The sequence below is a fragment of the Saccopteryx bilineata genome, chromosome 4 (assembly GCF_036850765.1).
Source record: "Saccopteryx bilineata isolate mSacBil1 chromosome 4, mSacBil1_pri_phased_curated, whole genome shotgun sequence".
Taxonomy (NCBI): Eukaryota; Metazoa; Chordata; class Mammalia; order Chiroptera; family Emballonuridae; genus Saccopteryx; species Saccopteryx bilineata.
Genome location: NC_089493.1, coordinates 17866624 through 17938712, shown reverse-complemented (window position 1 = coordinate 17938712; position 72089 = coordinate 17866624). Strand labels below are relative to the sequence as shown.

Here is a 72089-nt window from a genome sequence, read left to right as displayed (position 1 = left end):
TAGCTAATCTAACAGGGGTGAGGTGGTATCTCATTGTAGTCTTGATCTGCATTTCTCTAATAACTAATGAAGCTGAGCATCTTTTCATATATCTGTTGGCCATTTGTATTTCTTCCTGGGAGAAGTGTCTGTTCATGTCCTCTTCCCATTTTTTTTATTGGATTGTTTGTTTGTTTGTTGTTGAGTTTTATGAGTTCTTTGTAAATTTTGGATATTAGGCCCTTATCTGAGCTGTCGTTTGAAAATATCATTTCCCATTTAGTTGGCTGTCTGTTTATTTTGATATCAGTTTCTCTTGCTGAGCAAAAACTTTTAATTCTGATGTAGTCCCATTCATTTATCTTTGCCTTCACTTCTCTTGCCATTGGAGTCAAATTCATAAAATGTTCTTTAAAACCCAGATCCATGAGTTTAGTACCTATGTCTTCTTCTATGTACTTTATTGTTTCAGATCTTATATTTAGGTCTTTGATCCATTTTGAATTAATTTTAGTACACGGGGACAGGCTGTAGTCGAGTTTTATTCTTTTGCATGTGGCTTTCCAGTTTTCCCAACACCATTTGTTGAAGAGGCTTTCTTTTCTCCATTTTGTGTTGTTGGCCCCTTTATCAAAGATTATTTGACCATATATATGTGGTTTTATTTCTGGGCTTTCTATACTGTTCAATTGGTCTGAGTGTCTATTTTTCTGCCAATACCATGCTGTTTTGATTATTGTGGCCCTATAATATAGTTTAAAGTCAGGTATTGTAATGCCCCCAGCTTCATTCTTTTTCCTTAGTATTGCTTTGGCTATTGGGGGTTTTTTATAGTTCCATATAAATCTGATGATTTTTTGTTCCATTTCTTTAAAAAATGTCATAGGAATTTTGATGGGAATTGCATTAAATTTATATATTACTTTGGGTAATATGGCCATTTTAATTATATTTATTCTTCCTATCCAAGAACAAGGAATATTTTTCCATCTCATTGTGTCTTTTTCTATTTCTCTTAGCAATGCCTTGTAGTTTTCTTTATATAGGTCCTTTCCATTCTTTGTTATGTTTATTCCTAGGTATTTTTGTTGTTGTTGTTGCAATCGTGAAGGGGATTATTTTTTTGAGTTCATTTTCTAATATTTCATTGTTGGCATATAGAAAGGCTATGGACTTCTGTATGTTAATTTTGTATCCTGCGACCTTACTGTATTGGTTTATTGTTTCTAGTAATCTTTTTGTGGAGTCCTTTGGGTTTTCGATGTATAGGATCATATCATCAGCACAAAGTGATACCTTTACTTCTTCTTTTCCGATATGGATGCCTTTTATTTCTTTGTCTTGTCTGATTGCTCTGGCCAGAACTTCTAGCACCACGTTAAATAAGAGTGGAGAGAGTGGACACCCCTGTCGTGTTCCTGATTTAAGGTGGAAAGTCCTCAGTTTTACGCCATTTAATATGACGTTGGCTGATGGTTTATCATATATGGCCTTTATTATGTTGAGATATTTTCCTTCTATACCCATTTTGTTGAGAGTCTTAAACATAAAATTGTGTTGTATTTTATCGAAAGCCTTTTCTGCATCTATTGATAAGATCATGTGGTTTTTGTTCTTTGTTTTGTTGATATGGTGTATTACGTTAACCGTTTTACGTATGTTGAACCATCCTTGAGATTCTGGGATGAATTCCACTTGATCATGATGTATTATTTTTTTAATATGTTGTTGTATTTGATTTGCTAGTATTTTGTTTAGTATTTTAGCATCTATATTCATTAGAGATATTGGTCTGTAGTTTTCTTTCTTTGTGCCATCCTTGCCAGGTTTTGGTATGAGGGTTATGTTGGCCTCATAAAATGTGTTTGGAAGTATTGCTTCTTCTTCAATTTTTTGGAAGACTTTGAGTAGAATAGGAACCAAGTCTTCTTTGAATGTTTGATAGAATTCACTAGTATAACCATCTGGGCCTGGACTTTTATTTTTGGGGAGGTTTTTAATAGTTTTTTCTATTTCCTCCCTGCTGATTGGTCTGTTTAGGCTTTCTGCTTCTTCATGACTCAGTCTAGGAAGGTTGTATTGTTCTAGGAATTTATTCATTTCTTCTAGATTGTTGTATTTGGTGGCATATAGTTTTTCATAGTATTCTACAATAATTCTTTGTATATCTGTGATGTCTGTGGTGATCTCTCCTCTTTCATTTTGGATTTTATTTATTTGAGTCCTGTGTCTTTTTTCCTTGGTGAGTCTTGCCAAGGGTTTGTGGATTTTGTTGATCTTTTCAAAGAACCAGCTCCTTGTTTTATTGATTTTTTCTATAGTTTTTCTGTTCTCTATTTTGTTTATTTCTGCTCTGATTTTTATTATCTCCTTTCTTCGGCTGGTTTTGGGTTGTCTTTGTTCTTCTTTTTCTAGTTCCTTAAGGTGTGAAATTAAGTGGTTTACTTCGGCTCTCTCTTGCTTGTTCATATAGGCCTGAAGTGATATGAACTTTCCTCTTATTACTGCTTTTGCTGCATCCCAGAGATTCTGATATGTCGTATTTTCATTTTCATTTGTCTGTATATATCTTTTGATCTCTGCGCTTATTTCTTCTTTGACCCATTCATTTTTTAGAAGTATGTTGTTTAGTTTCCACAATTTTGTGGGTTTTTCCCCCTTTTTTTTATAGTTGAATTCTAGTTTCAAGGCTTTATGATCAGAGAATATGCTTGGCACAATTTCAATTTTTTTAAATTTGCTGATATTGTCTTTGTGGCCCAACATATGGTCAATTCTTGAGAATGTTCCATGTACACTAGAGAAAAATGTATACTCTGTCGCTTTGGAATAAAGTGTCCTGTAGATGTCTATCATATCCAGTTGTTCTAGTATTTCATTTAAGGCCACTATATCTTTATTGATTCTCTGTTTGGATGACCGATCTAGAGCCGTCAGCGGTGTATTGAGGTCTCCAAGTATGATTGTATTTTTGTCAGTTTTTGTTTTAAGGTCAATAAGTTGCTGTCTTATATATTTTGGTGCTCTTTGGTTTGGTGCATATATATTAAGGATTGTTATGTCTTCTTGATTCAGTGTCCCCTTAATCATTATGAAATGGCCATTTTTGTCTCTGAGTACTTTTTCTGTCTTGTAGTCAGCATTATTAGATATGAGTATTGCTACACCTGCTTTTTTTTGGGTGTTGTTTGCTTGGAGTATTGTTTTCCAGCCTTTCACTTTGAATTTGTTTTTATCCTTATTGCTTAGATGAGTTTCTTGTAGGCAGCATATAGTTGGATTTTCTTTTTTAATCCATTCTGCTACTCTGTGTCTTTTTATTGGTAAGTTTAATCCATTTACATTTAGTGTAATTATTGACACTTGTGGGTTCCCTATTGCCATTTTATAAATTGCTTTTTGTTAGTTTTGTATCTTGTTTGATTCTTCTCTTTTGTTTTTCTATCGTTTGTTTTTGTTTGTTTGTATTCCATACTTCTTTCCTCTGTTGCTGCCTTTTTTAAGTCAAGTGTTTTTGTGGTGGTTTTTTCAAGGGTGGTTACCATTAAGTAATGAAAAGGGTACCTACCATATTCATTGTAGTACCCTTTCTTGTGAGTATTTCTGCGCTTCATCGTCCTTTGCTACTGTTAATCTTCATCCTTTCTCCCCTTTTTTTTTTCTTTTGTTGTCACAGTTTAAGTTTGGTTTTATTGTTTTCTTGGTGGAGCTTTTACTTGTGGTTATGTTTTCTTTTGTTCTTTGAATCTGGTTGGAAAACCCCCTTTAGTATTTCCTGGAGTGGGGGCTTTCTGATGATAAATTCTTTCATCTTTTCTGTATTTGTGAATATTTTTATATCTCCTTCGTACTTAAAGGATAGCTTTGATGGGTATAGTATTCTTGGCTGAAAGTTCCTCTCTTTCAGGGCTTTAAATATTGGGGTCCACTCTCTTCTAGCTTGTAGAGTTTCTGCTGAGAAATCTGATGATAATCTAATAGGCCTTCCTTTATATGTTGTATTCTTCTTTTCCCTGGCTGCCTTGAGAATTTTTTCTTTGTCATTGGTTTGTTTCATCTTCATTATGATGTGCCTTGGAGTGGGTTTGTTGTGGTTAAGAAAACTTGGTGTTCTGTTTGCTTCTTGAATTTGAGGCTTTAATTCTTTCCACAGGCTTGGGAAGTTCTCATCTATTATTTGTTTGAGTATATTCTCCATTCCATTTTCTTTCTCTTCTCCCTCTGATATACCTATTATACTTATGTTATTCTTTCTGATGGAGTCAGACAATTCCTGTAGGGCTTTCTCGTTTTTTATTATTTTTGAGTCTCTTTCTTCTTCTCTCTGTTGTGCCTCAAGTTGCTTGTCTTCTATTTCACTGATCCTGTCTTCTATCTGGGCTGTTCTATTAGCTAAGCTTGTTACCTCATTTTTCAGCTCTTGAATTGAGTTTTTCATTTCTGTTTGATTTGTTTTTATAGTTCCAGTTTCCTTGGTAATAAATTCTTTGTGATCGTTGAGTTGTTTTCTGATTTCCTTAAATTGCCTTTCTGTGTTTTCTTGTATATCTCTGAGTATTTTTAAGATTTCTATTTTAAATTCTCTGTCATTTGGCTCCAAGGCTTCCAATATGTTAAATCTTTTCTCCATAGATTTTTCCACATCTATTTGTGTTACCTCTCTGTCTTTTGTATCCATAATGTTCGATTTCCTTTTTCTTATTGGCATCTGAAGGTGGTCTTGATGATAGTGTTAATTGGAATTAATAAAAAATAAAAAGGAAAAAAAGAAAAGAAAAAAGGAAAACACTCCACAAAAAAAAGTGATAATTTATTATTTCCCCCTTTTTTCTTTCTTCTCTTCCCCTCCTCTCACCTCCTTAGGGAAATATTGTGATGACCTGTGAATTATATTATTCTAAATGGAACAAAAACTGCTTATAATGGAGGGCCTGATTTGGGGTGAAGAGTTCAAGGGGCAAAAAAGGGAGTAGGGACCTACTAAATACAAAAAAAAAAGGGGGGGGAGAAAATCTTAGACAAGCACAAAATGATTTGCTTATAAGTGATGGTCGACTAAGAGATATAATGAGAGGGATGAGAGGGAAACAGAAAAAAGGAGAGAAAAAACAATAATTAAAAATAAATAAATAAAAATAAAAATAATAAGTAAAAATCTGTTGTATTAAGTGGAGCGAAGACTAAATACAATGGAGACTTTGGGTTGGGAGGAATGCTAGTGAGTTAAAAAGCAATGAAAAAGTGCCCAAAATGCCACAAAAACAAACAAATAGAGGAAAACCAAGAACAAAAGCAGAAGAAGAAAAAAAAAGAACAACAACAACAACAAAAAAAGCCACAAAAACTTGAGTCCCAAATTAAATAATTTTTTCGTGATTGAGGCTTAAATGGGAGGAAAAGTAAAAGGAGAAAAGAAGAAATGAATAGAAAGGAAAAAATAAGAGTAAGAGAGAAATGAAGGAAGAAAAAAAGGAAAGAAAAAAAAACAAAAGGGGAGAGAGTGAGAGTTAAGGGTTTTGGAGTGTAACCCTAAAGGAGAGTTAGGATGAAGAAAAGAAATAAAATGTAACACTCATGGGTAGTGTAGTTCAAGAAAAGGGTAGCATAAGATGGGCAGAGAGTAAAAGGACTGAGGTGGAAGAAATAGAAATAATAATAAAGGCAATAAGATAGAAGAAAGAAACAACAACAACAAAGAATTAGTGGAACAAGTTATAAAGTCTGTGGATTTTTCTTGATTTTGAGAGGTTAACTTCTTCCTTTTTTCTTTTCTCCCCTCTTCCTGGTTGGTGACTCTGTACCGCAGGTTCTGCCCCTGTGTCACTCTTAGGTAGGAATTTGCAGTTGATGGTATTCTATGGCAATGTCATATAATTGGCTTTAGTCTTGCTGGTAGTCAAGGCTTGTTGGCGTTTGCAAAGTCCAACAATGAGAGAGTTTGCTTTCCTGGAGTCTCTTTCCTAGTCACCCCTTCCTGAATTAGCAGCCTGGTGATCCAGCTATGAGGCTGCCACTGCTTCTGTCTGGGGAGTAAGAGGCTCAAAGAGCTGGGAAATCCCCACTCTATCCTCACTCAGCGCAAGGCTCTGGGTAAGGCTCTGGCAGTCAGAGCCTCCAGCGTAATCAGGTGGGGCTGGGAGTCAATTGTTGTCAAGGTGACTGTTCAGCGCCTATCATTCAGTTGGACCACTCAACCCAGGCTTTCCACACTTGGTAGCCTGTTTTGGCTGGGAAGAAGAAGCACTAGTCGCTGTTTGCTTTATGGATCTTAATATCTGCTAAGTCCTTCTTGTTAGGTATATCCCTGAATATGGAGGCTCTGTCAATCAGAAGTTGCCCCCACCCCTTTAGCGAAAGGCACTGAAAAATATCACGCCTCTTGTCTTGGATTGCTGAACTGGGAGAGATCTTATCAATTAGAGCCCCGTGGGTGCGTAGATTTCCTGGGTTAAGCTAATTTCAGTGATTGGATCCGCAGCTGTGCTCCAGAAAGTATTTCAGGCTGCCTGTGCGCCCCTCCTTCCAGCGCTTGATTGTTAGCTTGAATGGCTGGGTGAGGTGCCCCGCCCATGGAGAGAATCTCCTGACTAGGAAAGACAGCCTTGGCGCCCCTCCCGGACCACGGCTCGGGGGCACGCACGGTTTCTCGGCACACCAGTGGCCGGGGACCGCGGCACGGGGCGCATGCACGGTTTCTCCGCACGCCAGTGGACGGGTATCACGGCACGGGGCGCGCGCGCGGTTTCTCCGCACGCCAGTGGACGGGGACCACGGCATGGGGCGCCCGCACGGTTTCTCCGCACGCCAGTGGCCGGGGACCGCGGCACGGGGGGGGGCGCACGCGCGGTTTCTCCGCACGCCAGTGGACGGGGACCGCGGCACGGGGGGCGCGCGCGGTTTCTCAGCACGCCAGTGGATGGGGACCTCGGCACGGGCGCGCGCGGGGTTTCTCCGCACGCCAGTGGACAGGGACCGCGGCACGGGGCGCGCTCGCGGTTTCTCAGGGTATGCTGGGGCGGCTGCCAGTGCCCAGGCTGCCGTCCCCGAGTGTGGGCAGGCAGCTGCAAGTGTGGGTTGACTCACCACCGGTGTACTCTCTCCTCAGCAACAGTCCTTTTGCTTTCAGTGTGTGTGTGGAACTCCGGAATGCTCTGAGGATAAATTTTTCTGTTTCTAGTTGATAAATTTGTTGAGATTTTGGGGAGATCTGTTGGACGCGCTGCTCACGGCGCCATTTCCGTGACGTCACTCCCCTCTGTCCCTCTTTTAATCACCATTTATTTACTTCAAGTTTGAGATCATTTTTTTTGTACCTGACACAAACATTGAAAGATGTCTGACCATAATATATTGTTATAAATTTTATATGATTAAAAAAAAGAAACAAGCACTCTTCACAAGGCAAAGAGGTAAATTACACATTAGGAAATATGACAGATGGAAAATATATGAGTATTTTAAATTTCTAAGTTTGAACATTATTAAGTGTTGCAAGAAAAAAATAACTAAAAGGTATTTTGCACAGAGTAACTGCTCAGTACCTGTAAGCTATTATTATTTTTTGTGGGGCAGTATAAATGTCAGGCACAAGAAGATCATCTCAAACTTGAAATAAATAAATGTTACTGACATTTTATTCTAGATCTTTTATGGTTTGATTTTTTTTCATCTAAATCTTCATATCATTAGGGTTTTATTGCAGACTGTGATGCAAAGAAATGTTTTAATATTATTTTAAAATAATTATTGATGTATCTGCAAATGGGATCTTTCCAATAATCTATATCTTTTTTATGGGTCTAAGGTGTCAGTTTTATAGTATTCATAAATTTACTAATAATTATTAGTTGTTTCAAGTGATTTTCTCATCCATAAAATTTTATAATTTAATATCTAGAGGAGCGTATTTATCAATATTACTTTTGTCCTGTGAATTTTATGGCCATTATTTATTACATAGAAATAAAACATAGATATTGTTAAATTTATTCATCAATTTGGATGAAAATTATGTATTTTTGTTATTAATCTACCAATCTAGGAACATGGTTGATCATTCTACTTATTCAACTCCTCAATTATGGAATCCAGTAATATAATGTAAATTTATTAAAATTCATACTTTTTAAAAAATTTGGATTATTTCTAAGTATTTGCACTTTGGGTTGTTATTGCAAATAATGTTCTTATTTATTTAGAGGAAAAAGATGAATATATTATATTTATTTAGTAAAATTTTAATATTTTTCAGTTGCAGTTAACAAACAGTATTATATTCATTTTAGGGCCTAGCTATCTCTCTCTCTTTCTCTTTTTTTAATTGAATTTAGTGGGCCAACACTGGTTAAACAATGTTGCATACTATTATATCTCAATTTTAAATGCTCCACAGATGGTACAGATTCTTGTTAAAGTTTGAAGACCATTACTAATATGGTGACACTAGCCATAAATACAATAGTATGAGATATATAGTACATAGCATGAGACAGGTAGCATTTCTTATGGATAAACTTTACATGACATGAAAAGATTTTAACATGCTCCTTTTAATCAAAAGGAAAAGGAAATACTGGCTTTGTACTGGGGTTTGGAAATAGAACTACACAGATGCTAACCTCCTGAAGGTACAACGCTGTTATACTAACCATACTTCATAGAATCAGTGTGTGGTATCCTTACTAGATGGGGGTAATTCATGGGCTACTAGTATGCCAATGGAATTTATATTGGCTATTTGGTTTAAAATCCAGGAGCAGAAAAGAAAGAAAATTACAACGTGTCTTGTGTCCATGGGGAATGCATTCTTTAGGCTTTTTAGAGTTAAGTTTATGATCAAATTTTGATACTGTGTTTTAAAAAGGAAAAAAAGAAAAGAAAAATCTTAGGATTCTTAACCATGCAATTATTTTCTGTATTCTTGGCATTTTATTTGTAGAAATGCAATTAAACAATAAAAGTCATGATATATTAGTTATAAGAAGTACTGTATATATGTATTTAATTTTAGAAGTACCTCTTTGCTTAAGCATAATTATCAATATTATTACACATACTATTTATTATACATTAATTATGAACCAACCATTTCCTTAAATCCAAAAGCTTATGTAATGCTCTCAATAACTCTTATTAGATGGATACTAAGTATCAGAACTCACCTTTCAACTATGACATTTAATAGTTATGATTATGGGAGTAATAAAATGGCTTCTAGAATTAGAGTGGGACTAATCTTTTTATTGATTGGACATATAGCTATTATACATTAAGTCATATAGCTTATTTTGTAATGAGTTAAAAGCCTCAGTTGCAAGACATAATTTGATGAAACTGTTCTTTAAAAATGTCAGGTAGTGAATTTGCCTGAAATATTGACATAAGGATTTATTTGTCCAAGAGCTTGCTCATTATATACATATCCTTTACAAACTGAACAAATTAAGCCTGCTTTCTTAGTTTATGAAGAATTCTTCTACCATGCATTTTATCACTGGTCAACAAAGGAAAAACTCAACTCATAAAGAAAATCCAGTCTCATATTTTAAGGTCTTGATCTCTTTGGAGGATGAATAGAAATACTTTCAGCAAAGAAGAGAAAATGAAGAGCTCTCATAGTTTAATGTCAGATTTGTTACTAACTGGAGGTATTCAAATCTTAATAGACTATAAATCAGAAGACCCTATGACAAAGTAATTGAGTTAACATTAGCCTTTCACCTCTATGAGCTTAGGGATAAACCTGACCTAAGGTAAAAGGAAGAAATTCTATTAATTTTAAGGTAATCACTGGTCTGGTACGCAAAATGCACCAGCCCCCACTTTGATTAGAGATGGCTTATGGTTAGATGAGATTCTAAACACTTTGGATCAATATTTTCTATCACTTGTTGATATACTGACAGTGGAAAACATTAAAAAACTAAGGAACACTAACTCAAAAGTCATCTCTTTTTAACTATATTTAAAAAATAAGATAAATTTAGAAACATAATTATTCAACGAGATTTTCCAAAATAAATTTCCAGCAAATACAATGTATATTTGTACTGTATTGTTTTCTAATGCCAACATTTAAAAAATTTTAAATCATATAGTATTTAGTTCTATGTGTTAAATATATCAAATACTTTCCCACAAGTTAAAAAAACACCACAAAACAACAAGTAATGGGAAAATATAATGGACTGAATATCCTGGCCACATAGCTCAGTTGGTTGGAGCATCTTCCCAATTCACAAAGATTGTGTTGCCTGTTCAGTCCCAAGTGAGGGCACAAACAGGAACAAATGAAAATGAGAGCACAACAATCTAAATGAAAATGAGACAACAAAAGCAATTATAAGAGGAGAAGTCATAGTGTTATAGGCCTATGTCATAAACAATCTAACTTTACATTTAAAGAAATTTGAAAACGAACAGCAAATAAAGTCCAAAGTGAGTGGCAGGAATAAAATCATAAAGATCTGAACAGAAATAAACAAAAATAGAGTCTTAAAAAAAGGCAGTAAGAAATATTAATAAAACCAAGAGCTGGTTCATTGAAAAGATAAACAAGTTTGAAAAACCTTTAACCAGACTCACAAAGAAAAAAAGAGAGCACCCAATTAAAAACTCAGAAATAAAAGAGAAGTAACAATTAAATCCAAAGAAATACAAGGGATTATATGTCCCACAAATTGGACAATCTCTACAAAATGAATAAATTTTTAGAAATATACAATTGTCCAAAATTAACTCAAGAAGAATCAGAGAATCTGCATAGACAGATTATAAGTAGTGAAATTGAAGCAATAATCAAAAATCTCCCAACAAATTCTTGGAACAGATGGCTTTCCAGGTTAATGTTACTGATCATTCATGAGGAACTAACACCTAGGCTTCTCAAACAATTCCAAAAAAAATTTAAAAGAGAAACAACTCCCAAACCCCCCTTTTCAAGGCCAGAATTATCCTAATTCTAAAATCAGATAAAGACACTACAAAGAAAGAAACTTGTAGGCCATATCCCTGAGGAACAGAGATGCTAAATACTTCAGCAAAATATTAGCATAACAAATCCAACAATATATCATATTTAAAGGATCATACAACATGACCAAGTGGTCTTTATTCCAGGGATGCAAAGTTGATACAATATTTGCAAATCAATAAATGTAATATACTACATAAACAAAGAATAAAAACCACATGATTATATCAATAGATGCAGAAAAAGCATTTGATAACATCCAGCACCCATTTATGATTAAAAACCCTCTGAAAGAAAACGGTAAAGAGATTAAGTAAAAACGTACCTCACAGACACAAAAGTGGCACGGTGATTATTGGAGGGGAATGGGAAGGGGAGATAAAATAGGAACTAGGGGGGGATGAATGTGATGAAAGGAGACTTGACCTGTGGTCATGAACACACAATATAATATACAGATGATGTATTATAAAATTAAACACCTGAAACCTATATAATTTTATTAACCAATGTCATCTCAATATATTCAATTAAAAATTTTTTAAAAGTAAATTAGACTTTATGATTAAGTCAACCATGTATATTTGGTGAGGCACAGAACAATGTTCTTCCTATATAGCAAAAGATATATTGATATTACGGTTAAATAAATGCTATTCGTAACAACTAACTGTGGTATAGCAATAATTATGATTCTCCCCACCTATATATTTCACACCTAATTGAGAAATGTGAACAACCTAATACTTAGAATAATATGTCAGAAGATCAAAGTCAAACAATATATCCAGGTAAAAGGCATCATAATAATTTGAAAAAAAAAGTATATTTACTCCATTTTTATCTGTGACTCATTCATTAAAGAAAAATAAAGCCTATAAGATATGCCTGATTCATTCATAATAGTAATTTTAACAGCAGAAATAAGAGTAGTGATGATGTTAATAAACATATTTGAAGGAGAGTAGCCATAAGAAAAAGAATATAAGCAAAAACAAAGAAGATTTCTATTTATTCACCTCCTGAAATAAGACTGTAAGACTTGGATAAAAGGGAGTTAGAAAAGAGGAGACGCTGTTGTGAGAGAAGCATTAGAAAAAGGTCAAAAGATAGACTTTTCCGGAGAGGAAAGGAATGGATTTCTAACATATGTATAATTTAAAAGCTCCTTTTATCTTCTCTGTACCTGGGAGAGCTTTTCAAATGTCTCGAGAGGCCACCTGGATGCACTTACCTGGTAACAGGTGGACAGAATTAGGCATCTGTCTCAAAATGTCACTGCATATTGTTTCCAGTATGCTCTTTTAGTCTTAGCAAGTCAGCTGCGATGAGGGTTCAAAACAAACACATTTTAGTCTGTCTCTGATTAAACTAATGATAAACCAATAACTGCTGTTAGGAGAAGGAAAAACACACACACAGACACAAAGTTCAGTCTGTCAAGACGCTTCTTTCTCCAGTGAAAGATTTTTAAGCCCGATAAGATTTCATTTAAAGCAAAGATTAAGCCATATGCCTCTTTAGTCATTGATATTTTAATTTGCATATGCCAATCTCATATATAAGAAAGCTGTTCTAAACTAGCAGAGTGGGTGGTACTAAGTAATTTAGAGGAAATGCAGATTGATAATCAGATGATTTATATGGAACTGATCTTCCAGAAACTCAACGGTTGTTGTGATTGACTCTGCCCTTCTGTCATATAAAAGTGTTCCTTTCTTTAAATCCCCTGCCCAACCACTTCCCACCAAGGCTGATGAGATGGAAGTATAGGTGGCCTTCCTAGTAAAACATGTTTACTTTCTTATTTCTTCATCCGTCCGTCCGTCCATCCATCAATACATATTGATACATCTCAATATGTATTGAGACCATATTCTGCTTCAAACACTGCCAGAGTAAGTGGTTGGGGATAGAAAATGAATAAAACACAGTAGGTTAAAGGGCTTTTTGGCTTGGCGAACTACTTCTATTGAAAGCTGGATAATGCCATGATGCAATGTGCAAAGAGCTGTGACATGAGCTGATTATCTTGTCAGCTGAGCCCTGCAGGAGTGATAGAGAACTCTCTATCATAAACAAAATAAAGTGTTTTGTATTTTCATTTAATAATGCAATTATATTATTGATCTCTCTCTCATGTTTTACATAAGCATAGGCTGGTGAAACTATGCAACCTAACAAAGTTTGGGTTTTCTGGTTGTTTAAGGGAAATCTGCTTAGTACTGAATACCATTTCTCGTGCAATTAGGAAAAGAAATGCCATGTTCCTGCCAACTCTGTGGCCAAAACCTATGCTAAAATCAGTATGACATTCCTATACCTTCCGTTATAAATCATAAACTTAAAATATATGTACATGTGTATAAATGCATACATTCATGTATCTATGCATATATTTAATTATGTTTTTAAAACATTTATATACCTAGCTATATATAATAAAGGAGTAATAGGCCCTGAATATCTTAAAGCATGATTTTATAATGCTAAACTTGGAACAAATAAAGTTATTATTGAAACCTATCCTTAAATAAGTTATGTAGTTGCTATTTTGTTCTTTCCTCTCCACATTCAGTTATGTAATTAACAATATAGTTACCCTCACTCCCTCACCTGTATATAGCTTTAGTAACGAAAAGCACATGCAGTTTTATTAATAAAATTTTTTCACAAAAATTTATGCTCTCACAATTTCTTTTACTTACATAGACAAAATGGGACAAAAGATGAAAACTTATTAACACTGTCATAGACCCTAGAAAACAGGATTGTGTTCCCCCATGAAAGTATGACATAGAAACATCTTTTTTTATATTTGCTGAATGAGAGCTAAAACAAATCTCTTTCTGTTAGACATCTGTGTTTTCCTGTCTTGTTACAGTCTGAACTGTTGTCTTTGGTTCTAAGCAAATTTTACTTTATTATGACCTCTGGAAGTTCTGCTTTTAAATCTGTAAAAATGCCAGCTGTTAAATAACTGACTAGAAGACCTCTGTTTGGGGCCAAACTAGCCACCTCAAATTCAGGATCCATGGGCCCAACGGAAACCCAAAGAGGGCGTCGGTATGTCACAGACCAAGTAGGCACTGAAACATTGTTACTATCTTGTGACAAACTAAAGCCAGTGACATGTAACAGGACTTTTATAATTTATATGTTTGTCAATTTGTCTAATGCTTTGTGTAGTTAGCCTTATGCTTAAAGAAGTTAGATCTCATTAGCTGGCTATCATCCTCACATTTTATAATCCTGAAAAATACTTCTTTTCCAATAAACTTCCTAATGAGATTTGTTGAAAGACTTGAAAGGAATACTTTCTCCCCAAAATTAAGGGATCAGTGAAGCAATTTAAGAAATACTCAGTAAAGAGAATTATGTGTTAATTTCTATTTTTAAGATTTATCAATTAATCTCTGCTATTAACCTATAACCTCTAATCTAATTACAGTTCTCTGATTCTCATTTACTTGATAGCAATAGTAAATTCATCTTGTTTAATTCACTTTAAATCAGTTTAATTTTCTGAGCTACCATTTTAATTATTCATCTTTAATTGCTGTCTCCCCACCTGCCATTTATTATTATTATTATTATTATTATTATTTCTTTTTAAGACTGCGTTCAGAAGTAAGCCTTTTCTGAACCCACAACTTAAGTTTTAGTTAAATAGCCTTCCTGTACACTCCCATAATGACAAATGCATCCTTATTATTACATTTAGCAAACTGAATTATAATTATTAGCTTGATTGAGGGCTTTTTGAGAACAAGGATTATCATTTATTCTTCTTTGCCCCAAGTAACAGTTTCTTGAATGAATTAATTTTCCCATTTCAGCTTTTATAATATATATATTTCAATTATGTATTAATTAATACATAAAAATGCTAGGAAAAAATTACCTACACTTAAAGGACAAGATTACTTTTTAATATCTAAAAAGAAGACTGAACTATAGTTGATATCTAAAAAGAGCTGGGCTTCTATATAGTACTTTTTCTTTTTTTTTTTTTTTTTTTTTTTTTTTTCATTTTTCTGAAGCTGGAAACAGGGAGAGACAGTCAGACAGACTCCCGCATGCGCCCGACCGGGATCCACCCGGCACGCCCACCAGGGGCGACGCTCTGCCCACCAGGGGGCGATGCTCTGCCCATCCTGGGCGTCGCCATGTTGCGACCAGAGCCACTCTAGCGCCTGGGGCAGAGGCCACAGAGCCATCCCCAGCGCCCGGGCCATCTTTGCTCCAATGGAGCCTCGGCTGCGGGAGGGGAAGAGAGAGACAGAGAGGAAAGCGCGGCGGAGGGGTGGAGAAGCAAATGGGCGCTTCTCCTGTGTGCCCTGGCCGGGAATCGAACCCGGGTCCTCCGCACGCTAGGCCGATGCTCTACCGCTGAGCCACCGGCCAGGGCTATAGTACTTTTTCTTAATGAAACAAAGAACTAATCTTCTATAGGGTTATTGGAGTTGAAGAATTTGGGATCTTTCAGAAGTGGTAGTGTGGTTCCCGGAGTCAGCTGTTGCTAATAAGTTGATATTTTAAAAAAATAGTTTTAATTTATTAAGGTGACATGGTTTGTCAAACCTTAGAGAAAATCCAGCACCCATTTATAATAAAAACTCTCAGCAAAGTGGGAAAGGAAAGACCATACCACAACATAATACAGGTCCTTTTTGACAAACCTATAGCCAATATCATACTCAATAGGCACACTTCACAGATCTAGGACAAATACTCCAAAAATTTATATAGAACCAAAAAATAAATATCTGAATAACCTCAACAATCTTGGGAATGAAGAACAATATGGGAGGTATCATAGATATCAAGCTATACTTCAATGCCATTGTAAGAAAAGCAGTTTGGTATTGGCATAAGAATAGGCATATAGCCCTGGCCGGTTGGCTCAGCGGTAGAGCGTCGGCCTGGCGTGCGGGGGACCCGGGTTCGATTCCCCGCCAGGGCACACAGGAGAAGCGCCCATTTGCTTCTCCACCCCCACCCCCCTCCTTCCTCTCTGTCTCTCTCTTCCCCTCCCACAGCCAAGGCTCCATTGGAGCAAAGATGGCCCGGGCGCTGGGGATGGCTCCTTGGCCTCTGCCCCAGGCGCTAGAGTGGCTCTGGTCGCGGCAGAGCGACGCCCCGGAGGGGCAGAGCATCGCCCCCTGGTGGGCAGAGCATTGCCCCTGGTGGGCGTGCCGGGTGGATCCCTGTCGGGCGCATGCGGGAGTCTGTCTGACTGTCTCTCCCCGTTTCCAGCTTCAGAAAAATACAAAAAAAAAAAAAAAAAAAAAAAAAAAAAGAATAGGCATATAAATCAATGGAACAAAACAGAGAAACCAGAAATAAACCCACAACTTTATATCAACTGATTTAACAAAGGAGGCAAGAGTATACAATGGAGTAAAAACAGTCTTTTCAATAAATGGTATTGGGAAAATTGGGCAAGTATATGTAAAAAAAATGAAGCTAAACCTGCAATTTAAACCATATACAAGAATAACTCAAAATAGATAAAAGATTCAAATGTAAGTCATGAAACTATAAAAATTCTAGAAAAAACCCATAAGCTAGAATATCAGACATCTCTTAATGCAAGATACATCTCCTCAGGCAAGCAAAACAAAGGAAAAAATCAGTTGACATTTATAAGTGTGGGCTGTCACAAAGTAGTGGGCTTTGCAAAGCCTGGTTATGTAAAGTTGTCACTGACTAATTAAGATATAAATTCAGTAAAAAGTTGATTCTAATGATCATCTGTTACTATGGTTCAATTGCAATGAGGTGTTTCTCTTGAGAATCTAACTCTTTTATTCTCATTACTGTTTGTCTTTTCTCATAGCCTTGAACCTGTTTAAAAAAATTAAAATATGTCCTTTTACTATTCCAATAAGAGGGCATTCTTATCTTTCCACTAGTAAGTTCCCCATGCTATCTAAGTGGGCAATAAGAGTTCTATTTTGCTATTTATATGTGAAAGCAGCATCACTAAGTTTTATAAAATATAAGTACTAATTTATTTACAACTAATCCTGGTTACTTTTCCTCATTCTATCTTTTTTCATAATGAAGTTTTTGACTCATCCATTCTTCTGTCATTATGCCTAACATAAACTTCTTTTTCCATGTGGCCCAAAAGGTATTGGTCACCTACAGTAGAACTTAATGTCCTTCACTCTTATTTTTGAATTTCTACATTCTCCATGACAAAATCACTTCTCCAGTAATTCATATTTCTCCCTTCCTTCAAAATTCAACCACAAATGTAACTACAATATAAGCCCTGGTTAGGTAGCTCAGTTGGTTAGAGCATTATCCCAATGAACCAAAATCGCAGGTTTGATTCCCAGTCAATGCACATACAAGAACCAACCAATGAATGCATAAATAAGTGGAACAACAAAAAATTGATTTTTTTCTCACTTGCTCTCTCTCTTTCCTCTCTAACTAAAATCCATAAATAAAAATATTGAAAATAAACATGTTTTAATGATGTGACTTTCTTGGGAGGTCTTCTTAAGCTAAGACAACTCAATTCATTTATTTACATAGTTCATTAACCTTTGATTAACCTATTACTATTCACTAAATGTTCTTTCATGCTCATGTGCTCACAGAAACAGAATGCTAATATTCTAGAACCACACATTACCTTATGAAAAATCAGTTTGAAAAATATTTTTGAGGTATCATTATATTTTATTAATCTTGAAATGTACATTTGGTTTTTATGTAGTATTCTAGACACAAAAAATTAAGAGTATAACATGTTTAATATTTGTAACATATAATATACATGGATAATTATATACATACATATAAATGTATATGCTAGAAATGTAAGATATGAAGTGCAATAAAAAAGAAAAAAATGGAATCTTTCTTTTATAGGTATAAACTAAATTGCTATTTGAAAAATGTTAGCTCCCTGCTACCAAAAAATCCCATAAATATGATGCTAAACTTTTGTAACAGAGAAGAAAATGAAACAGAATGATTGATCTTAGAAATCATGCTGCAAATGAAAACTTTTGAGAATTCCAGTATTGCCATTTGGAATTATAAATTAAAGATATATTGCAGTTTATGAAATCTTTCAATTTATTATTCCCAAATAAAAACTTCTTAGTTGCAGTCTATAAATTAAATCTGGGATATAGAACAAATAAATATAAAAGAAAAAAAAAACCTTTCGTTGAACTCATACTTTTATGTTTTCTATTTTCGCATCAATATTTTTAAAAAGAAAAGCCTACCTTTTATGCATAAGGTCAAAAATGGCCACTGTTTCCAGCCAGTCAAGTTATAAAAGGCTGTTTCATCCTTAGCTAACCAAAATACTCAAACCACCATCCAAAATATAGCAAAATGCATTTTCATAGAAGAGATTTAGTTCATTTAATGAGACAAGAATTACAAAGGAAAAATCTAGAGCTCAATAAATTCATAAAATCTGTTGTATAAGTCATCCAACTACAGAAATATATGTGATCTTTCATGATTTAGTTTTTTTCAAAGCAAACAAATTTTTAAAACATTCTTAACATACATGTCTTAAAAAAGGAGATTTAAAATTTTGCCCATGGTTAAAAAAGAAGCTCCTGAATTTTTATCTTCCAGAGATGTAGAGGTCCCAATTACATACACAACAATTTCCTTCAAGAAAAATCCATAACATAGCTGACTGCTACACATCAGGCAATTGAGGAAATACTCACATTATAATGTTTAGAATATACTAAGAAAAAACACTCTCATCGTAAACTTTACCATTGGTAGAGTAACATATAATTGAGAAGGAACTCCCAACTCCAATATTTTCCCTGAGGAGCCAATGGTTTGAACTATACCTCCAGTGCCTCAATGTTTAAGCCTGACACCCAGGAATGGACTCCAGAATATGTAACTCTGGAAGCCAATGGGACTTGCATTTTAAAGTCCTGCAGAACTATGGTAATCTAAGAAACAGTTGGTAACAGGTGTGTTAACACTCACCATAGCTCAGCATGAAAGGAACAGGCAAAAACATTCATCTTCCATTCTTTCCCTGGAAGGGTTTTGACTTAACACTTTCTCAGGTACTGCTTGAGGCTCTAGCTTCTAATCAGCCTACATGTAAGTGCTGACTGCTATCTTCTATTTTAGGACACTGACAAGTTTTGACACACCCCTAATTATTGGGAGACACTAAGGAAAGTAGCAGCTTGGACAATAACAAGAATTTGAGAAACAACTCAAAGCTTGGGCCAGGCTGACTGACCAGGTTCATTTTCTTAGGACCAGTCTGTCAACATTGCAAGGGGTGGCTATTTTATCTAATGTGCAGACACCAACACAGAGTCAAGAAAAATGAAGAAGGAGGCAGGGCTGGCCAAAACAAAAGAACAAGAAGTCTTTTTTTTTTTTTTCAGAGACAGAGAGAGAGTCAGAGAGAGGGATAGATAGGGATAGGCAGACAGGAACGAAGAGAGATGAGAAACATCAATCATTAGTTTTTCATTGTGACACTTCAGTTGTTCATTGATTGCTTTCTTATATGTGCCTTAACCATGGGCCTTCAGCAGACCTAGTAACCCCTTGCTTGAGCCAGCGACCTTGGGTCCAAGCTGGTGAGCTTTGCTCAAACCAGATGAGCCCGCGCTCAAACTGGTGACTTTGGGGTCTCGAACCTGGGTCCTCTATATCCCAGTCTGATGCTCTGTCCACTGTGCCACTGCCTGGTCAGGCAAGAACAAGAAGTCTTTAGAAACTAATCATAATGAAATGGAGATAAGTGACTTATCTAATCATTAAAGATGCTCATGAAGGTCAGGAGGGTAATGCATAAACCAAGTGAGAATTTTAACAAAGAAACAGCAAATATATTAAAGTACTGAAATGAAAGTCTAAAACTTAAAAATATAATAATTGAACTAAAAACAATTCAGTAAAGTAGTTCAATATTAGTTTAGAATAAGCAGATCAGCAAATAATGGATCAGCAAACTCAAAAACTAGATAGTGGAATTAATCCAATCATATGAGCAAAAAGATAAAAAGAGTAAAGATGGCTTATAGAATTTATGGCACATATCATTACAAAGTATACTTTATAAGGGTCCAAGAAAAGAAGAAGAATACAAAAAGTGAGGGGGAGGAGGTCAACAAACTTATTTAAAAAAAATAATAGCCCATAAAATTCCTAACCTGGGTAAAGAAATAGACATCATCTAGAAAAGCCAGAAGGTACAAAGTAAGATGAATCCAAATAGACCTATTCCAATAAGACATATTATAATGAAATTGTCAAAACTTATACAAAAATAGTTTTAACTCTAGCAAGACAATTTGTTATATACAAGAGAGCCCCCATATAACTTCTTTTTTTTTTCAGCAGAAACTTTGAAGGACAGAAGGGAGTAGAATAATATATTTAAAGTGCTGAAAATGAAACAAAACAAACAAACAAACAAAAATAATCTGCCAACCAAGAATACTCTAACTAGCAAAACTGACTCAGTGTTGAAGGAACCTTAAAGAATTTTGCAGAAAAACAAATGCTGAAGGAGGTCATTATTACAAGACCAGCCTTACAAATGTTCAAAGCAGTTTTTGAAGCTAAAATTAAAGTATGATATTAATAAAAGGAAAACATATGAAAGAGTAAAAATCATTGGGAAAGGTAATGATATATTTAAAGTTAAATTCAAATACTCTATATTATAAAGGTGAGGAATGAATTATTTATAACTCTACTATAATGGTTAAGAGCCAAAAATATTTAAATAATCATAATAATTTTTAATATATACCCAATGTAAAAAAATAAAAATTGTGACATCCAAAACAAAAATATGTAAGAAGGAGTGTAAAAATGTAATGCTTTGATAAGTGTTCAAAGTTAAATTGATATCAGTTTAAATAAATTGCTATAAATACAAGATGTTTGATTAAAGGGTCATTGTAACCACAAAGCAAAAACTTGTAGTAGACATACAAAAAATAAAAAGAAAGGAATCAACACAATGGGGGGGGGGTGGAGGGAATGGGGGAGGGGGGAGGGGGCGAGGAAGGAGAGAGGGGTGGGGGGGAGGGGAGGGGCACAAAGAAAGCCAGATAGAAGGTGACAGAAGACAATTTGACTTTGCGGGAGGGGTATACAGCACAATCAAATGTCAAAATAATCTGGAGATGTTTTCTCTCAACATATGTACCCTGATATATCAATGTCACTGCATTAAATTTAATAAATAAATAAAAAGGAATCAAAACATACCACTACAGAAAATAATCAAATCACAGAGGAAGAGAACAAAAAAAAAAAAAAGGAAAAGAAAATAAAACTGCAAAACACCAGAAAACAATTTTAAGAATGATAATAATGAGTATCTATCAATAATTACTTGAAATATAAATAAACTAGCCTGACCAGGCAGTGGCGCAGTGACCCAGGTCACTGGCTTGAGCATGGGCTCATCTGGTTTGAGCAAAGCTCACCAGCTTGAGCCCAAGGTCACTGGTTTGATCAAGGGGTCACTCGGTCTGCTGTAGCCCCCTGGTCAAGGCACACATGAGAAAGCAATCATTGAGCAACTAAGGTACAACAAGGAAGAATTGATGCTTCTCATCTCTCTCCTTCCTGTCTGTCTGTCCCTATCTGTCCCTCTCTCTGTTTCTCTCTGACTCTGTCACAAAAAATAAAATAAAATAAAATAAAATAAAATAAATAAACTATATTGTCTAATCAAAAACATAGAGTAACTTAATGGATTAAAAATAAACAAAACAACACCTGATTATATGCTGTGTATAAGAGACTCACTTCAGCTTTAGGGACAAATATAGTCTGAAAGTAAAGGGTTGAAAACAATTAATGCAAAAGGAAAGCAAAAAAAATCAGGAGTAGCTATAAGTATTTCATGCAAAAAAGAAAAAGGATTTTATTCTGAAAACAGTGACAAGACAAAAAGGTCATTATATAATGTTAAATGGACCAATTTATCAAGGAGATTTAAGAACTGTAAATATTTATGTACACAATTCAGTAACAAAAATAAAAGGCATCCATGTCAGAAAAGAGGAATTAAAACTGCCTTGGTTTGCAGATGACATGATATTATATAGAAAACCCTAAAGACTCCACACTAAAGTTATTAGAACTAATAAACAAATTCAATAAAGTTGCAAGGTACAAAATTACCATATACAAATCTTTTGTATTTCTATACACTAAAAACAAACTATGAGGGAAAGAAAATAAGTCAAACATCTCATTTAAAATTGCAAAAAAAATAATAAATTATTGAAGAGTAAATTAAAAAAGTGAATGAAATATTTGTATTCTGCAAATGATAAAATGTTAATGGAGGTGTAAATAAATGGAAAAATAACACAAGTTCATTGACTAGATGAATTAATATTGTTAAAATATTTATACTAACCAAATTGATGTTCAGATTCAAAGCAATCTTTAGCAAAATGATAACAACATTATTAAAGGTAAAAAAAAAATCCTAAATGTATTATGGTGGCACAGAATCATAAGATAATCAAAAAAATCTGAGGGTGGGGAGGCAGCGGCTGGAGGCATCACATTTTCTGAGTTTAAACTGTATTACCAAGCTACAGAGGTCAAAACAGCATGGGATCAGCATAGAAACAGACATATAGATCAATAGAACAGAATAGAAAACCCAAGAATAAATCACATGGTCAATTAATTTTTCAACAAAGGTACCAAGATTTATGGTTAAAGGATAGTCATTTTAGTAAATGGTGTTGGAGTTGCTGGATAGTCACGTGCGAAGAATGAAACTGGACTTCTGTCTTACACCACTCATGCAAATGAACTTAAAATGCCTGAAAGACTTAAAGATAAGACTTAAAATCATAAAACTCCTAAGGGAAAAAACAAAACAACAACAACCAACAACATGGGAGAGTAAGCTCTTTGACTTTGATCTTATAAAAATTTTTGGATACAACACCAGAAGCAAAGGCAACAAAAAATGAAAACAAACAAGTGGGACTGAATCAGACTTAAAAGCTTCTGTACAACAATAGAAACCATCAACAAAACGGAAAGTCAACCTATGGGTGGAAGAATATATTTGTAAACCAGATATCTAATACATGCTTATTTTCCAAATTATAAAAGGAACTCACCCAACTCAATAGCAGAAAAAAATAATTATTTAAAAATAGGCAAAAGATCTGAATAGACATTTCTTTAAAGAAAACATGTTCAGTATCATTGATCATTAGAGAAATGCAAATCAAAACCACCATGAGCTGTCATCTCACCCCTGAGGATGGCTATTATAAAAAAGACAAGAGTAACTCATATTGGTTATTCACAACAGCCAATATATTAAAAAAAAACAAAAACCCTAAATGCCTATCAATGAATGACTGTATAAAGAAAATTTGTTATGTATACAGTGGAATAATGGATTATTATTTAGCATTTAGATAAAAGGGAATCCTGCCTGACCTGTGGTGGCGCAGTGGATAAAGCGTTGACCTAGAAATACTGAGGTCACCGGTTCGAAACCCTGGGCTTGCCTGGTCAAGGCACATATGAGAGTTGATACTTCCTGCTCCTCCCCCCTTCTCTCTCTCTGTCTCTCTCTCCTCTCTCTCCCTCTCTGTCTCTCTCTCTCCCTCTCTCTCTCCTCTCTAAAAATGAATAAATAAATAAATAAATAAATAAATAAATAAAAAGGGAATCCTGACATAATCCTGGAGAATATTATGCCAAGCAAAGTAAAAAAGAAGAAAAAGGGAAAGTATTCAATAGTATCGCATATATGTAAAGTCTTTTTTAAAAAAATTCAAACTTATAGAAACTGAGTAGAATGCTGGCTGTTGGGCAGGGGTTGGGGCATAGGGTGGTGGAAATAGGGTACAAACTTTCAGATGTAAAGGGAATATGGTCTGAGCATTGATTGTGTAACATGGTGACTGCAATTGATAATAATGTTATATAACTGAATTTTGCTAACAGCACAGAACAAGTGTTCTCACCCCTCAAAAAGGTAAATATGTGATAGTAACTTATTGGTGAGATTTCTTTAACAATGTATACAGATGTCAAATCATCATTCTGTACACTGAAAACATACCACAATTTTATTTGTCAATGATATCTCAATGAAGTATTCTAGGGACAATATTGTAAATAAACTCCTGCTTTACTACTATTTTAACTCTCTAGGAAAAATGCACACAAAATATTAATATTATCATATAATCTAAGTGTCAATACTACTTGCATTTTGCTTTTCTATCTCTAAACTGGGATCATGAGGTTGAACAGGCCAAACTTTATTTAATCTCCTCCACATAAGATTTGGTTGTTCTAACTTTATTTTTCATTTAATTCTGCATAAATAAGGGAAAAATGACATATGGCATTGATACAGATTTCACACACACACACACACAAAAAAAACAACAAAAAACACTTGAAAGAATTTTATAGGTTGATCCATGATACTGTTTGATGAGTTCAAAAATTGAGGCCCTTCATCTGTCACTGAAATGAGTCTGAAATTAGTATGATCACATAATAAGTTCAAATAACGCTTCCCACCCTTATCAAAACACAACCCAGGGTGAAAAGCAAATCTGAAACAGACTCTGTGTTTGGTGTCTTTCAGAGGACGCCCAAAAAAGTGAATGGATACCTCAGTTTATCCAAATTAGTTTTCCACCAAAATGCGCCATAGCCATCAACACATAAAAGAGTGTCTTTTTGCCCACGATTCCCCCACATGCTGTGCCCTCAGGAGGAAGATGAAAAGGAAGAGGGTGAGAAGTCCCAGTTCTGTTCGTTCCCTCACTTTGAAAAACCTCAAATCAAGAAAATGACATGTAGCTTCTTTTACAGTGGGATCAAAAGAAACCTACAGACAGCTGTGTTTTTGTGCACATGTATTTTTTTAAACAAGTTTATAGTTCGAATTTTAGGTCTCAAAGACCAGATGGTGTCGATAATAGAAACTCCCACATGGACTTGAGAAGGAGAAAAAAAAAAAAAGAGAAAGGAGGTGCTTGACCAACTGAAAGCACGTTTATATTTGTAAAATAAAATAAAAAAATTACAAAGCATAACAGTTGAATATAGTACAACAAATAATCCTTTTTAAAAACATTAACATTCACCAAGCTCTTGGTTCCCAAAAAACGCTAGTTAGAATCAGAGGTAAAAATGATATTGGTTATAATTTAAGCAGGTGGGCAAAATCATCAGTGTGCTGTTTGGCTTTGGATTTAGGAATAAAATGTACCACACTGAGGTGTTGTTTTACTTTGTTTGTTTGTTTGTTTTTGCTAGTTAGTTTATAATTTAGGGTTTTCTTTTGGGGTTTTTTTTGGTTTTTTGTTTTTGTTTTACTAAGAAAGAGGGGAAAGGATCTGTAAAGATAAATTGAACCCTTTCTATATTTAGGGAGTGGCATGAAAGAAGTTGAGAAGACAAAGAGAAAAAAAAAGTGCATATTCAAAGTTAGGGCATCACAAAGTGTAGAGAAGACAGGTAGAAAATAAAATGGAAACAGAGTTTGGAAGGTGTGTGAGTGGGGAGGGGGCATCAATCCCCAGAAAAGGATCAAGGGTGAGAACAAAAACAGCTTTGATGTATAACCATGGATAGTTTTAAAATGGAAACAAAGGACTATCTTTTTTTCTAAAGCCTAACAGGACTTTTATTCCTTCTTTGAAAAGTAGTCAATGTATCTACTGAATTTGATCAGCAGTATAATTCAAAGATGGAGAAAAGGTGTGAAAAGCATTCTGCGAGATCCTGTGATTCGGGTTACATCAAAAACTTAGATATCCACTTTGCCTTTCACAGTTTTATTCCTTATGCACATGTAGAAAAACACCTGTGAAAATTCACCCCTTCATAGAGTCAGAAATTGCCATTTAAAAGCATTTCCAGAAAATTATATTTTCAGTGAAGGCCTGAACACAGGATAATTAGTCACCAAAAATGACTAATTTCACTTTTAAGAATGACAGGAAAAATATTACTCTCCAAGGACCACAAGATGACATATCGATTTCAGATGTCCCCAGCATTATTAGCTTTACTCCCTAACCAACTGTCATAACCCTCTTAATTTCAGTTCTGGGTATTTCTTAATTCGCTGGAAGGAAGGTTACCTTTATATGCCAAGAAAGATTGTTACAAAGAGTAAATTTCAAAACTATCTGGGAATGTATCTTGGAAGCAGAAACCATTGTTACAGGGCACTTTTCGATTAACAGAGGAGAAAGGTCACTGACATTTGACAATTCTGTACCTTTATGATATTCAATGCCAAGAACTATCTTAAGATATGGACAGATAGACAAACAGAAGGAAAGCTGGTTGGACAGATTATATATATATATATTAGATAAATGATAGCTTGATATAGGTATTCATATAGATATATACCATTTTATTCTCATGTGTTAGGTGTATTTTATTGGGGAAAAATTTATGGAGAGTCAAGTAACTTAATATCAAAGAACTATAAAATGACATAAACTGTTTGCTTCTACAGCTCACTGTCTTTCCTTAACAGTATATGAGTAAGAGAATACCTTCAAATAACACATTTTTATTATTTATTCTAATATACAGGTCAACCAAGTAGCTCTTTTGACCTGGGTTGGCTCACCTGGTATGTGGCACAGCTGAGCAGCTGTTAAACCACACCCTCCACGTGGTTCCAGTCCTGGGCTCATTTACTGGATAGCAGAAGAGCTCCGCAAATAGGAAAATCCCATTCACTGTCTCAGTAACCAAGCAAGCAATATATGGTCAAGCCCAGATTCAAGAGCAGAGAAAGAGACTATATTCCAATGAAAGAAGGGACAATTGATGGACATAAAGGAGATAAGATTTTGTAGTCAATTTTTTTTTTTTTACAGAGACAGAGAGAGGGATAGATAGGGACAGACAGACAGGAAGGGAGAGAGATGAGAAGCATCAATCACCAGTTTTTCGTTGCGACACTTTAGTTGTTCATTGATTGCTTTCTCATATGTGCCTTAATTGTGGGCCTTCAGCAGACCTAGTAACCCCTTGCTCGAGCCAGTGACCTTGGGCTCAAGCTGGTGAGCTTTTGCTCAAACCAGATGAGCCCATGCTCAAGCTGGCGACCTCAGGGTCTCGAACCTAGGTCCTCCATATTCCAGCCCGACGCTCTATCCACTGCGCCACCACCTGGTCAGGCTGTGGTCATTTTTTAAAAATCTATCAGACCAGGACATCATCCATACCATAGAAACCATACTTAATAGTTGTCTGTATATATGGATGTTACACATTTATGTTTGCTTATTATGTATTTCTACTAGTGTTTTGCTTTGTGGACTTAGAAAACAATGAAAGGAAACAAGGACAATATTTCTAATATCTTGTCTCTACTTGTTTAAAGAGAAAAAGCCGTTAAGGGAACTCATACTGAAGTCTCATGCACAGTACTGGACACGTTCCTTCAAATGTTTGTGTGCACTTGTCTTTGCCATTATTTTTACCCTTCAACCCCAGAGAACCGGCATATACGCTGTTTGAATGTTGAGTTATCATTAACATTTAAAAGATATGGAGAGCACATGCAAACTCCGGCTTTCTGACTTTATTTGAAGTACTGGAAGATCTAGTAACACAGGCTCTTGTGGCCACATGACAACAATTCACTGAAGATGAAGGTTTTTTAAGAGGAGGTAGCTCCAGTTTACTTGCTACTGCAAGCATTTCCCTCTCTTTCCCACCCCTCACAGAGGCTGAAGGGGGGGGGGCACAACATGGATGATTGAACATCATTCTAAAATACAGTATGTCTCGCCCCAGAGATCTTTGCTATGATTATCATCCAGACCAAAAGCCTCTTACTCTGAGTTAATATATATATATATATATATATATATATATAGTTGTACACTTAGTAATTAATATCACTGACATCTCTTGAACTTGACATCATCAACTAATTAATGGTAAGGTTTTGTTCTCTTAGGTATTTAGTAAATTGCGTATAGTAACTCCTGTTGTGTCTGCCTGTGGGAGGAGGAGGCAATATCACTTAATAGAGAGGCAAGTTATAAGAGCGTCAAATAAATTCCATCTCTGTCAGATCTGAGCAAATCACTTAACACAAATCTATTTCCCCACCAGTTAAATAGGAATAATAAAAGAGACTTCATGACCTTCCATGGAGCCTACAGTCTTGAAAAATAAGTGACAGATGGAATGCACATATTTTGGGGGGTGGAGGGTTGAGGGAGGAAGGGGAGCTGGGAATCTTAACAAAGTTCCTCAGATTCTGTTAAGTTCAGTCATGCTATTTGAATTTAACAGCAGAATCAACAATAAGAATCTGAACCAGTATGTTGGCTTGTCAGACCTGTCCTAAGCAAAATGCTCAGGCTTATCTGATTACACCTAGACTCAGGTGCATGTGTACCAAATTGCCAGAGAAGATCTATTTTCTCTTTTTTAGGCATAGTGCCCTACACTTGGCCAGACAATTTCCTACACCATCCCATTTATTTTTTATTTTTTTATTTTAGCTCGACTGTTTACTGTCTCAGTATTACAGAAAGATAGCAACATTCTAACAGTAATGTATATGATCTCATCCTCTAAGTTTACTTCAAGGCAAGATGCACACATAGGGACCTTTAAAGGATGAAAATATATATATATATATATATATATATATATATATATATATATATACACACACACACACACACACACACACACACACACACACACACACATCTCAACATTTGTTTTATTGATTTTAGAGACAGGAAGGGAGAGAAAGACAGAAACATTGATCTGTACCTATATGTGGCCTGACCAGGGATTGAACTGGCAACCTTTATGTGTTGGGACAGCACTCTAAACAACCAAGCTACCTGACCAGGGCAAGACATAGAATATTTTATTTTTTTTTTTAAATTTACTGTTAACATGGTTTCAAGTGTTCTACTCAACATAACTCTCTCCACCACCCAATATATGTCCCTCATGCTTTATGTAAAGTCTCTTTTCATTCCCATCTCACCCTGTTTTCCGCTCCTTCCCCTACATCATCACCTCTCTTCCTCTGGGAATCGCTACCCTGCCCTGTTGTCTGTATCTATGTGTTATGTATATATAATTTGGATAATCCCTTTACCGTCTTTGATCCCATCCTCTTCCCTCTGACAGCTGTCCCTCTGTTCCCTGTGACCCTGCCCCTGTTTCTATTTTGTTTTGCAATTTATTGTGTTTATTAGTTTCCACATATAAGTGAAATAATACATTATTTGTTCTTTTCTACCTGACTTATTTCACTTAGCATAATAATCTCCAGGTCCACCTTTTTCATGGCCTCATAGTATTCCATTGTATAAATGCACCACATTTTTTTTTTATTCATTCATGTACTGATAGGCACTTGGGCTGTTTCCAGATCTTGGTTTGAACAACGTATTCCTTCCATGTGAAACAATGTGAAACAAGCCTTTTTAAAACTAAGACAACTAATATGTATAAGTATGGTGTTGTGTCTTAGAACTCAAATATCTTTAACTCAAATATCTTAGAACTCAAATATCTTTAACTCAAATATCTTTAGAACTCAAATATCTTTAAGGCACCACAGTTCCTTTGGCTCTTTAGAACATTCAATATTTTAAAAAGAAATCAAAAGTTAAATGTAAGAAAGCAGATATTTAGTTTCTAGAGCTAACTTTTCATCTGATTTTGTTTTCACAAGGCTGTAATGTATTAAATATGGTCACAAATTCTTTTTTACTTATTCTTTGACAGGTATGGCCTTTACCTCTTCCTCTTGAATTTAGGTGGATATGTTGACTGGCTGTTTTAAAATTTATTTTTTCAATTATACTTGTCATACCATATTATATTAATTTCAGGTATACAACATAGTGATTAGACATTTATAGACCTCACAAACGGATCATCCCGATAAGTCTAATACCCACCTGACACCATACATAGTTAATACAATATTATTGACTAGAGTCCCTATGTTATACTTTATATCCCCATGGCTATTTTTAGAACTGGCAATTTGTACAGTGACTGGCTTTGACTAACAGAATGGCGTTTTGACAAATTAGAAATGAAGGCTTAACATCTTGTGAGACTGAGTTGAAAGGTGTCTGAAGTGTCCACTTCCATCCCTTCTGAAGCTCTCCTTCTTGAAACCTAGCTCCATGCTGTGAAGCAGCTTAAGTAGCCAATAGAAAGGACAAAGAAGCCTAGCCTGAACTCCAAGCCGTTAGCCAGCACCACCTGCTAGGTGTGTGAATGAGACCACCTTGGACCTTCCAGCAGTCCCTGTGCCCAACTGATCACACATGACGTGACACAGACTATCTGTCAACTTGGGCTCTGCCCACATTCCTGACTTGCATCACCCTGAAAAAATTAGATCATTGTTGTTTTAGGACACTACACTCAGAAGGACTTTGTTACAAAGCAATGAGAAACTGAAACATTCCTCAAAGCATGTCATTGGGACAAGAGGTAAACTGGTGACAAGTGGCTTTTTCTCATTCCTATAAATGTGATGGTGATTACGTTTTCATGTTTCCTCCTGAAAAATGACCACAAAGTGGATGAGCCTCGCATACTCGGCATTACAAGGAAGAATGTGACAGAGCTTGTCCAAGGAATTCTTGAGCTATGAAGAGCATTTGGTTTTGTTTACTCGGTCTGCGAAAAGGCACCCTTTTGTTCTCGTGTGAACGCGTCTGCACAGAGGAGAGAGGGTGTGTGGAGGCGGACGGATCAGCTCACTCATTTCCAAAGAGCAGCGCACTTGCAATGGTCCTCTTGGGATCCATCTGCAGCAACATGTCTGGGACAAGCAAATCAGAATGAGCAGTCCGGTTTTTTCTCTGTATTCTTAGGCAGCAATTAATGAAACAAAGAGCCCATTAGTATCTCCTGTCTGAAATGGGTAAGTCCACTGAAGGGAATTCAAAGCCCGACAAAGGTGCGCAACAGCTCACTGAACTCACACATTCTTCACTGGCAGCCGGTCTATGAACCACGTAATTATCTTTTCTTTCATATGAACATTTCAACTGAGAATAAAACATACAGGAGGTGCAGGCAGAAATTCAGGATGTAACTTCTTTTTTCAAAACACAGTATTTCCAGCCTACATTATGGCATCTGTGTTCACCAACTCAAAGCGTAACTTGGCAGTGAACATAAATACATTCACATAAGCAGACAAAGCCACAAGCATGAACAGGCTGATTTAAAAGCAGGGTTTTCAGTTAATGTGTGTATTTGGCATAATGCTCACATCTACACTGTAGTGGAAACTGTGGCTTTGAAGTTACTTAACTTTCCTACTGTTGTAAACTATCTTATTCTGCAAAATCCTCATAGTGACAATACTTTAAGAGTAGGTTTCAGGTGTTACTGAGGCCTTATAAATAATGGAAAGTAGAATTATTTTATAAACCAAAAAACTAAGGCTCTGACAGACATGTGACAAATTGAGTTGGTGGGCACAGCCAGGGCAAACTCATAGCAACAATTGAGATTCTTCTGTTCTGTCTCTGAGGCTTCAAAAATTCCTCTCCAGTCAATCGTTTCTAACTCAAAATCATGCAGTTATTGGTTGATGATGATAAATAAGTTCCTTATTTCTTTCTTCTACCAAGAAATATCCCATTTTACCCTCTCTACCAGGAGGACTGAAAGCCTCATCAATTAAACTGGGGGTTCAAATTGGGGTGTAATTAGCCTTGAGTAATATTTTCATTGTAAAGTAAAATCTGATATCTGACAAGAGAAATAAAAGTTCAGCTTATGTTTTTAATTTGTTAATGATGAATTAAATAAAAGCCATATTCATATCCACATGGCATTTAATTGGGTAGCTTAGGAACGCTTCAGTTTAAGAATTTATGATGCCACGTGACTTTTCTGAGCGTTTACTCTGCACCAACGGCTCTATATGCTTTTTTCTCTATCATTAATTTCTAATGAGAACCCTCTTACTTAGAACTTAGGTTTGTCTTTACTTACAGGTGAGGAAGTTTAAGCTTAGCAAGTTCAAGTAGCTTGGCTAAGTGACTGTCAGTAAGTGACCGAGTTGGGATTTGCAACCAGACCTCCCTGACTCTAGGCTTGCTCTCCTAACCCTTCTATTTACTGCCTTCCTATTGTTGTGATTGACACCACCAACTACCCAGCTTCTCCAGGTTCAGTCAGTAAATGAAATCATTTGTAAGTTTCCACCAAAGGAATCCACATAAGGATCACTGGTTGCTTATAAAAACTTGAAGACATTTGGTCATGAGTGATTCTAGAGAATAATGCTAAATCCATCAAGAGTGGGATACTAGCCTGACCAGGTGGTGGCGCAGTGGATAGAGCGTCGGACTGGGATGCGGAAGGACCCAGGTTCGAGACCCCGAGCTCACCAGCTTGAGCGCGGCTCATCTGGCTTGAGCAAAGAGCTCACCAGCTTGGACCCAAGGTTGCTGGCCCCAGCAGGGGGTTACTCAGTCTGCTGAAGGCCCATGGTCAAGGCACATGTGAGAAAGCAGTCAATGAACAACTAAGAAGTGGCAACGCGCAACAAGAAACTGATGATTGATGCTTCTCATCTCTCTCCGTTCCTGTCTGTCTGTCCCTGTCTATCTCTGCCTCTGTAAAAAAAAAAAAAAAGAGTGGGATACTAAGTGTTTTGAAGACATCAGACATTGGAAGTACACTACGAATAACTGTCGCAGCAATAGAGTGAGCATGGAAGTATTTTCCCTGTCATTTCACGAGTTCACTCAGAAAGGCTACATGATGGAAGTGCTGAAGCCTGCTGCTGTAATTCCCACAGACATCATCTTCAGTTCCCATTGTGCGGCTGCAGACCTCATTCCAACAAGCTCTACACAGCTCTGTGGAGGGACAGGCTTCCTTTTCCCCGCGGCCAAAAACCACCTCTGTGTTTGACATCATCATTATTCTGGGCTTAGATATTTTCAGAATGATGGGATTAATCTGGGGGAAATTCAACCGACACCTTTAGGCACTTGAACAAAATAGAGCAGCTTTGTCAAATCTGATGGGCCTGGTAGTGTGTGTGTGAGTTTGTGTGTGTGTGTGTGTGTGTGTATGTGAGAGAGAAGTGGAATGCTTGTCCTAATTTGCCCCTTGAATTGCATCTCCTCGGTAATGGGAGCTGCTGTTCACCAGCTTTTTCTCATTGTCTGTGCCTCGAAGCAGAGCACCCAGCTGGCAATTCCTAGCACTTGCTGTTTATAACCAACATGATATTGCTCTGTGATGAAAGACAAGAAGGAAAGAAGAATAGCATGTGGGAAATTAGCAACTGAGTCAAAAGGATATTCATTTTGGTGACAGAAGTTAGATCAGTTCTTAATGAGTAGTCAAGGTAGAAGTACTTGTGTATTTAGTTTAGAGAATGTTAGTTCACCTGTGCTGCGTGTTCACATAGTTTTAACATACGCACAACATTCAGGGCCCTGACCTACCTCTATAGTATCTGAATATCAGCCAAACACTTAACCTGTCTTTATTCCCACACCTACCCATACCCCTGACCGCACACAAATAAAGTTAGTGAGCACCCGTCCTTGGTCAAATGGTTGTGTTTGGGGCAGCAATCTGCATCTGAAGGGCTTGCTATGGACGTACCCCAATGCTACGTTTGGAAGTTGGCTTTAGACAAAGTTCAGCTATACAATTATTGAGGGAGTTGATTACTCAGTGATTGAGGTACTGGTTTAAGTACTTAAGATCCGAAATTTCAACCTTCAGACTAACTAGTACCTCATAAAATAAAAGAAAAAAAAATAGAACTTGACACAGTGCCAGACACAAAATTGGAATTCCGAAAGTACTACAGAGAGGAGACAGATTTGTAAATGGACAAATAAAAAACTGTTCTCACTCTTCTCTGACACAGGAAAGGGATAACATTCAGAAAGGGTAGAAATGGGTACTTTTGCAGACTGTAGTTCTGGAAAAAATGACAGCCTGACTGAGGTGGAAATGATTGAGGAGAGAAAGGGGGACCAGGATTTCTAAGTCCCCTTGTGATTGGACCAGTCCAACGCCTTAATATTCCAAAAAGTGTAGACCATTTCTAATAATGACACATTTATTGATAAGTCAAGTAGGTGTCTGTGAAATAAGAGGCAGAAATCTTCTGTTCAAATAAGTTTTACCAACTTAAAAAGTAAGTGGAGAAGTACATAGCCCTATACTTTAAATACTTAAAAAGGCTTGCACAATGTCATGGGTTATTAGACATTCATTTTGACACAGTTTTACTAATTTCCATGAGCTCTTAAATCTTTTTTTTCCAGCTGACTCTCAAGTATCAGAATGAGATTAGCTGGACAAACATGTAATATATCTTTTAATATGAGTGAGGAACCAGGGATCAAGAGCTATGGAAGGAATAGATTGTGTTAAATCATAGCAACAGGAATCATATGAGAGGTACTCTATTACTAATTAGTAGGATAACAGGTGATGGAGAATAAATTACCCCTCAGAAGTGCCTGAAATACATATTTTGTACACAAGAGATTTTTGCAATTGGATCTTGAAAGCCATGACGATAAAATAAAATAAATGGTGACAAGGTGGACCTGAACTTCAAGGTGTTCCTTCCAGAGAGCTCACTAGTTGAGAATGAAACAAAATTCAAATGTCTGTCTTACTTAAAATGTATGTCAGATCTTGCAAATCCTCCACTCAAAATCTATAAGTTTTCCAACTCAATCAGAGTAAAAGTAAATGTTCCACAGATGAGCTACTTTTCACTCTTCTGACATCCTCTGCTGGTATTCTCTATTTCTTTGAGTGCTGTGCTGGTTACTTTTATGTGCCAAGTATATTGGGTTAAGAGATGCCCAGATAGCTGGTAAACATATTGCTGGGTACCTCTGTGAAAGTGTTTCTGGAAGACATTAGCATTTCATTCCATAGACTGAGCACCTATGTTGGGTGAGCATCATCTAATTGTTTGAGAGCACAAATGCAACAAGAAGAGGAAGGAAGGATGACTTTGTTCTTCTTTTCTTTCCTTGACCTGGGACTTCCATATTTCCCTGCCCTTGGACATCGAAGCCCCTGGGCCTTTGGATGCTGGGACTTACACTATAACCCCTGGTTCTCAGGCTTTCAGACTCCGACTGAGATATATTGGTTCCTGGGTATCCAGTTTGCAGACAACAGACTGTGGAGCTTCTCTGCCTCATAACCACATGAACCAGTTCCTGTTATAAATCTCCTCTTGTATATATTTATATATATGTCATCTGGCTCTGTTTCTCTGGAGAACCTTAATTAATACAAGTGCCAAGTAATTACGAATACTAACTTATTAAATTTCATAATGACATAATTCAGGTAAGTATAATTATTCCCAGTTTATAAATAAAGGATCCAGGCCTGGAGCAATTCATAAAGTTGCTTGAAGAAGGGGACTTGACTTGGGGTGGTGAATGCACGATACGGTCATTGTAGAGATGATGATGTATTATGGGATGGTACAGCCAAAACCTACGTAAACTTGTTCATCACTGTCATCCCAATAAATTCAGTATGAAAAAAAAAAAGAAAGAAAAACTTTAAAATAAAAGAAAGAAAGTTGGTTGAGATCACAGAGCAAGTAAGTGGTTGACAAAGGCACTGGCAGTCTGACCCAGAATCCATTCTCATGTAGACCAGGCAATACTGTCCTGCCCACAGGCAGCCCCATCCTGCAATGTTGGCCTTCTTGCTGTTATTCAGACACACCAAGCAGCTCTGGTCTCCACGCCAGGTCCTTCTGCCTGGCGAGTCCAAGCCTTTACATAGCTTGCTGCATCACTCCTTCTTCTTCATGCTTTTGTCTTCATGATGCCTTCCCTTATTATTCTAGTAGAAAACAAAATCTCTAACTCTCCTTTCCCTTAATAGGAGTCCCTAGTCCCTGATGTGCTTAATTTTTTCTATAGCCCTTATCACATCAGACGTTATAATTGCAGTATTTTAAAATGATTCTGTTCTTTGCCTATCTCCCAGCGAATAGTAGTTTCATGGAGGGGTTCAACTCGTGGTTGTATCATTATTACTTAGAACAGCTTGCCTGGTGTGTAGTAGGCAATCGGATGGTGGTGGGGTGAATTAAGGAACTTATTGAAATTTCTGCAGGTCTTACCCCAGAAATTCTGCTGCAGTATATTGTCAGAGGCTGGCAATACATATCTGGGTTAAAAATAAATAAATAAATGAATAAATAAATACATACATACATAAAACAAAAACATCAACTCAGGTGCTTCTGATGTAAGTGATCTACAATGTTATAAAACTTTGTTACAGAAAAAAATTAATTTAAAACAAAACAAAGTGTCAAATCAACTTAATTTTCTACATTTCTAAGTTTAGATTTTCTTATGTTGTATTTTTCTAAACAAGGTGTGATATAAAGAATGTATATCAATGTAATATGAATTTATTTCAATGTAATATGTATCAATGTAACACAGAATTCATATCAATGTAATATAATTTGACATTTACTAGAGAAAGTATTTCAAGTTACTGGTTTCACTAAGTAAAATCTATGTACTTCTCAAAATGTCTCTAAATATCAATGTAAATATGCAAAACTTCTTAGGACTACCTAGTGGTATCAATTAAAAGTTAATTTCATTTAGTGATTGCCTGATAAGAATTTTTTTTGTTTGCCTATAAGTTGTGTACAACTGGTAAATTTTCAGTCTAAATTTCCAGTCCAAGCTACCTGAAATCGTTAGAAATGATATAAACTTGCATTCATATTTTTTCAACATCTATGAGAAGAACATGTAATCTTCAAAACAGCATCTTAGCAAAGATAAGAAAATAGGGTAAAAATGAAAAAAGAAATTGATTGGAGTGGAGAACTAGTAGATCAAGATAGACCACTAGAAAATAAAAAATTTTCAGAAGATGTTGTTTTAAGATTACTGTATTTTAACATAATCGAAGTTTTATTAGATATCAGTACCATATGAAATTAAGATCCGACATTCATAAGGGGATTAGAGTCGACGAAGTTGCTAAACAGTCGCATTTTACCTGAGAAGCTAAGGGGTTTTAGAGGAGAAAAAAAGGAAAGATGATTAATTTCAAAAAAATGGTAGTTTGATTTTTTTTTTCTTTTGTCCATTTTGGGTCACAAGAAAGAAGTAACATTTTCCTACATATCAGCGTATTAATCCCATTGAACAAAACTGGCAACATAGGGCACACACACTACAGAAGAAACAAAGACTGAGAAAGAGAGAGAGAATCCACTACATCATCACCTATCCAGTTCTTTTATTGAGTATTTATTGAATCCTAATGTGTTTTGCATTATTATAATGAAATGTAGCGCAAAGGCTTCCATAAATAGAAAGTGGTAAATGCTTGGTATTTATTGAGCAAGTGTATGCATTCAAAGTAAAACTTACTAATAAAGTGTTATTTTTAAAACGTGGCTATTCAGAACAGAACAGTGGGTGTTGAGATAAGGTGAAAATTATACTGATGGCCAGATTGGCTGAGAGATAAAACAATTCCATAGGGAGGAGAACCCAGAGGTTATTATCAAGCCACCAAAGACTCCTTTTCTTTTATACACTGTGTATCTGTAAAGTCATGGTGCACTTTTGACCAGTCACAGGAAAGCAACAAAAGATGATAGAAATGTGAAATCTACACCAAATAAAAGGAAAACCCTCCCAGTTTCTGTAGGATGATGTGGCAGCATGTGTGCATGTGCAGATGATGACATAACACCATGTATACAGCAGAGAAGCCCACGGCCATGTCAGTCAAGATGTGGACAATACAGAGGAAAGTTCAGTGTGTTCTGTGGCTTGCTAAATTCGAATCCATGACCAAAGTGCAATGTGAATATCGGCACATTTATAACGAAGCGCCACCACATAGTAATAACATGATTCAGTGGGATAAGCAATTGAAGGAAACCAGCAGTTTGGTGGAGAAACCCCGTTCTGGTAGGCTATCAGTCAGTGATGAGTCTATAGAGGCTATACAGGATAGCTACCTAAGGAGCCCTAAAATATCTGTGCATGAGCCCACATTGAACTGCACTGAATAGGTATGAAACTGGAGAGTTTTCCTTTCATTTGGTGCAGATTTCACATTTCTATAGTCTTTTGTTGCTTTCCTGTGACTGGTCAAAAGTGCACCATGACTTTACAGACACACTGTATATGGACAATTGTATGATCTAATATACATACATACATACATACATACATACATATAAAAGTATGTATATGCATATATAAACTCATTCCAGAGTTCAACTTTTATTTTAGTTGATAAATCATCCTGATAGCTTCCTGATTAACAACAACAAAAAATTTAAATAGTATATCTTGGATTGGATATATTTTATTTTATTTAAAAATATTTTTCATCTTAACAACTTAGCCCAGTGAAAAATGGTCGACAACTAATAAGCTTTGAAAAGCCCCTAAGCCTCAGATGAGAATGTATCTCCAGCTGACACCTTGATTTTGGCCATTTGAGACTTTGTTAAAGGCTAAACTGTAAACCTTCAAAATTCAGATATTAAAACCCTAGCTATCAGTACATTAGAATGTGACTGTATTTGGAGATAGGGCTTTGAAAGAGCTAATTAACTTAAAATGAGGCTGTTGGGGTGGGAACTAATCCAACATGAGTGGTGTTCTTATAAGATGAGGTAATTTGGACATAGCAAGAGTCACCAGGGAGGTACATGCTCAGAGAAAAAGCCATGTAAGGACACAGAGAAGGGAAGTTATAAATAAAAGCTGCCAACATCTTGATCATGGGCTTCTAGTCTCTAGAAGTATGAGAAAATAAATTTCCCTGTTTTAAGTTATCCAGTCTATGGTATTTCTTTATGACCATCTTAATAAACTCATACAGACCATAAGTAGAGAACTCAGTTGAGCCTTGCCTGGACTTAGAACCTGTGAAAACTAAGACATAATTAAAGGGTGCTACTCATAGCCACTAAGTTTGCAGTGATTTGTTCTGCAGTGATACCGAATTAATAAAACATAGAAGTACAACCCTCCTCTTTTAGGTCTTATGGCTTAATAGATCATAAAAAGTCAACAAACTATTATTAATATCAACCCCTAGGACACAAATAAACAAATGAGATTTGACAATATTATCTCACACATCTAACACAACTAATACTAGCAAATTGAGATTTGGACTGTATTATATATATATATATATATATATATATATATATATATATATATGCTTACAAAAGACAAGCAAATATAGAAGTTAATTACTAATTAACTTTGTATACAAAAACATAACATCAATAGGTCAATATGTAGTCATTTCTCCTTTAATAAAATGAGAGAGCAGATTCATAAAATCTGTATTGTTTCAGCTCTAAAATTCTACCTTGTTTTTTTTTTTTATATGGCATTTTATTAGTTAAATTCTCTTAACCATTATTCAGCATATTATGCATATTCAGTATAGGAATATGCATAGTATTCAGTATAGGAATATGCATAGTATTCACAATGTTGACCTTGAGGCATTGAAGGTTATTCCATTTCTTTTAAATTATCATAGAAACATAAAAATTATATACAGTGAATTTATACATGTGCAAGTGATATTAAAAAATCTTTGTTTAAGTATATTGGATAATTTAATTAAATAATATATGTAATTTTGTAATTATACTGAATAATAAGGAAATGTCTATAGTTGTAATTACTTTTTTTTTTTTTACAGAGACAGAGAGAGAGTCAGAGAGAGGGATAGATAGGGACAGTCAGGAACAGAGAGAGATGAGAAGCATCAATCATCAGTTTTTCGTTGCAACACCTTAGTTGTTTATTGATTGCTTTCTCATATGTGCCTTGACCATGGGCCTTCAGCAGACCGAGTAACCCCTTGCTAGGGCCAGCAACCTTGGGTCCAGCTGGTGAGCTTTGCTCAAACCAGATGAGCCTGCGCTAAAACTGGCGACCCTGAGATCTCAAACCTGGGTCCTCCGCATCCCAGTCTGATGTTCCATCCACTGCACCACCACCTGGTCAGGCTATAGTTGTAATTACTTACCAACAAAAAATATCTTAAAGAGAAAAGACTAGCATATTTTGAAAGACTGTATCTACTCCATTCAAGCCACTCTACATACATTCTCTCATTCTAACTACAATCATCAGAGGTAACTGAAAACTACAGACAAAGAGTATTAGGCACTTAAGTGGGTTAGGGAATGTGCTGATAGCTTTGCTTTTCAATCCTGTCAATAATCATATGGTTTTGGTATCACTAATATCTCACTGCTCAGATGAGGAAACCAAGTCTTAGAGAATTTCAGTTATGTTTCATTGGTGTTAAGTGGTTATCTGTGTATTGCATCTATCTCTAATTACAAAAATCATGATCTTATTGAAAACTTCAAGTATCTGCATTTGATGTTTGAAAACTACAGAATCTATAAAATATAGTCATAGACATGCATGCCAGACATTCAGAGTTTGGTACCAAGAAAAACAAACATCTCAAACAGTTGATGACTTGCTTCAAAGTTGAGGAGGAAATTGACGCCATTGCTCTGCCTTTGAGAAGGAAGTTCAGAAGGAAGGCATGCCGTGCTCACCACATGATGCGTCTCACTATGATGAGCTTACTGCAGCTCATCAATAAAAGTTCTGTGAGTTTCCACACCAGTTATGTGGAGGCTCAAGGGTTCAGAAAGCCACCAGGAAATATTAAAGACACCTACTATGTGTAAGTCAGACCAACTGCTGTGTGTGCAAAGACTATAAAGTCTGTCCTTGGAATCTGAGTTTTTTCGTGGAGCACTTTTCAAATTATCTCATTTCTTTCTTTTGTTTGAAAAGAGTAATACAGATACAGTTCTACAGAATTCATTTTTTCTTTAAAATTTATGAAGTTTTACCAACCAGAGGTGTTTGAATGGAAGGTCATCCTGTGAAAGAAATAATTATTCCCTTGAAAGATTGTTTTTAAAAAATTCTTAAAAGCTCATTGAGTACTAGTTTCTCTCTAAAGAAATTACGCTCCTAAAACTTATAAATTCAAATGCAGTACAGCAGATTCCCAGACATTTAAAGGCCCATTAGGTTATCAAGCCTGTCCTTCTGTAGCCTACTTTAAATTCTCTCTGCAAGGTGATTAAAAGTAACATTTAAGAAGAGGTTAGTTGACAAGTAATTATTTAGCACCCACAGGGTGCAAAGCTCTATACAAAATGCTCGAAATTAAAGCCTTTAAAGTTACATAGTGAGAAGGAAGACAATAATGTCTTTTTCTCTGAGCATAGGAAGAATAGTCAGTCTTATTTTCTCCCATATTTTGGAAAGATAGACTGTCAAAAATTATGCAGAAAGTTAATAATAACTTATATTTTTACAATCTTCTCTTTGTCAAATTTCTTTTGCATTTTGTTGCAGGATCAAAACACTCTTTCTATGGAATACAGAATGCATTATGCATTACGCATTATGGTTCCATATTTCAAATGAAGAAACTGAGGATCAGAATAACTTATAAATGCATACATCTGGAGAAATGTCCTAGATTCATGTCTGGTCTCTTCTCCTCCTTTAAATCTTTGTAGATGATACAACGTGATAGTACTCAGGAATTTGCAGGAGCAATGAGAGTCTCACTTGCCTTTGGAAACTGTTCTTGGACATACAGTGTGTCTGTAAAGTCATGGTGTACTTTTGACCAGTCACAGGAAAGCAACAAAAGATGATAGAAATGTGAAATCTGCACCAAATGAAAGGAAAACTCTCCAGTTTCATACCTATTCAGTGCAGTTCAATGTGCACTCATGCACAGTTTTTAGGGCTCTTTAGGTAGCTATCCCATATAGCTTCTACAGACTCGTCACTAACTGATGGCCTACCAAAACGGGGTTTCTCCACCAAACTGCTGGTTTGCTTCAACTGCTTATTCCACCGAGTAATGTTATTCCTATGTGGTGGCACTTTGTTATAAACACGCCAACATTCATGTTGTACTTTGGTCACAGATTCATATTTAGTGAGCCGCAGAACACACTGAACTTTCCTCTGTACCATCCACATCTCGACTGGCATGGCCGTGGGCTGCTCCACTGTATACACAATGTTACGTCATCATCTGTGCGTGCGCACATGCTGCCACATCATCCTACAGAAACTGGGAGGGTTTTCCTTTTATTTGGTGCAGATTTCACATTTTATCATCTTTTGTTGCTTTCCTGTGACCAGTCAAAAGTGCACCATGACTTTACGGACACACTGTATTTCTGAAGCCATGCTCTACATGCATTGAACTGGGTCATTTGTTTCTGCTCTGTGGTTCAACAATGCCTTGTTAATAGTCTTGCTATATCACCAGTCACCCTTGCTCTTTATGTTACAATCTTATGCAACAGCGTATGCACTGCATGTATATGAAATGTGCAACATGTAATAGCCTCCACACTGTACTTGCCTTCAGTATTGCTTCTTTCCGATCCATTCTTTCATCTTTGATGCAGCCAGGGATGGATTTTAAAATGCAAATTGGACTCTCAAACTCTTCTGCCTAAGTGTTTAATGGCATCCAGGGGATTTTAAGATAAAAATCAAAATCTTAAAGAGTCCTTCAAGGGTCTCCTTTGTCTGACCCTGCTGGTCCCTCTATCCTCATCTCGCATCCCTCCTTCCTGCCGCATTCTTTTTCTTAGGATTCCAAGAAAGCAAGTACTTTCCCTGGACAGAAATCCAGAATCCATAATATCCCACTCAAGATCTTAGTGCAGATCATCCTGACTCAAACTTCATCTTGCTGACGTTCACAGAAAGAGATGGCATCTCTATGTTAAGTGACTTTAACACTGCATTTTTTTAAAGTGTTGATCACTGCAGATAAATGATGAGATTTATGTGATTAAATTCAGGATAAACCACCAGACTACCAGGTCAGGAATCGCCTTTTTATGTTTTGCTCACTATTGCCTCTCAGTGTCTAGCATAGGGCGTAAAGCCTCATTAAGGTTTCAATAAATATTGTGTGAATATTTAAAAAAATTTTTTTTGACTACTACGACTTTCAATCCAATTGCGATGCAAGTTACACAAGGTCATAAATGGTCTGTTTTTCCTCTCAGCACAATTCATGGTGTTCAGCACGTTGAAAATGCTGAACAGACATTTGTTTAATGACTAAAATATTGTTGAAGGCATTTTCCACAAATAACACTCCAGTAAAACCTATCAGGAAAGGGCATGTGGCAAACTTGTTTAAGCTACATTCCTGCTAATGGGTACTATTTTTTGTGTGGTTGCTTCTTTATGTGTTTATTCCTATTGTTTTGAAACATGAAATTATCTTTATTTCAGATAATCAATTTCCTATAGCTCATTAACCCTATACTTTCTACCATAAACTTAATCTGCATAGTTTAGTTTATTTGACAATAAAATAGGGAAATACACATATGCCACACATATGTTATATTGTAGAAATTGAAAAACTATAGAGAAAGTGGCCTTGCAGATGCCACCACTGTGAACCTTTGGACCATGTCTCTTCTGAAGTGTTTGCAGACAAAGTTCCGAAAACAGCAGAAAACGTTCATGGTCTGAACACAGGGGAGAAAGGATTTGGTTATGAAGGTTTCTTCTTTCACAGAATTATTCCAGGATTTATGTTCCAGGGTGGTGACTTCACATGCCATAAAAGCACAGGCTTCATGTGCGTCTAGGCGTAGAAGTTTGATGGTGAGAATTTCATCCTGACACATACAGGTCCTAGCATCTTGTCCATGGCAAATGCTGAAATGAACACAAATGGTTCCCAGTTTTTTATCTGCACTGCCAAGACTAAGTGGTTGGATGGCAATGATATAGTCTTCAGGAGGTAAAAGACAGAATGGATATTGTAAGAGCCATGGGGTACTTTGGGTCCAGGAATGTTAAGACCAGCAAGAAGACCACCAATGTTGACTGTGGGCAACTTTAATAAATTTGACTTGTGTTTATCTTAATCACCAGGCCATTCCTTCTGTAATTAAGGAGAGCACCCCTTTACCCCCATCTGCTTAGAGTGGTCCATAATCTTCTTGCTCTCGTTGCAGTTCATTGGGTTTCGTACTTTCCTTACCCCATTTAAGTCTAGCTAGATCGCAGAGTTAAGTTTATGATTATGACATAAAAACTAAATAAACAAGAAGCACTTATGGACAAGGAGAATAACTTCAATGTATTAATTAATTCTGTTTATTATATTGTCTTTGAAATAGCATAATTAAACTTAGCTCTGAATTTATTGATGAATGAGACAAGAAAAAAAGGCATAATAAATTCAGACTCATTTTAATGACCACATTTAAATACTTATCTTGTACCCAATTAATCCTTTATGAAATGTTGTGATATTTAAATACTAAGTTCATTTTTTTTTTACAGGGACAGAGAGTCAGAGAGTGGGATAGATAGGGACGGACAGACAGGAAGGCAGAGAGATAAGTAGCATCAATCATCAGCCTTTCGTTGCGACACCTTAGTTGTTCATTGATTGCTTTCTCATATGTGCCTTGACCACGAGCCTTCAGCAGACTGAGTAATCCCTTGCTCGAGCCAGCGACCTTGGGTCCAAGCTGATGAGCTTTTTGCTCAAGCCAGATGAGCCTGTGCTCAAGCTGGCAACCTCAGGGTCTTGAACCTGGGTCCTTGGCATCCCATTTCGATGCTCCATCCACTGTGCCACTCCGTGGTCAGGCAAATACTAAGTTCTTTATTCATAATTTCTCTCTTTCCATTGACTTTCTCCCAGAAATTAGGACTTTTGTTCTACTCATACGCAAAATACTAAACTAGAAGTAATTATCAAGATCTATTAGTACCATTAAAAACTGTTTTATTGAGAAATAGATTTATTTCTTTATAAGTTAACTTAGCATTGCTTTCCACAAGTATAACATTTACCAGATAACCTTATAATTATGTTTTGGATCATGATCTTTATTCAAAGATTTTTAACCTAGCTAGAAAGTATAACTTAGTCTTTATGGACTAAGTGTCCTAAGCTACATTTTGACTTGCTTGTCTCAGTTTCACAGCCTTTCTTTCTATATTCTCACTCAAAATTAAACTAATCTGTTCTCCAAGGAGATTTAAACCCTCGGATCCCAATCTCCCCCCCTATATTCAAGTTATTTTTATAATAAGATGTTATGAGAGGTGAGACACTTTCTAAGTTTTACATGTTCTAAAAAGAAATTCAAAGTTTTTCTTGGAAAAATTGGATATAAAGGAGGTCCAAGAAAAAGGAGAAATAAACAATCTGTAAGGACGTTATTTAGTTGAAAGGTGTTCTCCTCCAAAATTATGTCAACTCAAAAAATTGTAAATATTATGACTTATTTGAAAATTGAGTTTTTGCTGATATAATCAAGTTAAGACGAGGTTATGGTGGGTTCTAATACAGTGACTGGTAAATTCTGTACACACCAGTGTTCTTATACAAGGAAGGAAAGTTGGGTGCTGATACATACAGAGAAAAGATGATCATGAGAAAACAAAGGCAGAGATTACAGGTAGGATTCCACAAACTAAGGGCCACCAAGGAGGCTCAGTGACACCTCAAACAAGAAATTTCAGTGAGAACCAGGTCTGGCCAACACCTAGATTTCAGGCTTCTGACTTTCAGAAGTGGGAGAGAATACCTTTGTTTATTTTAATCCACCTGTTTGTGGTACCTTGTTATAATTTAGGCTTTAGGAAACTACTAAAAGAAGCAACAAGTAGAAATTGTGCATTCTTTCATTTCTATAACCTAAATTTCAAGACAAGAAAAAATTGTCAGGGACACCGGGTTCTTCACAATCTCCACACAGGAGAAAGATCACTAAAAATTAAAAAAAGGGTGTAAGACCTAAAAAAAAAAAAAAATTGACTTAAAAATTTTTTTTTAAAAAGTGGATCTTAGAAGTTGTTTCTTGGATTAATAATAATATCTCACAATTGTGTATCACTTTTGACTAATTTGACCCTTGAGGCTGCCCTTAGATGTAGATAAAGCAGATAATAAAAGTCTCAAGTGGCCAACGAAGAAACTTAAGTTTAGAGAGATGTAAATGACTTGGCTGAGTTATTCAACAAATCAAAATAAAAGCCTAAACTGGAACCTAGGTTTCCTCACTCAATGTTTTATTTTTATGGTTCCGCTATGATTCTCATAAGTAGGTATGCCTAGCTTATGATTATCTGACAAGATATTTGACCTTCTGTATAAAATTTGGTACCAGTAGCCCTCTGGGATGAGTTGCTTAACCAGAGGGGCATTCGTGAGGCTACAGAAGGAGGGGGAGATCCCATACCTTCTGTCAACTAACTCATATCAAGTATCTGTTATAAAACGTACTTGAGAGCACTAGAAAATGTATGTGGGCTGGGAATTAGATCCCTAAGACAGGCAGAGGGCATGAGGAAATGAGAATTTAAAAGAAATGAAAGAATGGAGTCCAAGAGTTGCTGAAAGTGCTCTTGGGAATATGATTTATGGCATGAGACATAAAAGGCCCGTAACAAATAATGGAGTGCAGAACAGTGGCTAGCAACTGTCAGGCCCCAGGAAAGTACCAGGTTAGAAACAGAAGAATCCCTTGAGGAATGAAATAAATAAGACATAAGCAAAACTCTTTTCAAGGGAATTCTGATTCAACAGACTCAGAGTCCTTTAAGGGGTTCTGATGCCTAAGAATGTTTTGGCATTAAAGGTGCAAAAGAGGTAAGGTTGTATCTTTTCTAACCAGAGGTACTCAGTAGTCAAACTCTTCTGCTCCCCTCACTATCTATCCATGAATACCTAATATTCCTACAATCCAGGGCCCAACAAATGGCATATTTATAATATAAAATAATGGGGAAACTCAGGCTGAAAATTAACTGATTCCTCTCACATCAGTTACAGAGGTAAACAGAAACAAAAAACATCTGCTTGTTTTGCACAATTTCTTTCCCAACCTTTAGTCTCCTTTCCACTAGGACATAGAGGATATAGGATGGTATTCTTAGTTTTACCTGAAATTAAATAGTCAGTCAATTGACAAAATTATAAAGCAGGAAATATGTAGAACCTGCCCTTGACCCCTTTTAGTACAGTTCTTCTAGCAAAGCCCTCTCTTTCCTGTTGGTGTGGGGGACTCAATGGGCAGGCAAAGCAAATACAAAGGACACAATATTGCAGGATCAGTGAATTGGCTCACATAGGAAACAAAATACTGTTGGCCTTTGGATTTAACTGGATATATGGAAGAGTTTTATTATTTTATTCTGAATTATAGATGACAGAGGTGTCATAATCTTTTCATTTTCTTGGCTTTTAAATATCTTAAGCCTGTTCTTTATGTTCTGTTAGCGGTTATCCACCATGTCTTCTGGATCTTTCTCTCTTTCTTCAACTACTATTTATGTGTTCAAAATATGTTCCCTCATTCAAAAATTAAGTTTGCCTTGAATAAGATTTAATAAACTAATGTACTGGGAACAAATGTCATGGGAGCAAACTCTTCCAGGGATGTCGGCTCTATACATGAGCCTGTCCTCTTCCCAACCCCAGGACTTTAAGCATAAGTGGCAGGAGCCATTTCTCATGCCCTGATGCTTTCAAAGTTCTCACAAATTATAAAGGAAGACAGCTGTCCATCTTAGCTAGTATTAAACCCACTTCTACCTGTTCCAACAACAAAAAAAGTATCTCTCTTCCATCACTTTTTTCAATTTTTTAGTTTTTCCCTTTTGCTAATGAGCTGCCTTTAGCTGTATGTTGGTCTTACAGATGCTTAAATTGCTCCAGTTGAAGCTATTGGCTACGTTCAGAATGCTTACCCTCCTTCAATATTGCCTTTCCCAGGATTTGAAGTGATTTGGTAGGAGTTCAAATGATGATCTAGGGATTTGAAAATCTCCGAGAAAGTCCTAATGCTTTTTGATATTCATCAGAGCTTGTGGTCGGCAAAGCCTATCTCTCTTGTTATTTCTGTAGTATCCACAATCACATTGGAAACCAGAATAAAATATCTTGTAGATTTTCATCACCTCTGGCTGCTTGTCCCAGTTAGAACAAGAAAACAAATGACAGGAGGTTTAAATTGGTATTACAACACTCAAAAGGTGCTTGGCATGGATTACAGAGACAGTTTTTACTCTTTTTTTCTTTGCCTTCATTGAATTACACGCACATATACATGGAGCAATGTGGCTTTGCAATCAAGGAGGAAAGCAGTTAACTTCTAACTGTTGCATGGACTGAAAATCACTGTAAATATTCATAAAAGACTGAATCTGAATCCTAGATCTTTGAGTTTTGGAATCTGTCCAAGAGAGAGTTAGCAGTAGAGCAATAGGTAATACTCTAATGATGGCTAATTAGCCCCTGCTTTGGAATTTCAGTTCCCATAGGATGTTTCCAATGATTATTTTCCACTACCATTACCTGCAGAAGCTTGTATAACTTGAAGGGCTGAATGTGAGGAAACCAGCTCTTACCAGACTCTCTGATTTTATTATTATCAATGTGTGTTTTATAAAAGAAATAAAGCAATTTTTCCTAGCTCAGACTTGAGAGAATATAACAAGGTGTTTTAAATACGGACACGGAGGCACTCTCCAACACACACATAATTGAAAATAGTTAACAAATTTCACCAAGAAACAGTCTTCTGTATAAAGATTGGATAGCCTAACACGTTTGAAAGGCAGGCGTATTTTGTCCAGTTTATACAATAGAATTTGCATCTTTAGATTGAGACAGGCCAAGCTAGTTAACCAGAGACCCTATAATTTACAGTAGCTGTCTTTAATGAGGCCACTGAGACATTTGGGAATGTATGCAGAAAGCAGGGAGAGTAAAAGTGGTTCCATAATAGAAAACAGAGGTTTCTAAATGTAGTTTGGGGAGACAGAGAAGGGCATAGTAAAAATTAGCATAACAGCCACGTCTATAGATGCATGCTTTACTTCTAAGCTTTCATTAAATCAAATACTAAGTGGCAATTACAGAAGTACAATAGGCACATTCAGGCTCTGACAACTCTTAACCTGTCTGGGCTTTGTAAACTATTTGTCCCAGCTCACATGATGTCCCCATCACATGAGGTGACTGTTACACCATAGGCTTGAATGCCCCGTAGAACAATCTAGAGTTTTCTGAATGGCTCATTTATTTTGAGGTAATTCAAGACAACTCTATTGAGGCATCCAGTATTCAATGTGTGTTTAAATAGATTCCTAGGTCCTGAAAAGCATAAACTTATGCAATGTACAGGTTTTCATTTGTTTCCAGGGAAGTAGGGGCTTACATCCTAACTCAGAACTGTTCGATTGGGGGCACGCACCACATAGGATAATGGGCACAGGGAAGCCTGAAGCTGTAAATATTTATGACACAATGGGGATCAGAGACTCCAGCACTAAGAAATTGAAAAATAGGCCAACCAAATCAATTGGCAGCATTAACAATTCATGTTTTACTTTTCTGGTTAGCACTGCCATAGGGTTCAATGTTAACTTACTTCAAGCAATTATTAAAATATTTCATAAACTTATAGGGTTGATCAACAATTACGTTTGTACTAACCAATTTGGAAACTGAGACTGGGACAGGAAACTAACTTGTTGTAGAGTTAGCCCTAAATTTCTTAGAGGTAAAAAAAAAACAAAAACAATTAATTGGCGTGCAAAATTTCTCTCGCCGGGTCACAAATCACCAAGATGTTTCTGCTCTTTGTCCCTTTTACCCAAATTTGATCGTACTGTTTTTAAAAAGAGGAGGGGTCAGGGCACACTGAATAGTGTTCACAGTGACCTTTAAAGAGGTCCTCCTCAGGAAAGGGACTTTTCCTAGAGTGGCTATTTTAGATGTCTAGACATAATCTGAGACATGCTGGGAGGGTGCAGAGGTGAGTTTGGGGGACAGAAAACGAGTGATATCACTAGTTGGTCTGAAGTAGGGATTGAGGTGCATACATGCCTTTATGTCTCAGACCCTGACAGCATAACCTTCACACACCCCTTCCCTTCTACATGAATCTGACAGGCTCTTCTGTTGTGAATTCTTGTCTCATTAAGGCGATCCTTTGTGATATGTCCAACAATGTTTGGCCAAGATAAAATTCTTTGAAAATTGAATAAAGCTATGAAAAGAAGAGGCTGGAAATTGGATGAAAGCTCTGCCACCTTTTAAAAGTTCCTGGGCTCCAAATAGATCTCTCCACCCTTCCTATCATCCCAAACCCAGGGGCTGAGTTTTTTTCCTATATATGTCTCAGTTACGCTCCAATCCCACCCAGTTTAATTCGGCCCAGCCGTTGAGCACTTATTTAATACGTAGTGCTGTATGCATTGGCGGAATTCAGGCAGTGTAGTGAGGGAAGATATGAGAGGGTTTACAAAGTAATTATATAACAATGCTCCAGGGGGACCTGTAAGAACCATATGAATCAAATAAAAGCAATATAAATAATTACCAATATGTGTGTATGCTTATGTACCTATATTTATATACACACAGAATATTTCTTTGATGATCCAATGGATAGATAATAAAGTCCTCTGGATGAGACCATTTTCAACTCGGCAGAAGCACAGCAGCTGGAGCTGTAGAGTTCTAGAACTGGCTCCAGGCCTCCTGCTCTTGTACCAAAGATCAGGTTGCCTTTTCTCCCTGAGAGTGAGCTATTGCTGTCCACCTTCCCACTGCACACTCTCCAAATCTAGGCCTCTCGTCTTAGGAGTCTTACCTTGTTTCTTTTTATTTTTATGTTCCATCAGAAATGACCTGGTTTTTTAAAGCTTATAGAGCTTTAACACTTTTTTCAAACATATACAATATATGAAGGGGAAAATCAGCCCCTCCACCATCATGTTGTTTCAAAAATTTCAATTCATGGCCAACTTGTTTCATCTCAACCCCCCCCCCCCCCCGTTCATGTCCCAATTCCTCAGATTCACTTGTAGCAATTCTCAGACCATTCATCATTTCATCCAGACAAGACACTGTATCAGTGAATGTTTTAGAAAATGAATATTTTGAAATAAAACTGCCGTTATTTCACCTATACTTAACAGTAATTCCTTGCAACCGTATTTATTAATAAACTGTTATTTTAAATCTTGTTTGATTGTATCAGAATTAAAATAAGGGTGATGTATTCCATTTGATGGTTGATATACATACATATCTTGTTTCTTTTTAAAAATCTGTCTCTCCTTCTTTTCCTTATTTATTTGTTAAAGATACTGTTTTCTTCTGTTTCTCACCATCGAGAGTTCTCAATGTCTTATTTTGTATTTACTTTGAAAATACATCTAGAAGCTTGATCAATTTCAGGTTTGAGTTTTTTGGAAAGAGCAGTCATGCTATGTTTGGCTGCTCTTTTGTGATGTTAGCCGTAAGTACTGATTATTAGTTACCTAAATTCATTATGTCAATAAGAGTTACTAAGTGATGCAATTATCATTCTAATGTCCCTTTTTTATCTATTAGCTTGTCTAATTACCTTGAAAAAATCTCCTTCTTTCAACCAATTTCTTACTCTGGGATAGCATATACTATATATAGAAAAGATAAGGCTAAATGTTTGATCAGGGGCCCTTTTCTCTTTCTTACCAGTTTATGAAATAATGAATTAATGTGCTTGCATCTTTCTATGGTAACAACTAAGATGTTGAATTTGTTTTGTATTTATCTTTATAAAAAAAAAAAAAAAGGAGCCAAGAGACACATTTGGGTTTAGCCATATCTCCCGGGATCTTGGTTCCTTTCCTGGGAAACGATATTGAGAGGCCACAATCTACTGCTGGTGATGCTAATAACCTTGGAGATTTTAGGTGTTTTCAGTAGTCAGAAAGTACGTAATTTTAAAAACACATTATGACTGATACAGAGTTTTACTTAACCATATAAATGATATCTGTATCTCACATTTTTTACATTTCCAGAGCTCTCATTTTTCAAAGATTTGAATAATTCTGCATTTCTATTAATTCAACGTTCACATATAACCATCTCAGAATAACATGACCGCCACTTCCACCATGGATATGACTACTAAAAACAACAATCCTATAAGACGCATCGTGTCTTCTTATTCGACTCAAGCAACTATAGGAAAATACTAAGAGTAGGTGGTTCAAACAACAAGAATTTATTTTCTCACAGTTCAGGAGGCTGGGATGTCCAAGATCAGGCTGTAGGCACTGGTGAGTGCCGCCTTCCTGTCTCACAGTCACCTCACTTGTGGTTCCATGCAGAGAGCTCTGGTGTCTCTTCCTCTTCTCATTAAGCACTAATACTGCCACAAGGACCCTACCCTTGTGACCTCGTCTAAGTCTAATCATCTCCCAAAAGCCCCATCTCCAACTACTGTCATGCTGTGAGTTGGAGAGTCAATGTAAAAATTGGGGGTGGGGGAGTGGGATAGAGGAGCACAGCTCAATGCATTAAAAATGGATACATTACTATATTTTAAAGTCACTTGGAATAGATTCTCTGTTATGCCAGCAACTCAAAATATGTATAGGTGGCCTGACCTGTGGTGGCGCAGTGGATAAAGCGTCGACCTGGAAATGCTGAGGTCGCCGGTTCGAAACTCTGGGCTTGCCTGGTCAAGGCACATATGGGAGTTGATGCTTCCAGCTCCTCCCCCCTGTCTCTTTCTCTCCTCTCTCTCTTCTCTCTAAAAATGAATAAACTAAAAAATTAAATTAAAAAAAATATGTATAGGCATATTATTTAATGTTGCTTTAGATATTTAGAAAATGTCATTTCTTTGTGTTTTGTAATTTTGTAGAATATCTCCATAAATCCCAACTGAATACTACGAAAATAGATATCACCACAGAAGATTGTTTTCCTTTGTTCCCTCAACACTATTTCTTCCAGCCGCATAAAAAGCCATTAAAATTTGCATTGCTTATCCTTTAAAAAAGCATACATAAGAGTCATATCTTTAGGACCTATTTTCAATCTACCAAGTTGGACTATCCCAGAGTGAGGCCACGGGATTCTGACGTACATCTCTGGTTATAAACCTTTCCCTCTTCCTCAATTATCTCATCCCTTCCATGCTGTCAGCTATAACTCAAAAGCTAGTGACTCTAAAATCTCTTGTTAACTTCTAATCTCTTCTGGAAACAGATAATTGGAAACCATAACCAGATAATAATTTTTCTTATTTTATGATATTCATAAAGTAGTGTAATTAAGGATATCTAACTACCTATTCTGACACATTTTACAGGTCTCTGATTCTTTTTTTCCCCTTAAATTCTATATCTATCTTGAAGCTACTTCAAAATTATTCTTCAAGGTCCGTTTATTTCTACTGTCATAACCTTTGTCTGGACCAAGCTTTCTCCAGCTCAGCACTATTGACCTTTTGGACTAGATGACTCTTTGTCACAAGGGGTTTTCTTTTCTTGTACGTTGTAGCATTCCTGGCCTCTGCTCACAAGACGTTGGTGTCAACTCTTTTGTTATGACAAGAAAAATGTCTTTCAACATTAACAGATGTTCCCATGTGTGAGAAGGTGGTGAAGAGGGGTAGATGGGGAATCTCTCTCAGTTGAGAACCACTGGTTTAAACCTTCATCATCTAACTCATACCCTACTAAAAACCCTCATGCTTGGTATCTCTCCCTTCTTCTAATATCCTAAACTTTCCATATTGCTGTTAAAGTTACCCTTTATGTTACAAAGTCTGTTCTTATAACTGCTACGCTTTAATTTTTTTTGTGTGTGTACTAGAAATACACAAATTTCATAGTAGGCTATAAAGTGTTCACTGAGAATCCTTTCTGCCATCATTGTCTGTGTCTCACCTCCCAACTTCACTCTACATAGTTTCATTCTTTATTCTGGGATAGATAGCTAATTTATTCCACTTTTCTAAATCTTCCATTTATTTTTTTCATTCCTATGCACACATACTTTTTCTTCAGTGATGGGTCTCTTTTCTTAAGATGGAAAACCCCTAATCACTCTTTAGAACTTTCTCAAAACTTGTTTAATGAGTGAAGTTTTCCTGTCACCCAATATCTCAACTGTAACACCAAACATATTATGTCATAATTCTTTGTTTATACTCTCTCTCCATCAATTTTCAAGCAACTCCTGGAAATGGCTGAGTTTATTCACAGTGCTTAGCATGGTGCACAGAAGAGGTATCCACGTGTCTCTTTACCTATACCCTCCCTAAGTATTTCTATGTTAGTAGAAATAGAAAAAGAACTTCAGCAATGAAGTCATTCTTTTGTAGTTTGTAGGCTTTGGGGCTTAAGGGGTGATTGACTGACTGCATGTGAGCAGAAAAGTACAATAAAAGAAACAAAGATACCCAAAACACGACTTTCGTGGTTACTCTTAACTTTCAAATGCATTTTATTACTGCTAGAATTTGAAATAAAAGTTAGTAGTCCTTAACATAAGAAAATGACACCCTTGGCATTTCCAAAACCGAATGCAGAAGGCTCCTGTGGTGTCAGCAGGGGTCTGTTTCTCCTGACAGCATAGCCTCTGATCTGTAACCACAGCCTCATCACTCACCTGGGCCTTTCAGGCCTGGCCACCATCTATTGTCCGACGGATGCCGTTGCAATGATTCCAAAAAGAGAACCAGGTTAATATTGAGAGATTGGTTCTGCTAGACCATCTGGAGAGAGATTCATATTTGATGTAAGGGGATTAAGTGACCAGAAAGACATAGAGAAGTAGAGAAAAATAAGTTCTATTTGAGTTCCTTGTCAAGCTGCCTATGGAAAAAAAAATAAAGGTACATCTGTAAAATTTAGAAACAAAACTAAAAGAAATACAGATTGATTATTGGTTAAGAACTATTTTTCTTTATGAAAGTTTATCCTTACATTTAGCCTTTACTATTCTAGGTAGGGTGTTATACATCCTGCCTTCTACATAAAATAGGAAGAAAAGGAATGAAAGTTAACATGAACTGAATAAAGACAGTTTATATGCCACAACAATGTTGCAGAGTATGCATAATCTCTACTTTATTTTATTTTATTTGGAAAACAAGATTGTGTGAGGTCAAGACTGTGCTTATGGACATAATACTACTGGGTTTTGATGTAAAATATCACGTGATGTTTTCTGACTCTAAAGTCTTACATTTTTGTTACCTCTTACATTCTCCTGTATTTGTCACTTAAGGGACTTAAAAGTAGTCCATTATTTCTGTCCTGCTGTGGGTTAGTACATAGGCCAGTGTTCACTGTCACATGAGTAAGCAATTCCCCTTCAGTTGATTCATTGTTCTTCATACATAGCTGCAGTTAGGAGAAGCAGGTGAAAGATTACTCAAAAAAAAAAAAAAAAGATTTAGTACTTGTTACCAACTATGAGATAATTAAAATGAATGAAGAAACTCCAGTTTAAATACAAATACCTTAGGAATGGCTAAGTCTAAAGTAATTATGTTCAGTGTAAATGAAGTTGGATTTTGGATTACAATATTTTTGCTCTGAGTAAAGCAGAGGGACATTTATATTAAGGACTGGATTCAATCCTTACAAATCCTTTCATAGTTCTGCCAGTGAGACCAGGCAATGCAGAGCCAACATTGTACAAAAGAGCAGAGAATCTGAAATCCATCCCAGAGAGACAATTCTGACATTGGGGCTTGAGAAGGTGAATTTCAATAGTGTGCAGGGAGTACTTTCACCCTCCCTGTCTAATGAGAAAGGTGGATGAGAAGATGTAAGGTGAAAGGAGAAAATGTAACATGAAAGAAACTGAAGACCAATATTTCATTTTTATTTTTTCTAGAAGTTTAATGAAAACAAATATTAGAGTATCACTAAAAGCCACCTCATGTCATATGAAGGTATTCGCTATGGCCACCTCCCCGTCTTCCTCTCTGCCAGTAGCCCACTTCACTGGTAGCACGTCTATGACTATTTACCTAAAATTGTTTCACTAACATTGTTAGTCTTCTCCACATATCAGAGTTACCTTAAATGCTTGTGAAAATTGTAGATTCCTAAAACTACCTCCCCCTGAATCAGACTATCTGTAAAGAACCCCAGGAGTCTGCTTTTAGTAAGCTTCCCTGCTGGTTCTAGCATACAAAACTATTACAGAGACACTAATTCAGTTGAGATATTCTCTGGGTTATTTCTAGCTCCATTATTTCCTGTCTGCGGTGCAGCTCTCGGGCATGTATATGTGGTCCAGAGTTAGTCTCATTGGACTATGCCTTTAGGAAACGTGGGAGGTCTGAAAAACTCCACTGGCCATATTTACAGGGAAGATTATTTTATACCTATGGAGGTCTAAAGTGAACTTAGAAATAGTTACTCATATTAAGATTTAAGCATGCTCATTAAATTCGCAGGTAATCGCCACACCATCGCAAGGGGAAGAACATCCAGAAAATATATAGAATAATTCCACCTTGAGGAGGGCCAGGGAAACTCTAAGGACCAGGGTACATAGTGGAGCCTAGATTTGGGGTATCTATGGAGGTGGACGCAAGATCTACTCCTGGTACAGACTCCTTTGTACTTATTCACACACACACATGTACACGCACATGCACACATTATGTGTAGTAATAAAAACTGATTTAATTACCTACTTTTTATAAAAGTACAAACAGAGCCTCAGAAACAAATCTACTTTCTCAGAAATATTTTACTGCCAAAAATAAGAGCCCTGCCCTGGCCAGTCGGCTCGATAGTAGAACGTCAGCCTGGCGTGCAGGAGTCCCAGGTTCGATTCCCCACCAGGACACAGAAGAGAGGTGCCCATCTGCTTCTCCACCCCTCCACCTCTCCTTCCTCTCTGTCTCTCTTTTCCCCTCCCACAGCCAATGCTCCACTGGAGCAAAGTTGGCCCGGGTGCTGAGGATGGCTCTATGGCCTCTGCCTCAGGCACTAGAAAGGCTCTGGTTACAACAGAGCGACACCCCAGATGGGCAGAGCATCGCCCCCTGGTGGGCATGCTGGGTGGATCCCGGTCGGGAGAGTGCGGGAGTCTGTCTGACTGCCTCCCCGTTTCCAACTTCAGAAAAATACAAAAAAAATAAAAAATAATAAAAAATAAGAGCCCGAGTTTAGTGCCTTTTCCATATAAACACCATGATTTCACACAATTGAACAATAGTATTTCTGTTTGATTTTGATATCGATCTTCCTTCCTGATGATGCCCGGCATGCTATGACCTTTGGAATGCATTACCTAGAAGACCAATGTCTCTCAGAAACTGCAGTGTATTTGTAAGAACATCAGTTCCTTGTTACATGACATTTGGGGAAAAAACACATTTAATCCACCAGAAATAATAAGAATAATACCACATCTTGTGATCATTTGGTAGGCTCAACAATAGTGTTCTAGGGAATAATTCTTCTTTGATTCGCTCAGAATTTAAATTTGTTAAAAGTCCCATTGAATCATAATTAATGCTACAAAAGCAAATTTAACAAGAGCTCTGGGGGCAGCATTTAAAATATACAGTAGCTAATTAACTATAACTGTATAATTTACAAACTCATCTATTGGAGACTTAAAACTCTGTAGTAGATAACCATTTATTGCAAGAAGTACCTGTTCGATCATAAAATTCTTTTCAGTCATTTGCTCATATTTTAAAACTCGTTATAGTTAAATAATGTGTTTAATACAGAATTTTCCCCTTAAAATGACAAGAAAAGACATTTAAGGTTTGATAAATGTTATTTTATGATAAGTGAAAATTAAAACTGACTGAGTATATAATATACTTATAAAAATCAAGCATTTAAGGTTTTATCCAGTAACTGCCAGTCTCTCCCAGGGTGGAAAAGCTCCAAGATTTAATGATACCAGTAGGCACACAAACACACACACACACACACACACACAAATATATGTTCAAATAATGATTCAAATGTTCAAATAATGATTCTGCCTGTTACATGCCAAAAGCCACTATACTGAAAGATGCCCATCCTATTTGTGTGTATCTGTGTGTGGTTGTGTGGTTGTGTGTATGTGTTCCAGTTGCTCATTGTCATGTCATTTTCAGCACTTGAGAGCAAGTATTCTGCCTGTTTCATCTTGGTGGCCATGACTCCTAATTTATGCCTACTTACTCATGTTCAATAATCATATGCTGTTAGATAGACTAGTTCTCAATGTGGCAGTTAGTACAAATTTGGTGCTCAAAGGTCATAGGAAAGCAGAAAGAGTTGATGTAGCAGTGGCCATGGATAGGCAAATTGCTACATAAAGACATAAGCTTCTAGGACCTACCCTAACTTGACTGTATCAAACTTATTTTCCTTAATTCAAAAAAATATTGATCTATTGAGCTTATAGGATGTATAAAGGTCCTGGCTGAAGGGTACTACATGTGTCACTTAATTGGAATCTCAGAAAAAGCCTTGTATAGAAAGTATAACATTTCCAATTTTATGGATAAAGACACTTATATTCAGAGGGGATAAGCAATTTATCCAAGGTCAAAATCACTTAATTTAGGGGGAAAAATGACAGCAAGAGAAATTATGATTACACGGCCAGCCCACAGCTCTTTTTACAGTCCATCAATTCCTCCGCTTTATGGTAGCATGACATTTTTAGGCGATAGTTCTAAAAGGAGAGGTCAAAGAAGAGCTGACAATAAAGCAACCTGAGGTTTTTAAATTCCGTCTGACATCTACTGATTGTTCTCCCAGATCCGAAGCATATTCTTATGAGTGAAGTTAACTTGTTAGTTCCCTGATACACTTCCTCTCATCCTGCTGAGCAAATTTTCCTGTTACTTCTGATTCCTTTCAAACTGGAACCCCTACCCTGACCCCTCCCATGATCTCTATCCATTTCCCTGAGTCTGATCCATTTCTGCAAATTGGACGATTTGCTAGTTTTTTTTTTTTTTTTTTTTTTTTTTTTACCAACTACAATGTATTTAGCCTTTGCAACTCCAGGGGAAGACTAAAAGTCCTTTTTCTTAGAAACAGAAACGAAAACAAAACAGAGCACTTGACAAATGCTACAGTTTCATCTCAACATCCAGGTAATTCTGATCCTTCCTCTAGACTTTCTGCTCATTTGCATGCCTTTCTGCTTCCTTCTTCACTTCTCTGTTCTCCTTAATATTTCACACATAACCAGGGTGCTTCAGTTCCATTTTTTCCCTTTTATTTCATATTGATGTCTTCTTTTTTCTGTACTATTCTCAACAGCTTAAATTATTCAGATTTGACAGCAAAGATCATGGTACCAGGGAACTGGTTAATAATATAAGTTTATCCCTTGAAAAGATTTTCCTGAAGTAGAACTGTACTATTAATGGTAAGAATAGTGGAGTGTTGTTGGCGATGATCTAATTATCAACAAACATTGGTATTGTGATTCGCTATGTGCCTGGTAATTTACTAGGTATTTGAAAGGCATGATTTCTCTTCAGTTTCACAATAACTTTCCCAGAGATAAGACCTCTGTTTTTTTAAATGTGGAAAATGTAGCTGAAAAATGTGAACTGCCCAAGATGACATAGCAGAGTCAGGATTCAAAACTATGTTTATCTAAATCTAAACACAGAGCTATTAGCCCCTGAAAGCTGGCTTCTTGCTTTCCGTATCTCTCTCTACCCTCGTACTCATCCTTATTTTACTGGAGAAAAGTAAATCCTGCATGATGTTAATAACATGTCTAAGACCACACAGCTATTTACTACATAATAAGACCGAGATATCACTGTGCCTGCCTTAATCTTTCCATGACAGGAGGTGAAAACAATGTGGAAAGGGTGACCCACGGAAGTATGGTTGTCTATATAAATTTAGGATATGTTGCAATAAAAAATCATAAATTCCCTAAGACAATCTAGCCTTGGTTCAGAGAAATGACTTTTATCACTCCCTAGAGCCGCTTTTCTCCACACGCTCCCTCAGTCGCCCTAGCTAACCTGCGGAATCAGCCATTCCAATGCTGGCTGCCCTGCCTGAGTGTCTTTTACCAGCTAGCTGAGTGCTTAAGTCACACACCTGCCAGACATGGTAATAGGCAAAGCTCCTTTGGGGAAACCAACAGGAGATGTGTGAAAGATTGCAGAGACTCACAAGGCTCTAAATTGTCTTCTGTCACAGCGAATCAGCCTCCTCTCCCAGGAACAGATAATACATGACCCCAGGAAGAGACTGCAGAGTGTCACACTACAAATATGACATTGCAGTCATAGTATTTAAAGACCTATCTCGGTTGTAGCATTTCCACTTGGTCTTTTGTCCATAGGACCATGGTAAAACAACTTGCTGTATGTAGGATATAGCAAGCTAGAAAAATGGCAACTGCCTTAATAACAATAGGTCACTGATGAGGAGTCTGGGGATTGTCAGGAATTGGGCTGCTCTCAAAGAACAATAAGATCAAGAAACCATTCTATAGTGAGACCAAAAGGCAGTAGGTCTTGCCTGACCAGGCGGTGGCACAGTGGATAGAGCGTCAGACTGGGATGTGGAGGACCCAGGTTCGAGACCCTGAGGTCGCCAGCCTGAGCACAGGCTCATCTGGTTTGAGCAAAGGTCACCAACTTGAGCCCAACGTCGCTGGCTTGAGCAAAGGGTCACTCAATCTCCTGTAGGCCCTTGGTCAAGGTACATATGAGAAATCAATCAATGAACAACTAAGGAGCTGCAACAGGCCCGGTTGGCTCAGCGGTAGAGCGTCAGCCTGGCGTGCGGGGGATCCGGGTTCAATTCTCGGCCAGGGCACATAGGAGAAGCGCCCATTTGCTTCTCCACCCCCCCTCCTTCCTCTCTGTCTCTCTCTTCCCCTCCCGCAGCCAAGGCTCCATTGGAGCAAAGATGGCCCGGGCGCTGGGGATGGCTCCTTGGCCTCTGCCCCAGGTGCTAGAGTGGCTCTGGTCGTGGCAGAGCGACGCCCTGGAGGGGCAGAGCATCGCCCCCTGGTGGGCAGAGCATTGCCCTTGGTGGGCGTGCCGGGTGGATCCCGGTCGGGTGCATGCGGGAGTCTGTCTGACTGTCTCTCCCTGTTTCCAGCTTCAGAAAAATACAAAAAAAAAAAAACCCAAAAAACAAAAAAAAGGAGCTGCAACAAGGAATTGATGTTTCTCATCTCTCTCTGTTCCTGCCTGTCTGTCCCTCTCTCTGACTCTCTTGGTCTCTGCCACAAAAAAAAAAAAAAAAGGCAGTAGGTTTTAGGTTTAATTTTTTTAAAAAAATAAAAAAAATTGTAATTTACTTGTTTTCTACTGAGACTCGATCATTTTCTTATGATGCTAAATTAAAGTATAATGAAGATTAACAGAGCAATGGAGGATCTTAAATTCAGTAAAGGGCTGGTGTGGCACTTTAAATATTAAGATGTCTTAAGACCCTGAGAAGAATGCTTATTCTGTCTGAATCTTAGTTTCCCTATCTGTTGAAACGAAGAATAAAAAAAAATACTGTTTTCTGTTGAGTTTAAGGAATTGTCCTTTAAAACAACCTGTGCTTTTTGGTGTTTAAAATGCTCAACTCAAGTTTGGGCAATTCTGAATTACTATAGTCACTATGGTTATAAACATGGGTACTAATGACACCTGCATAGGTTGTGATAGAACACTGGGCCACTTACTTTTTTGGTAAATGACCTAGGACTAGGTATGGAACCCCTCTGCCTCCATTTCTTTATAAAATGAAACTACTACTAGTAGATATTACACAAAGTTGTTATAAAGATTAAGGAAATTAATATGTATAAAATACTCAGAATAGTCTCTGGAAAAACCATGGAAGTGCTTCTGAAATAAATGTGAGTCTTTGCTAATTTGTGGAAAATAACCTAGAGTCCTTGTTACACTGAGTTCAGGAGACTTGCTTGGAAACTGCCATGAACCATGGACCATGGACTCTTCAACACCCTGCTCACTTAACTCATTTTTGTAACTGCCTGATACTCACTTGATACCCTGCAAGTGTTTGAGTTGTGGCTCTTGCCTGCTCTGTTATACTCCCCAAAGACAATCCATTTTAACTAAGAGAACTGTGTCAATTTGCCTCACATGAGAAAAACAAAGGCTCTTGTACGTTTACAGTTTCTTGAAGTGGTGGTATTCCCCAGTCGTAACTTGGCATCTCATTGGCTGACAGTGGAGTAAGTCCTGCTCATATCTATCTTGCTTTCACTGGGCACTAGGAGTAAGACTATTAGTACCCATCCACATGCCCATGAAGGTGGTAGGAAGGATACTGGTAGAAGGAAATGGATAAAGAAGAAACTGAGGCAGAATATCTGATTGTTAGAGCTTATTTGTAATAGCCTGGTTGAAAAATCATAATATCACTTCTTTTATAACATTCACCACCTGCTGGAGTCTGTCCCGAGTGTTTTTATATGTTGATCTTGACAAGCTCTATGAGGTAGGCATCATTAGTGTCCTTGCTGGACAGATGAATAAACTCAATAAGAAACCTTAAGGGGCCAAAGTCACACTACTGATAAAAAGTAAACCAAAGTTTAGAACTCAGGAATTCTGGTTACGTACACGTGCACTCGCGCGCACACACACACACACACACACAAAGACACAGAACAAGACAGAACTTAATAGATAAAATGAATACCTTGGTGAAGTCAATATTCTTAGTGTCACCAACTTGGCTTGTACCCAGATGCTCTTCTGATCACCTCTGTGTCTCTTTCAAGACACTTACTCTTTTTGAGTTTCTCTGACTGTAGAAATGAATGAATGAATGAATGTGTGTGTGTGTGTGTGTGTGTGAACTGCCTGACTTGTGATTACTTTGAGAATTTAAACAAAGTTTTGAAATGCACAATAAATGTTCAAATAACTTTCTGCTAGGACAATAATAACAATAAAGATATTTCTGAGTTAATGTAACTATGATGTCAAGTTTCTAAAGCAATGTTCAGCTCTTAGCTAGTTATCAATATATGTTCATTTCACTCCTGAAATGATGTGCTCACTATCCTCAGGACAGAAATATTTCTAGACAAGATTACAGAATAACTTGAGGAAAGCAGAATAAAACTCTCGAGGGAAGAAAAACAGTTGAGAATGGAAGAAAGAATCACTTCTCCAGAGAAAGCCCTTCTGCAGTAGAGATATTAAAGAGAAGACTTAGTCATTCACAATTAGTGGTTACAAACAAATCTTTTCAGGGTGACATCATATTGAAGTCAGTATCTCTTATCTCTTAATAGGTTTATATTCTTTTCAAACTATTAATTTCTGTTCTTTTCAGGTTTGAGAAAATTGGAATGCTAATACTGAATAGAGAAACCAAGCCCAGATAACTGTCATACCCTGAGGTGAGGCTTCCAGGCCCAATTAATAGCCCAGCTGTCCTCAATTTTCTTGGAATCAATGACCAAGTAATGTCCATTGTCCTCTAAATTCCTTTAGGAAATGGTCTCACTATTTAATAGTGATTTGATGTTCATTGACCACCTCCTGTTCTTGGTGACAATGACAATCCTGTGTCCAAAGGAGATGCCAGTAATCTTATTTTTTATTTATTTTTTTGTATTTTTCCAAAGCTGGAAACGGGAGGCAGTCAGACAGACTCCCGCATGCGCCTGACCGGGATCCACCCAGCATGCCCACCAGGAGGCAATGCTCTGCCCATCTTGGGGTGTTGCTCTGTTATGACCAGAGCCATTCTAGCACCTGAGGCAGAAAGGCCATAGAGCCATCCTCAGCGCCCGGGCAAACTTTGCTCCATTGGAGCCTTGGCTGCGGGAGGGGAAGAGAGAGACAGAGAGGAAGGAGAGGGGGAGGATTGGAGAAGTAGATGGGCGTTTCTTCTGTGTGCCCTGGCTGGGAATAGAACCCGGGACCCCTGTGCGCCAGGCCGACACTCTACCACTGAGCCAGCCAGCCAGGGCCAGTAATCCTATTTTGATATGCCACGTAGAAAAGTGAGCCACATACTCTTTTCTGAAGAAGTGACAAATCAAATCAGTTAATCAGAACTTAACTAATAAGATTTTATATTTAAAAAATAGATTTTGTTTCAGCAATTAACATTTAGAAATTAGAGCAGAGTTCTCTGCATAAAATCTCGTAATGCTGAAATCCAGATGTCAACCAGGCTGTGGTTCCTTTCTAATGCTTGAGATTCTCTTCCAAGCTCCTGTGGTTTTTGCCAGTTCCTTTGGCTACAGACCTGAGGCTGCTACTTTGCTCCTAGCTGTCAGCTGGTGGGTGTGTTCAGTTCTTAGGAGTTTCTCACAGTTCCTTGGGGAAGTCTCACCTAGAATCTTTCCCAGGTACTCTCTCAGTATAGAAAACTCACTCTTTCATGGCCAATAAGCAAGTCATTGTCTGTACTGTCAAATTATAACATATCCTAAAAAATAGCACATTTCTATTTTTGTTGATGTATTTTTTATATTTTATGTATATATTTTTATTTTGTTTGTTAATTGATTTCTCTTTCTCTGACAAGACTTGACACATTTCAAGGTAAATATGTGTTACATATATATTAATTTACATCTATTTACTTTTTATTTTTATTAATTACCTGTACCTTTTCCTTTTATTTATTATCTGCTTTCAAATTAATTGAGTAGATGATGATGATGATTTAATTGCCAACATTATTAGATTAGTAGTTTTATACTACTCTGTTATTATTTTAAGGGTCAATGTAAAGGCTACAATGCATGTTTATTTTACCGAAAATAAATATGACTTGTTAGTTTTGTGTTTATTTTTTATGACAGAGACAGAGAGAGGGACAGATAGGGACAGACAGGAAGGGAGAGACACTTCCTCATTACAGCATCTTAATTGTTCATTGACTGCTTTCTCATATTGCCTTGACCAGAGGGCTACATCAAACAGAGTGACCCCTTGCTAAAGCCAGCAATCTTGGGATAAAGCCAGTGACCTTGGGCTTCAAGCCAGCGATCTTTAGGCTCACACCAGCAACCATGGGGTCATGTCTGTGATCCCATGTTCAAGCCAACTACCCTGTGCTCAAACTGGTGAGACCACACTCAAGCCAGATGAGCCTCATTTAAACCAGTGACCTCGGGGGCCCCAGTCTGATGCTCGATCCACTGCACCACCACCTGGTCAGGTATGACTTGTTAATTTTAACCTATTAAATAATGAAGGTATTATAAATCTCTAACTCTATGTTTTATTTAGTTTTGTACCTTACTTTTTTTGTTTCCCAGGTAAATTTTTTATTGATTTTATTGGGATGACATTGGTTAAATAAATCATACAGGTTTCAATGCACAACTCAACAAAACATCATCTGCACACTGCATGTTGCCGACCACCAAAGTCTCCTTCTGTCCCCATTTACCCCCTCTTCACACTCTTCCACCTCCCTCCAACTCCTTGTCCCTTTGTTGCCACCATACTGTTGTCCATGTCTATGCGTTTTGCATGTGTGTGTGTGTGTGTGTGTGTGTGTATTTTTTTTGGCTTAATCCCTTCACCTTTTTCCCACCCTCCACTAATCCCCTTTCCTCTGACAGCTGTCAGTCTGTTCTATGTATATGTGTTTCTATTTCTATTCTGTTTGTTAAATTATTTTGTTCACTAGATTCCACATCAAGTGAGATTATATGGTGTTATCTTTCTCTGTCTGTCATTTCACTCAGCATAATACTGTCCAGGTCCATCCATGTTGTCGCAAAAGGTAAGATTTCCTTCTTTTTTACAGCTGAATAGTACTCCATTGTGTAAATGTACTAGAGCTTTTTCATCCACTCATCTACTGATGGACACTCGGGCTGTTTCCAGCTCTTGGCTATCATAAATAAAGCTGCAATGAAGATAGGGCTGCATATATTCTTTCAAATTTGTGTTTCAGGTTTCTTCAGATATATTCCCAAAATGAAAGAGAATCTACTAAATGGGAGAACATATTCTGAAATGATATATCTGACAAGGGGTTAATATTCAACATATATGAAAGACTTACACAATTGAACACCAAAAGGAAAAAAAAAACCCATCAACTCAATTAAAAAATGAGCAAAAATCTGAATAAACACTTCTCCAAAGAGGGCATACAAATGGCCAACAGACATATGGAAAGATGTCAAATGTCACTAATCATCAGAGAGATGCAAATTAAAACCATAATGACATATGACCTCCCACCTGCCTATCATAAATAAATCAACAAACAATAAGTAGGGATTAATCAGGCTCTTTCTAACCTTGGTGGGCTCTAAACAATAATTTTGTCTATTTTGTCTTAAGAGATTGCCAATAGAACTACTCAGCTTTTCTACCCATAAGGCAACTCTGCAGAATCAGAAATGTCACCAGTAAAAGAGGACCCCTCATTCAGGCCATAGCTCTCTGCCCAGCCTTCTTCTCCTGAATCTTTGCCTCTTGAGTCACCTTGATTTTCTTTGATGTCTTCAATAACTTTTTTTCATTTTTAAATGTTCAAAAAGTTCTCAATTGTAACTAATTTAGAAGTGTTTTGTTTTGTTTTGTATTGTTTTGTGACAGAGACAGAGAGAGGGACAGATAAGGACAGACAGACTGGAAGGGAGAGAGATGAGAAGTATCAATTTTTCATTACTTTTTCATATATGCCTTGACCGGGGGGGGGGGTGCTACAACAAAATAAGTGATCCTTTGCTTGAGCCAGCGACCTTGGACTCAAGCTGGTGAGCCTTGCTCAAGACAGATGAGCCTGCACTCAAGCTGGTGACCTTGGAGTTTCGAACCTGGGTCCTCCATGTCCCAGTCCGATGCTCTATCTACGGCACCACCATTTGTTCAGGCTGAAAATAATTTAGAAGTTTTGTCTGCATTAATTTAGTTCAGATTTGCTAAAAATAGACATATTCACAATTATCTTCTTCATCTTAGAAAAATTAGGTAATTAAAATCATCCAGGCAGCAAGTGAGAGAGGTAACATTAAAATGAAGGTCTGCCTCAGCTTAACCTATGTTCTTGACCATCACACCACACTGCTAAAGGAGGAAAGTAAAGTTGCCAGGAAATCAAACAGGTATAACTGAGCCCTGGACTGCATTGCAATCCTCCAGATTTCTTAAAACATTGCACCAGAAACCATTTTGCTACAAAGCAAACTGTACCTTCAGTATAGCATGAGTGAGAAAATGTTGATGATTACCTTTGTGGAAACTAGTGTTACATAGTTGCAGTGTGGGTATAGATCATGGAGAGCAGACTGCTATTGCTGATGACTCCACAGAGATGGTGATTACACAGGGATCCTACTTGCACAGCATCATTTTGGTTGGGCATGAAAACAAAAAGATGCTCAGAACAATAAAGAAAAACATGAGGCTGCTAGTCATGACAACATAGTCAAACTGAAATGCTTGTCATTTTCAAAGTTGGCAAAGTGAATGTGAAAGAACATCTGATAAAATATTAAGAAAAAATGAACTAGTTGACACTTTGAGGGAACCAAATAAATTATAGAGTATTAAAAAATATTCTAAAATATTACAGAAGATAGAATGGTGGGTCCTCAAAAAATTAAGATTAAATTAAGATGTGACCCAGTAATCCCTCTACTGGTTATCGACCTGAAAATGTTGAAAACAGTTGTATGCAAAGACCCCTGTGTTCATTGCATGCATTATTCACGGTGACCAAGACACATAAATAACTAAAGTGTCCCTTGATAGACGCTTGGATAAAGAAGATGTGCTACATACATACAGTGGAATACCACTCAGCCATAAGAAATGATAAGACGTCGCCATCTGTGACAACATGGATGGACCTTGAGAATATTATGCTAAGCAAATCAGAAAAAGCTAAGAATTATATGATTTCACACGTTAGTGGGATATAAAACTGAGACTCATGAACAGAAACAAAAGTGAAGTGGTTACCAAAGAGAGGGAGATGGGATAAAGGGAGTAAAGAGGGCCAAATATATGGTGACAGAAAATGATCTGGCTTTGGGTGATGAACACACAACGTAATGAATAGTTCAAATGCTATAGAACTGTACACTTGAAACCCCTGTTCCTGTGGATCAATGGCAGCCCACTAAATTTAATTTTAAAAAGTAATAATAAAATAAAATAAAATGTTAAGAGACCCCACTGGCTTTACATAAGCAAAGGAGCAATTTCATGAGAAGAGATTGCTTCAAGAGATAATAAGCATTGCCATCAGATATATTATTGAAGTATGCAAATTGGTGTCTCTCTGAGGCACAAACAGGGAGAAATTGATAAATGAATATTTGCCGAGAGGTAAAAGCGTTGGATCAAAGAAACAAAAGTGCTATTCAATCTTCTAAAACTTTATTTTAAACAATAAAGATTAAAAAAGGAAGAGCTTAAAGTATAAGAAATGGCTTGACACTATCTGTCAACTTCTTCTCAAAACCATGCTGTTCTGAGAATCAGTCTCAAAGCCCCACATGGTTTGAAACACTCATTTTAAAAAATTACAAGGCATATTATCTTAAGTTTCTAGTTAAACATGAACTGAATGGATGTAAAACTGTACCAAAACAAGATCCTTCTGTGAAGAACAGAACCGTTCCTTTCTGTGCTCCAAAAGAATGAGAAAAAAAAAAATCTTCAAAAGATTTTTGCAAAGTGAAACCATCAGTGAAGTATTTTTTATACATTTGTTGTGGCATTTACTTGGCATTTGAAACATTTTCTCTTGGTGTGACACATCCATTTTGCACATATGGGTTATTTTATTATTAACACATAATGGAGTAGTTAGGCAGACAATACCATTTCATGAATAAGCATGTGAAAACTAATCTAGCTTTTCAAATAGATCTATACTTGTTCCATAAATTCTGCTTTCCTTTTCTGATACTCTTCTAACCTGTACTTATGGCTGAGTTCAAATGCCATGTCCCATATTTTTACATGCTTCAAATAAAAGTAAAAATAACTCTAATTCTTCTGAGAATTCTTTATCTATTAGTCAATTCTTAGACAAAAGCATTTTCATTTATTTAATTTTATTTTTTTCAATTTGTGGTCTTAAAAATAACAGAGTTCTTTTATTATCTATATACCCCAAATGGTCTTGACAAATATTACTCACGAAAGGTAGCATTTGTCCAGAAAATATATATCTTCCATATTTTTGCCATATTACTAGAAAGACTTGCTATTGTTAGACCCTTTCATAATAGTTTGTCTGTAGAGAACAGCATTTAAAAACATCTAGAGAAAAAGAGAACAAAGCTAACTGACTCAGTCAATAAGCCAGTACTCTACAGTGTGTCCGTAAAGTCATGGTGCAGTTTTGACTGGTCGCAGGAAAGCAACAAAAGGCGATAGAAATGTGAAATCTGCACCAAATAAAAGGAAAACTCTCCCAGTTTCATACCTATTCAGTGCAGTTCAATGTGGGCTCATGAACAGATTTTTTTTTAGGGCTCCTTAGGTAGCTATCCTGTATAACCTCTAAAGACTCATCACTGACTGATAGCCTACCAGAACGGGGTTTCTCCACCAAACTGCCGGTTTCCTTTAACAGCTTATCCCACCGAGTAATGTTATTCCTCTGTGGTGGTGCTTCGTTATAAATGTGCCGATATTTACATTGCACTTTGGTCATGGATTCAAATTTAGCAAGCCACAGAACACACTGAACTTTCCTCTGTACCGTACACATCTCTACTGGCATGGCTGTGGGCTACTCCGCTGTATACATGGTGTTACATCATCATCTGTGCATGCGCACATGCTGCCATATCATCCTACAGAAACTGGGAAGGTTTTCTTTTTATTTGGTGCAGATTTCACATTTCTATCATCTTTTGTTGCTTTCCTGTGACCGGTCAAAAGTGCACCATCGCCTGACCTGTGGTGGCGCAGTGGATAAAGCGACGACCTGGAAATGCTGAGGTCGCCGGTTTGAAACCCTGGGCTTGCCTGGTCAAGGCACATATGAGAGTTGATGCTTCCTGCTCCTCTCCCCTTCTCTCTCTCTGTCTCTCTCCTCTCTCTCTCTTTGTCTCTCCCTCTCCTCTCTAAAAAATGAATAAATAAAAAATAATAAAAAAAAATTTTTAATTAAAAAAAAAAAAAAAGTGCACCATGACTTACACACACCGTATTAGCAGAGTAAAGTTTCTCAGATTAACTATCATGTTTAAAGGGAAGAGTCAGAGAATGATACTATGCTTGCGAGTTATAATTGCCATGTGGTGAGATTAGTGGGTCCTGAGTTTTATTTACTTTCTGTTTGAGGTTTGGAAAAGTGAATTTAGATTTATTAGTCTCTTGCTTAAAACTGTTTTAAAGCATTATGAAACTTACCAATTTCAATTTCTTTAACATAAAGACTCTCCAAGATATGGTTCATGCTTTCTGCCTTCCGCATCAATCTATATATTACTATTCAGTGACTTGAATTTGACACTTCAGTAACATTCTGTTTGTTGCTTCCTCCATGGCCATATTACTCCATTCCTTCACTGTTGTGCTCCTCTTCACTGCTTGAAGAATTCCACTCTCCTTCATTCTTCAAGAAAACTTGCTCATTTATGTCCCTTTTTATACTCCCATAGTTTTTTCTTTTTAGATTTTATTTAATCCTTTTTAGAGAGAGAGAAGAGTGTGAGAGAGAAAGAGAGAGAGAAGCAAGAAGAGCAGGAAGCATCAACTCTCATATACGCTTTGACTAGGCAAGCCCAGGGTTTCGAACTTGGTGACCTAAGTATTCCAGGTTGATGTTTTATTCACGTCACCACCACAGGTCAGATCCAATAGTTTTGAATAAATATTTCTGTAATGGCAGTGACTATATATTATTATAGTCACTTACTTACATGGTTCCCACTGCACATACTATGAGCTTGCTGAGAAAAGAGGCATCTTTCTTGTTTTGTATACCTTTAAAAAAGTATTTTACAATTGAAAAGAGATGGTATAACAACATAGGCTAAAGTCAAGACAGGAATGAAGGAGAAGGTATCATTTTAATTAGAAAACAAAGGAGTGAATAAACCTGTTCTTTTTTTTTCATTTTAATTTTTGGGGAGAGAATCAGAGAGAGGGACAGATAGGGACAGACAGGCAGGAATGGAGATAGTGATGAGAAGCATCAATTCTTTGTTGCAGCTCCTTTAGCTGTTCATTGATTGCTTTCTCATCTGTGCCTTAATGGGGGGCGGGGCTACAGCAGAGCAAATGACCCCTTGCTTAAGCCAGTGACCTTGGGCTCAAACCAGTGACCTTGGACTCAAGCCAGCAACCATGGGGTCATGTCTATGATCCCACACTCAAGCCAGCGACCCCACACTCAAGCTCATCAGACCGCGCTCAAGCCGGCAAACTCAGGATTTTGAACCTGAGTCCTCTGCATCCCAGTCTGACTCTGTATCCACTGTGCCACCACATAGTCAGGCATAAACTTGGTTTTGTTCAAAATGTATATTGAGCCCTATACCTTGTTAGCAGGACAGTGTTCTATTCACTTGCAATGTAATAAAGACAAAGTCCTGCCCTTAGAGAGCTCTAATTCTAATAGAACATTAACAAATAAGTGAAACCAAGCTAGTGAAAAGCCAGGGGGTTTAAGTGTTAAGGTCAGTAATGGGAAATCATTTTGTTGTAGTTACTTTGGAAAAAAAAGTGTCAAAATGAAAAAAAATATTGAGTTAAGGTATTTAATGAAAGTGTATACAATGGATTATGAGGAAAAATTTTTTTAAGTGTTCAAGTAAAAGTTTATTTAATGTACAAAGAATGAAAGAAAAAAGAAAAATCTAAAAATTATACATTAGGTTACATACTGTATCCAAAATAACTCTGAGGAGAATGAAAAGATGGCCCTAGGGTACACTTATATGTAAAAGAGTAATTTTTAATATGTGATCGAAAGAGTAGTCAGAGGAGAAGGAAAATAACAAGTCTATAGCAAATTAGTTGAATTAATGGCCTCAGTGTTTTCCTGTCTCTTTACATCTTTTGGTGATATTCTCCTACACTGACTTTGGTCTTGGCCATATGACTTGTTTTGCCAATTGAGACAATAAAACTTTGACACAAGAAGAGATCTGAACAAACATATGTGTGCTTCAACTTCCTCCCTTGCTACTTAACTGAGCCTGCTTAACTACAGTGACAACACTTGTGGAGCTGAAA

At 36.8% G+C, this 72089-nt stretch overlaps 1 pseudogene; it reads left to right on the top strand.

The window, feature by feature from the left end:
* Window positions 1–43667: 43667 nt before the first annotated feature.
* Window positions 43668–43981, top strand: LOC136335048 (peptidyl-prolyl cis-trans isomerase A pseudogene; annotated as a pseudogene).
* The last annotated feature ends 28108 nt before the right edge of the window (window positions 43982–72089 follow it).